General features: G+C 36.1%; 4 protein-coding genes across 5 annotated transcripts; 1 reads left to right on the top strand and 3 right to left on the bottom strand.

The window, feature by feature from the left end:
* Positions 1 to 13,973: 13,973 nt before the first annotated feature.
* LOC127951911 (gastrula zinc finger protein XlCGF57.1) lies at positions 13,974 to 31,593 on the bottom strand. The gene is made up of 3 exons (XM_052550055.1): positions 31,511 to 31,593; positions 21,709 to 21,858; positions 13,974 to 17,599 (listed from the first exon to the last, which is right to left on the bottom strand). Exons 2-3 carry the CDS (start codon positions 21,791 to 21,793, stop codon positions 16,410 to 16,412), a joined length of 1,275 nt encoding a protein of 424 aa, XP_052406015.1. The 5' UTR covers positions 21,794 to 21,858; positions 31,511 to 31,593; the 3' UTR covers positions 13,974 to 16,409.
* Positions 23,271 to 31,558, bottom strand: LOC127951906 (uncharacterized). Of its 2 annotated transcripts, XM_052550044.1 has the most exons (12): positions 30,233 to 31,558; positions 29,444 to 29,536; positions 28,637 to 28,763; positions 28,287 to 28,527; positions 27,425 to 27,701; positions 25,560 to 25,737; positions 25,350 to 25,426; positions 25,065 to 25,245; positions 24,685 to 24,933; positions 24,346 to 24,517; positions 24,123 to 24,271; positions 23,271 to 24,001 (listed from the first exon to the last, which is right to left on the bottom strand). In XM_052550044.1, exons 1-12 carry the CDS (start codon positions 30,512 to 30,514, stop codon positions 23,889 to 23,891), a joined length of 2,139 nt encoding a protein of 712 aa, XP_052406004.1. In that variant the 5' UTR covers positions 30,515 to 31,558; the 3' UTR covers positions 23,271 to 23,888. The 2 variants fall into 2 exon arrangements, with proteins under 2 accessions (XP_052406004.1, XP_052406005.1); XM_052550045.1 differs by lacking the exon at positions 29,444 to 29,536 and having other exon boundaries at positions 23,276 to 24,001.
* Positions 31,594 to 38,307: 6,714 nt separating the features above from the next.
* Positions 38,308 to 40,010, top strand: LOC127951912 (uncharacterized). Its single transcript, XM_052550056.1, has 2 exons — positions 38,308 to 38,895; positions 38,983 to 40,010. The coding sequence occupies exons 1-2, from the start codon at positions 38,579 to 38,581 to the stop codon at positions 39,902 to 39,904; spliced, it is 1,239 nt and encodes a 412-aa protein (XP_052406016.1). The 5' UTR covers positions 38,308 to 38,578; the 3' UTR covers positions 39,905 to 40,010.
* Positions 40,011 to 40,421: 411 nt separating this feature from the next.
* LOC127951918 (uncharacterized) lies at positions 40,422 to 42,241 on the bottom strand. The gene is made up of 3 exons (XM_052550067.1): positions 41,734 to 42,241; positions 41,498 to 41,654; positions 40,422 to 41,165 (listed from the first exon to the last, which is right to left on the bottom strand). Exons 1-3 carry the CDS (start codon positions 41,876 to 41,878, stop codon positions 40,658 to 40,660), a joined length of 810 nt encoding a protein of 269 aa, XP_052406027.1. The 5' UTR covers positions 41,879 to 42,241; the 3' UTR covers positions 40,422 to 40,657.
* Between the last annotated feature and the right edge of the window lie 29,848 nt (positions 42,242 to 72,089).

Raw genomic sequence — 72,089 nt, 5'->3', positions numbered from 1 at the left:
TCAGCTCCTAAATTTCCTTCCTCTTCCTCTTCCTCTTCCTCTCTACTCTACTCTCTACTAGGTTGGGTGGTGTTATGGAGGGTCAGAATGCGCAGAAATCAAGAAGAAAAATAATTCAGTAAGACCTTTAGGCTACTTGAAGTGTTAGTATGTGCTACATTCATTGTCAAAAGCACCTTTATAAAATGACTCAAAACCTTTGATGGCAGCATAACACTTTCTAGTGAACAGGGCTACATTAGCCTCTCTCCACTTGATCAGGAGCTGAGTGTGTTCATAATTGCCAGTAAACATTCATCATGAATATAATTTTAGAATGATATTAATGCTACATTGACAAACTGAGGCATACTTATTAACAGTAGCTTGCTATGTAGCCAACAAAATATTTACTAACTTAAATATTAAAACTAGACAGAGGAAAAAATATTGTCATTGCGTTTAATTGTCTAACTTGTTTAAACTTTCAACAATTATATTTTCATTAAAAAAATCAGTGTTAACAAGCTGATGTATAGCATTGACGTTAGCTCGATCTGTTTGTTAGATTGATGTGCTCCGCAATGATTAAAAAACATTTTACAGCCGATTTTAAAAATCATCTCATCAATTTACAATGTTTCAACTTATAATAAGTCAGCTGTTTACTTTGATCATTTTAAACAAGTGCAATTTAACCACAGTGAAAAAAGTTTTTCCCTGAGGTACTTACACTTGTAAAGAGCCGGGTCTCTGGTTTTCCAAATATGACTACTCCCTTTCCTGTGGCCTCATCACTTGTAAAGAGCCGGGTCTCTGGTTTTCCAAATATGACTACTCCCTTTCCTGTGGCCTCATGGGATAGTAAATTGTCCATTGTATGCATATGGCAGAATTCATGCAGAAGCAGTTGGTCATCCAGGTATGTCTTGCCTACTGTTTTTCGCTTAATATGATTTCGGACATATAACTCGCCTCGCATACTGTTAAGTGCATACTATATAGTAGATTTCGGATGCACTGAAAGTCTTGTCTTGCTAAAATAATGATTCATTCCGAATTCCAAATTTCAGTCAGGCACTATGTTGTTTGGTTGTAATGCTTGTTGAGAAACTCCAAAGACAGACTTCATTCAAATATTGACGATAATAACACAAATACAGTAACAAGAGCTTAAAGTGCTTAAAAAATGGTAAACAGACTGAGATGGACATGAATCTCTTCAATAATTATGTTTGGCACCATTTATTTAAAAGTACTATGTCAAATAAAGTATTTTCTTCTAAACAATAACAAGTGCTTAAAGTGCTTAAATAATTAAGTGCTCAAAGTGCTAAAGAACTGAACTGCTAAACTGAAGATTAGAAGTGAAATCCAGGCTATTATCACTTTTTTTTCTGGGATAACTCGCATGTTGATTTGAAACCATCAGGCTAGTTAACGCTTTTTTTTTTTTGTCTTCTGCCAGTTTTATACACAGGGTGACCAGTGGCTGCGAAATTCTGAATGACAAATCATGTTCTGGTATTAATGTGCACAAACGTATTTTTTAATCGCAGACATGGTCAGTCATGGACAACAGTGTGTCAGCTAATAGTTGCTGCCAGCTAGAGACTTGCACCCCCGCGGGACCCAGCGCCACCGATTGCGGCGCGGGACAATAATTGATGGGTGAATGCGGATGCGGGCGGCAAGATATTATTGTGTGCGGGTTGCGGGAAAATAAAATTACAAGTAGTCGTACAGTTTTTTTTGTTTTTTTTTTTTAAATTCAGTTTATTTTAATTTATTTATTTAGCTATATATTTAAAATTGGTCTATTTTGTTATTGAGGAATAAGGATACTTTTGTTAAATGTTTGAAGGAATTGCGCAGGCCCCATAAGCTACTTTTCCTTTGAACATGAAATAAATCCAGGTTTATTATTTTTATATAATTTATTAGGCTATATAGCCTAATTATTATAGGTATATATTTTTTTACATTTCTTACTTTTTTTACTGTATTTCTATGTTCTAATTGTTCTTTGTTCATGTTCATACTTTTAATGAAACGCAAATAAAACTAAACATTTGTTTATTTTCCGTTTCTTTTTTAATTTATATTCAACAGTGTATGCAATGTATTAAAAAAAGAAAAACTGCTATACGTTTACCCGCGGGATTTTGCGGCGGGAGCGGGAGAACGTCGTGGTAAGTTTGAGTGCACGGGCAGCGGGTCTATGACCGGAGTTTGGTGCTGCGTTCCTGCCAGGTTTTGAGCTCGTCACTATTTCAAACCACGACTAACGACTTTGTACCATTCCAGGCAAGTCACGCCAAACTTTCTGTGTGCAAGGAAATTTAGCTAGATTATTAATTTTATTGCAATGTTACAGTGTCCTAAAATGTAATTTTCAACATGTACCACTTGCATTAACACTGCATCCATAGGGGCTGTCACTGTTGTTTCGCGTGCTTTGACGTCAAAACCTAGAGTACATCGATCTAGTACGAGTTCACGGATTGGAAGTCACGGATTTGACTGCCATTCCAGTGCACTTTCCCGGGTTTAAGGTTGGAAAAACATGGGTTACGGGTTGCCTGGAACGCAACATAAATCATAGCGAGCAAGCACTTTCTTACCGCTGCCGGCATACAGAAGCTTCCTCAAACAAATAATGCAGAAACAAGCCCAGGGCTCTCTGTTTCTTGCATCAACTGCCAAAAAGCGCCATTTATTTTTGAGTCCTTTATCTATTGCTAGAAGTCTAGGACAGCATCCCCAGGCTTCATAAACTTGTGCTCCATTTTTTTTTCTCCGACAACGCTAACGTGATATTGACATATGGGCGTCAATCATACTGTGTTGCAAGGACATGCCCTTCTCTGCTTCTGATAGGCTTGCAATGTTAGTTAAAGCTGCGTTCCTCTCATATGATTGGTAGAAGAAATAAATTGGCTCGAAGATATTAAACTGCATGCGCAGGCTCTCAAATATTAATTTTTTTTCCTCACGGCCACACGCCGGAGATCCGGCACGGTGCCGGAATACTTTAAGCCCTGTATGTCATTAATAACTTACCCTCATGTCGTTCCAAACCATTTATCTTCGGTACACAGTTTAAGATATTTTAGATTTAGTCCGAGAGCTCTCAGTCCCTCCATTGAAGCTGTGTGTACGGTATACTGTCCAGAAAGGTAAGAAAAACATCTTCAAAGTAGTCCATGTGACATCAGAGGGTCAGTTAGATTATTTTGAAGCATCGAAAATACATTTTGGTCGAAAAATAGCAAAAACTACAACTTTATTCAGCATTGTCTTCTCTTCCGTGTCTGTTGTCAGAGAGAGTTCAAAACAAAGCAGTTTGTGATATCCGATTCGCGAACGAATCATTCGATGTAACGGGATCTTTTTTAACCAGTTCACCAAATCGAACTGAATCATTTTAAATGGTTCGCGTCTCCAATACGCATTAATCCACAAATGACTTGTTAACTTTTTTAATGTGGCTGACACTCCCTCCGAGTTCAAACAAACCAATATCCCAGAGTAATTCATTTACTCAAACAGTACACTGACTGAACTGCTGTGAAGAGAAAACTGAAGATGAACACCGAACTGAGCCAGATAACGAACAATAGACTGACTCGTTCTCGAGTCAAGAACCGGTTGCATCGGTTTTCGGATCACCAGTACTTTTTTCGGACAGTTCGATTCAATAAACCGGTTGAAGAAAACAGTTCACCGGTTCTTTTGCGCTCGACGTAATGGCATCATTTGCGATGATTGCCCTTGATTCAAGCCTTCGGTTTACCCGCGCTCTTAACATTAGCACAGAATCAGTTCAGAATCAATCACTAAAAGAATCAGTTCGGTTCAGACGCTCTGTGTGTCGGTCTGCTTCACGCTGAATCATACATGCGCAGTATCATCAGCTCCTCGGTTCTCGAAACAGATGCATCTGACAGAAATGGTTCTGGACATTCTTCAACTCTTGGTGACCGGTAAAAAACTATGAATGCTCATTGCATCAGCGGGCATTGTAGACTTTAAAGAATTTAAATATTAATAATGAGTGAGTGTGAGTACAGTGATATAAAGCAAGACAGTTGAAAAGACTTTAGAAAGACAAACCTCTCTCACTCTTCTTTTCAAAACCTTGGAGTAGTCAAAGTTGTTTTGCCTCACTCTCCAACAGCATTCTGGACACTCATACCAATATACCAGTATAGACAATACCTAACTGTGATGGCAGAATCAATGTGTAGCTGATACATAATATCATTTTAAATAGAGAAAATGTACTTAACACTCTTTTTTTTTTGGCTTCATCATGCTGGCTATCCTCTGTTGGACTGGATCTGTATAAAAAATATACAAGATATCACATTTTATTAAACACTATTTCTGTCAAGACCACAATTGCCAAATATAATTGACAGTTAGCATATAGTTTGGATTGGTGGTATGGTTCTGTTCTGGGCAAGAACTCCTTGCACATTGATGCAGCCTAGAATAGAATCAAAAGAGCAGCAATAACACCCCTTAGGATAAACAGAACAGGACCAACATAAATGTATTGCAGATATCATTAATTTATTTGATTATACAATATAATTAAGAGAATTTAAGTCTGATTCAGGGGTAATCAGAATACTATAATGACTGACGAGAGGTGGAGCTGGAGATGGAGGAGGGTAATTTGCTCCTGAGAAACGGGACAGCTGCTGGTAATACTGAAAGAGCATATATATGTATACAGTAATAGGCGTCGTATTCCTATAGGTAAACTTGGATCAGCTGATGCGAGCTTGACTAATGTGACCTGCCAGAACTGACGCTATGCTTAATATATAAATACAGTAAGTTATTAGTAAAATATAAAGTAAAATATCTGTCAAAAGTTTGGACATGCTTTTCCAATCTCTTGGATGGGTAGGCGGGTTCAAACTTTTGACTGGTAGTGTATTAAAAAACATAGTTCTGTGATAACATACTTATTAACATAGTTCTAATAACACATTACTGACTATTAAGGAAATATACTTCACTTTGTCTTTTTTTTGCCTTCTAGCCCTGGGGTCTTGTGGCTTTTGATGAGCCTGTGGTTATTAGTGGTAGTGGCTTCTGGAGTGCCGTTGGTCTCAGTGTCAGTGGCTTCGGGAAGGTCAGTGGTTGCTGTGCTACTTGTGGCCTTCTTCTGTCTTTGAAAATTAACTTGCAGACAAGACAAACATCACACACAAGAAAAAATAAACAGTTTGCCTTAATCGGTCTCCAACCCAAGAACATTATGGCAAACAATTAAATTTTTAACTGGTGAAAACAAAATAAAAAATAACAATTTACAAATATCCATAAATGGTACTCGTCTCACTGATCATGATAATGATCAGTGATGTCTCTTAATGTCTGATCAGAGCATTCTAGATTTTCTGCCTACTTTTAGCTTGTTGACTTGGCTTAACTGCTAAAGAAAACAATTGGGTGATCACATGCTGCTTTATCCTATTATGGCTGAAAGGTAACGCTCATGCATCAATAGAAAATAATACTTGTGGGTTCACATTCCTTTGGGTTCCTTAGGGTTACCAGTGTTTTCAGATTAATCCAGAGCTTTTTATTTGTAAAAAAATAAATAAATAAAACGTACTCTTTAGCACAGCTTCATACATAAGTTTAACCCTCTGAAGCAAATCAGGATCCAAAATATAATCCCCTCCTAGTCTGACATTGGCCACCAAACTTCCTTTGCACTTCTTCCCCAAAAGTAGTATGGGGAAAAAATCAAGGGCAGCAAGTTTGTCAAGCTGAAATAAAAACATTATTAAATAAAAAAAAAAACTATGCACTGAATATAATAATTTAATTTAAAAATTAATTTCATGACAATTGTTTAATGGTCATATTAAATGTACAACTCATATCAAGGAATTCATTATTATACTACATGTTTCACCAGCCATGTTTCCATCTGCCATGCGGCGTGGGAAATGTTGTGTATGGGAAACCGCTTGGGTGGTGTTTCTTGGGACCCTGAGTCTTTCTGATCATGGCTCAGCCTCCGGAAGGTGTGAGGCCGGTAATGGCACCCATAGTGCCGAGGTCCCATCTAGGGGTGGGTTGTTTGCAGCCCAAAGCTTGTGGGAAACGGGGCGAGTTAGGGACAGCTTCAGTGTGGGAGGATCTCCTCGAGGGATCTTAATTAACTCCCTCCAACCCAGTTGATAGAAATACACCTGATTGATATTTTATACTTTTCGAAACATTTCATAAGTTCGCTGGACAATTACATGGAAACATGGCTATTGACTGTTAAACTTTACTGTGTTAATTGACTTAACTTCATAAATTCCTATTAGAATCCTGAACTTTGACCTAACCTTACCAACACATGGCTGTTATTGAGAACAACTGTCCTGTTCTTGTTTTTCTTGACTGACTCCTTCCATTATTTTTTTTTATTTTGAAAGTTGCATCTCTTAAGCTGCAGCTTTTGTTTTATATGGCTGTTCTTGTTTGCAAAGTGGGCAAGTCTTGTATGCAACACTTATTAGGGTGTTGCACCCTGGGCACATATTCATTAAACTTCCTGGCATCTCTAAAATGAAGTAAATAATTACATTAAAACCTTAATACAACTTGTTTTTGGAACATGATATCCGGTAACAAGAGGCATAATTATAACGTTAGAATTCTTTAAAACTATGTTGTTACTATAAATATTAGTACTACTGGCTAACCTAGCCACTTGCCAATGCCAAGTGTCACGTGTCACCTATTAGCCGGACATCCGCATATTGGGCCTAATTTATTTGTCCCATACGCGATGTCCCTTGTCCCGTTTATTGTCTGCTACACTGATATAACCACTGACTGATAAAACAGCAACAGCAGCAAGCACATGTAAAGTCATGTTTTTCCTATTTCTGTTAAAAGGTGTCTGTATTTGTCTGGGGTTTCTCATTCCAGATTTATGCATTAACGTTAGGCCAAGTTATATTGTTATTACTGACACATCATGAGTTTAATGACAAAGAAATGCATCAATTATAACATTTAAGCAAACGTGATCATTACTTATTATGAACCTCGTAACTTACCTGGACAGAGCGCAATGAGAAATTAAATCACTAAAGAAATCACCCAATCGCAAAGCGGACTGGCTACGTCTCCATAGCAGCGGATGCTTAGGATCACGGGTAATGCTGGGATCCACTAATTAATTAAATTAAATTAGTTAAATTTATTTTAATTAAATTACTATCCAAAATAAATCTCCGTTCTCACAATCGAAGGAGAAACAATTTCAACTGATGGTCAATGTTGATAAGGCTAATGGGTTCTGTAGATTACCGTTAGATTTGACACACCAAACCGACAGAAAAATGGTAACATAATTTCAAAAAAAAACTAAACAGCAACTTTTAGAAGCAATAGCCGTAGCACAACTCTGCAGTCTCATTAATTAACGGGTAGAATATATTTACTATATTTTGACTGGAATGAATCACTGACGATTAGAAGCCTACAGAATATTAATAAATAAAACAAGGACAAAAGAAATCTGTTTGTATGTTTTTTTTCTTGTTGAGAAAGTGATTCATAAAAAAAAAAAAAAAAAAAAAAATTGATATATATATATATATATATATATATATATATATATATATATATATATATATATTAATTGTTTTATTTATTTATTTTGTTAATGTATTAAATGCAGTCCTGTTTCTTCTTTGTAAAAGAAGAAAAAAAAACATGTCACTCTTTAGCGATTCCAGTGGACATTTGTGTTTCAAAACTGTAGCAATACATACCGGGTGGTACATATATGTTGCGCTGCAAAAAAGTGCATAAACCGCCATAGACAAACTTAGAGAAGTGGCTCAGTTTAGAATGTTCTTCTGCGGGACGTGTACAGTTCTGTTTATTAACCGCTAAAGAGCCAAAACTTAAATAGTGCAATAATCACACACCAAAACCACAATGCTTAAAGCATGTAAATTATATGATTTTGTGACCATGCAGCACAACAACATCATGTCAATGAGTAACTTTTTTCTTTTTTTTTTAAATAATTTTTTAAAGATATTTGCAGTAAAATAACCCAAATATTTTAACCCAAATAAAACTTTAACTCTATGGTATTGCAACGTCTTTGGAAGTATACACAAACTGGGATAACTGTAAAGATATCAAAGATGCACCAGAGCTTCACGTAGGGTTAAGAGGTGGAATTACAGTAATAAAAATCCAAACTATGTCATTAGTCAACGAGGACGATGGGGTGGCACCAACCACGCCATTAGACAACATTTCGTGCCAATCAGCAGATTTGAGCAAGATGGATGGGAAAAGAAAAGCAACGTGCTATGGGATGAAAATGACCAACAAATACAGCTCAGATGAATACGGTAAGTAATGTTACTTGTAACATACCGATTTTTGTTTGGTGTATTTCTGTCAGGCTTGCAAACTGGGGTTGCCTGGGTGGAGTGAGATTTTGTTAACTCATTGTCCCGGTTTTAGAGACGAGGCTTGGGCCTAATCCCAGTCTAAAATGCCTGTTTGAGCTGTTTTAACTGAAAACAGCTTCCACTGACATATCTTAAAATATGTCAGGGCAATTGTTTCGCACACCAGTAATGTTTTTTTTTTCATAAGGCACGTTTATAAAAGGTAATTTAGCTAAAAATCCTAATTGAAATGAGGCCTAATGGCTTAATCTAAACCATGTCTGTGAAACCATGCCATTATTTTTATGTATTTAAACATACTGTTGAGTAAATTGCCAATATGCTTTGTTGTAACTTACTAGACTTAAACTTTCTCTATTAATGTTTCTTGCTATAATAGATAACTAACTAATATTACCTCTGTTATTTACTAATTGAATAATGTATTTTACTGGTCAAATTTTTTTATTTTTTATTTTTTGCACTGTGTGGCAATGGAATATACCTCGTCTGTCTAAAGTTTCTAATTCAGAAAGGCTTTTATTTGTAAGTTTCAGCTCCATAGTTCACTAGTCAAGGCACTGGTCAGGGATCGGCCATTTTAAGGTATGAATCTTTTCAACGCAAAACCATTTGCACTGAAACGGTTTCTCCCTAAAGTTTCACAGTTCAGCTTGGAAACGGCATGTTGATGCGCCCACTGTGTTTCTTTAACAGTCATTGTGAAGCGTGGAATAATAATCGTTTAATCATTAACGATAACTAAAAAATTAAGCTTTACATTGTTCACATTATTTCAACTACTTTTTAAAAATGAACAATCATGTTTAACAGCTGGATTTGTGGTGGAAACCTACATTACCAATAAATAATGCTAAACAGAAAATTTGAGTTGTGGCCTTTACACATTTCGAAAAGCTTCAAATAAGAGCTTTTAAAAAGCCTTTATCTGTCTTTGCCTATAACAGGGATTGAAAAGATAGGCCTACTACTAAATAGTGCATTCTCTATCAACACTAAATGCAAGTTTCATTAAAAAAGAACAGTTTTGAACAAGAACTGAGAAAATGGCATTGTCAGACTACATCCAGATCGGATTAAGAATGATGATCAAAAATAAAATCTTACAGATTTATGAATGAACAACTTGTTTAAAATTATTCCTGGTCTACTGACATTTGACATCTGCCTGAAACATAACAATGCTCATGATAATGAATTATCATTAACTTTAACCCTGACTATATAACAGTGAATATGATCAGATTATGAAGTTCTGGAATAAATTTAACTGGTGTGGAATTTGTCACTTTATATCAGTTAAATTAATTACAAAATATTTGTTTTGGACAAACAATGTCGCTTGCTGGTGGAAAAATTCCTACCAGTAGACTTATTTTCTGTTGTCTTATGTTTTGTGATTTAGTTGGGCAGCCTAATAATGTGAGACAAAGCCAAATGTTGAGTTGGCAAACCTGCTTATGCACGTTTTCAGGTGTTTCTTTAATGCTGAACTATGTTTGCTTCCCCCATAGTTGTACCTGCAAGCAAGAATGTTCAGACTGAAAATACAGCAAACTCATCAGAAGGCAGGTAATTCAATACAATTGCTGATGTGTAAAGTGGGAAAAAATGAATTGGTATTTGCCTGTCCTGATATATCAAACAGTATTTTGGTATAAAAAGTATACTCAAGTGAAAGTATACATACAGTGTTTACACATTTTAAAAATAAATAAAATTGTGGTTAATTATTATTATTTATTTTTTTACAACCAAAATAACAAGTAGATTTACCCTAATAACTGTGATATGTGTAGCTATTTTCCATTACAAATATAAGCATGAAAAATATGTACAATGCATGTTTTTATGCAAAATACAAAATAATAATGTGGCTTTAATAAAAATATAATTGGCTTGCTCATTGAAGTTTACCCATCCAACTATCTATCATATTTTAGACTACATAAAACCCATCTATTTTTTTTTAATGCTCATTCATTCAGGTACTCCTGGGATGGGTTCACAAATTAAATGACTGGTTATGAGGATTGAAAACAGTTGGCTTTTGACATAAACACTTTTTCACAAAATGGAAATGCTAACATTAAAACTGTTTAAAGGGGTCATATGATGTTGCCAAAAAGGACATTATTTGGTGTATTTGGTGTAATGCAATATGTTTATGCAGTATAAGGTTAAAAACACATTATTTTCCACATATTGTACATTATTGTTTCTCCTATATGTCCTGCCTTTCTGAAACGTGTCGATTTTTACTAAGCTCATTGGTCTGAAAAGCAAGGTGTGCTCTGAATGGCCTGCTATCCAGTGCGTTGTGATTGGCTGAATTCCTCAAACATGTGACGGAAATGTTACGCCCCTCACCATACTGTGATGTGTGTCCCAGCACGATAACATAAAAACAATAAAAACCCATTACAAACAAGGGCATGCATGCAGTGGGGACATTACTACTGATTATTATGACTTATACTGTCTTTTTGCACATTGTGTATCGCACTGCGTAAACACAAAATCATCTCTGTATTTGTGATCGGAGAAAAAACAAACAAGCAGTACTACTCTACACTGCTCAAAACTCAAGTTTGAATCATCAGTGGAACAATCTTTAAATATATAAACGTACTTACAGACTGTGAGTCAGAAGATTCAGACTGTCCTTGCAAAGTCGTAATTGCCACACGCATTGTAGGCTAATCTCGCAGGAAACAGCCTTTGTCCTCCGCAAAATTTCTTGCACACATGAATATGTCGGTTGAACTGTTCTTGAAATAGAACTTAACCACTGATTTCCAGTTATGTCCTCTTTTGGAAGACCAAACAAAGTAGTTTTAAGCCTTCTCTCTTTGCGTTAACATTTGGGTGGCGTTATGCAAATCTTCCCACATTGTGATGTAGAGAAGTGGGGGGGGGGTGTTAGAACGAGACGTTTTCAGAGGGTGTGGATGAGTCAATTCACAAGGTCTGGAATGGATGCTCCCACATATGAAAACAGCTGTGGTGTCTAATCCTTTCCCTGTGGTATGCTCATTTGACACAGTAGTCAGATGCTTGTTTCAAGGTACACGTCAGTTCAATGGTGCATATGGATGTGGCCATTGCTTTAATGAGGGAAAAACAGCGCCAAAGGAAAGAGGACATGCCAGAGTCTATCCACCCACTGAGGCACCAAAAAGAACCAATGGCCATGTCATTGAATGTGAGCAGATGGCCACTGAGAATGATGTTGACCATGTTTATGGCGTGAAAACAGTTTCACCATTAGCCCTCCTGAATTTCTCCACTGGTTTTGACATTGTGAACAGCTTTCCAACTGACTACATGCACTGTGTTATCTTGGGAGTGACAAAGCAATTCTTGGACTTGTGGTTCAATAGTAAGTACCATGAAAGCCCTTGATACATTGGTACATCACATAACCATGTGGCTCAAAGGCTGCTTACCATCAAACCTCCATCTGATATACCATATACGAGTACCATGGACTGTGAAAGTAGCACAAAGGTGGAAGGCTGTAGAATGTCGAAGCTGGCTATTGTTCTACTGTGGACCAAGATTCTTCCAAAGATTTTTTGAAACATTGGCTACTGCTATTTCTTGCTTTCTTAAAAACACAATCACAGAAAGTGACTTGGCAGCCGCAACATTCAAGATAAAAAAGTTTTCGTAGGAAATACCAATGACATATGGGTTATTCCAAGTGTCCTTCAATGTCCGTCAACTCAAGATGAACTGTCAAGATGTTTGAACCTCCTAGGTGTACATCTGGAATTTCATTTGAGGGCCACAACCAAAAGAGGTTGGAGAGGTTGTGTCATGGAACAAATTACATTCAATCTTAAATTGCACTGCAATACAACAGACTTCAGTCAACTCCTTAACAGCTGAAATAAATCATGACTAGCACTGTAGGATAAACAAACTTGTCAATGACTGGCTAGGTGTTTATCCACTTGTTTGTCTAAGCCACAGAAGCTGGAAGGTCTAATTTTGTTGGGATTTTCTCGACAAAAAGTCCTAAACCACAAGGACTGCTAGTCTGCTCTGTCTAAAAAAAAACACACAGAGAAATATGGAAAGGTGTACAAAACAACAGTTTTACAGTACAAATAAGAAATGGTTGCATTGGAAAGATTGAGTGAATTGTAAATATCATATATGATCAGAAAAAGGATCCACTGATCCAAGTTCAGCTTTTACAAACTGCACCTGCTGCTTTTGTGTCTGAAGGATCTCCTTCCCATATAAAATAAGTATTTGTATTTATATTCTTTATGGATCTGTATAAAGTGTATATAATTATAATGTATAAATGGTAACAACAATTTATTGTTACCTAGAAAAATAGCACAATTTGTTCAAACATTTTATTGTCAGCATATTATATGCCAGCTTTAAATAAACATATATCTGTATGTTTGTTAAATTGTGTTAAAATATTTTACAGAACATTTTGATTTAGATTTTTACAGCATGATCTCTCTCTCTCTCACACACACACCCCCCCCCCCCCCCCCACACACACACACACAGTGCTACTCTAAATAAGTAAAGTTACTCTAAAAAGTAATGCATTCATTAATTCATAGAATAAAAAATATCACAGGACTAAGTAGAATTAAATAAAATAAAAACACAATGCCCAGTAAGATTATAATTAAGATCCTAAAGGACACCTAAAGGAAATTCCATTAAAATAAATCTGATTGTTCCATCTATTCAGATCCTACAGGACAAAGAGTTGCAGTAGGTACAAGTTACAGTGAACAACTCAGCTTTTGTGACAGTTCAAGTCAAAAGAAAATGGGAAAACCTAAAAAAATAAAATAAAGTAAGATTTAATAACAACAACAAATAATTGTTCACCCCAAAATTTGAATTATTTTTTTATTTGATCATGGTACTGTTTTTCTGTGTTGTAGTAATGCAGTAATCTAATGAATTTAATTGAGTCCCTTGATATTTTGGTACTTTTTTGTAGGATCTTAGACGTCCACAGACTAGTGTGAGCACCGAGGATGGTGAGGTTACAGCAGCATCCTGGAAGTGGTCTTCTGTCTTGGATGAGGCAATAGAGGACAGACCGTCCATCATACCACCTAACCTTATTCCCTCATCTGGACCAAACCATCTTCGGTGAGGTCAACAGCTGAAGGAGAAGAGAGGAAGAGGAAAGAAACAGAGTTTTCACCTGTTTTTATTTTATTTATTATTTGAAAGAACAGATTTAGATGTTTGCAGGTTGATCTCTCTCTCTCTCACACACACACAGACACAAACAAACAAAATAGTACAAACAATCTAACACAAATTATACCATTTAAGTTTCCCGTTAGGGTTAGGGTTGTTATAGGGCCATAGAATAGAATTTGTACAGTATAAAAACTATTACGCCTCTGGGATGTCCCCACTTTTCACAAAAAACAAACGTGTGTTTGCGTTACAACTGATCAAATGAATTGTCCAGCAATCAGTCGAACAGGCCGCAACCATCAACCACGAAATGGATATTAATATCCAAAGTATAGTGAATATACTATTTATTAGCACAATAACAATATCAGCAGTTTAAGACATTAACTTGTAAGCACAACACACAGGACATGCCTTTAAATACCAACGTTACTTTACTAACAATTCTAAAATGAATCTGTAAACGAATGAACACAAACACACTCTCACAGGCTATGAAACTATATTTAATGTACCAGTTCAGTTATAGTATGGACACATTACTTGTGCTGGGGATTCTCTACTATGGAGTTTACAAAGGTTTCCCAAGTTTGTTGATTTGTGGATGGTTTGTTCACGTCTGGAGTGATGTCTTGGGAAGGCCAGTCAGGACGGTCGTAGGCTGAAGGATGGATGCGGAGTTTTGTGGGCTGGTTGAAGTGTGAGGCAGGCAAAGACAAAGAAGGAGACATGGTTTTATGGCAAAACGTAGCTTAAATATGAGATTCTCAACAGGAAAGTGGTTAAGTTGAAGAAAGAAAAGAGTGTAGCAAGACTAGATGGCTTATTTTTTCTTGTTGGTAGATGGGTTGTAAGCAAGCAGGCCAAAAAGCCCAAAAGTACCCAATAAGTCCAAAAAAGACCTTGATCAGTTAAACATTAGCCTTAAACATTACCCTTCATATTGCGCAAAATTTTCAACATTATCCACTCATCATGACAGCAAAATAGGGCGTTCTTATTTGGGCTGTTCAAATAACCAAATGCGATTATCATGCACATTTAGTCAATAAAGCTGGGATCTGTGATTAGTAAATCTCCATCACTTGCTTTCAGATGGAGTAGCATTTATTATATTAGAAAATACTTCATTAGTACATTAGAGCCGTACTTCACTGACAAGCTTAGCAAAATTTTCCTGATATACATTTTTGGTCATGCCACCCATCACTCCCTGCTGTGCTGTGCCATGTTTCAGAAGCATCCCAGAAGTGGCTCTCCATGCTGCTTCACCAAAGATATACACATATGCCTCCTTAAAAATAATGCCTAGTGCAATGGCTTTGATTAACATAAACCTACCAACATCCATGACTTATCATGAGAGGAAAAAATTACATTTTAGTCACAAAACATCATAAAATCTGTAATGTAAATGTAGTTATTGTCTTTCATTCAGGCTGTAACCACATTCATTAATCAACATCTTTATTTTCCCGCTCCGGCAAAGTTTAATTCAGTCATGATTTCTATAATGAGAATGATACATTTTACACTGAATTGACTGATATCAATATTTGAGACATGAATTATCATACCAAACACACATAAGATGCTCCTGACAATTACATCTGGCTCATATAAGTTACCTCAACTATATTTTCAAAACTATCATTCTCATTATAAATCAGTAATTACTATTTAGAATATTAAGAATACTAAGGAAGTTGAGGACTAACTAAAAAAATGAAGGAGGGAAAGGGAAGCAATTGACGTCCTGGGTTTCCAATGGCATTATTAACCTTGGATTAAGCATAATTGTTGAACATGGGTTATAGACATGATATGGAGTTATGTAGTGGAAGGATGTTTGGTCTTCTTAGCATCATTTTGGAATGATCTTATGAATTTTTCATATGTAAAGCCAGTCTCTGTGCCATTCTGAGAGTGGTGAGGAATTCAGTCCTGTTAGGAAACGGTCGAAAGTTCTTGAGAGGGAGTCCGAGTCTGGGTGGGGTAAACCAGAGGCTTTCCTTGTGAGAGTCATGATGTGCTGTTTTGTTTTTCCACCATTTGTCTTGGTTAACTGTCTAAAATGGACAATGTTAGAGGGGTCTTTCCTTGTCTGGGACAAAGATCCTTTGCTTTAGAGCTGTGAGGAGTTAAGAGCTTATTGTGGCATTAAATGACAGAATCTCTGAATTTACGGCCCTCCATGTTGACTCTGGGGCCTCTAATTTTCAGGTCAGTTTCAATTCTGATAAATTCTGTTATAAGTGTTTGATTAATTGCATTTAAACCTGAGTCAGTATTATTGCTAGAAGGGTATGAGTGATACTTGCAACTATTTATGATCACACATATCGCTTGCTTTTCTCCTTGTATGTGTGGTTCCATTTTCTTACAAGTGCTATAAGGGGGCATTCAAAAATGAATTGGGTACTGATTTTAACCAATCAGAGAATTCCATATTTTCAAGCCATTGTCTCTCTCTAGCAACTGACCGATTGCAAAGAGTTTGATTGACAGGCTGTCTGACCAATCATAAAGCTGTATTCGCCATCTTGCCTGACAAACAAACCTGACAAGCGTGTAGATTAACTTTGATGGACTTGAACTTGACAAATGTTGTGTATTGACATCTTTCCACGGTTGAAATTAAATAAGTTCTGATGTTCTTTCAGGTTTATTTTGTGCTTTAAGTAAATATGAAAAGGCAATTTTTTTTTATTTTTAATAATAACATTTGAAAGCAGAAATCAAAGACAGGTGTGCCTTTTGAGCCTCTCATCTGTTTGCGCTCCAACATTCTCCAGAGTGAAGACACACATGATTTTCGAAGTTGCTTCTTTCTTTAAACATCTTGCCACACTCAGAGCATTCTGCCAATTTCTTGCTAGAATGAGACTGCATATGTCTTTCCAGATCTATTTCTTTTGAGAATCGTTTTTCACACTGAAGACATGAGAAAGGCCTTTCTCTAGTGTGAACTCTTGTGTGGATATTAAGTGTTCTTTTATGTCTGAAACTCTTTTCACACAGAGGGCAGGAGAAAGGCTTCTCTCTGTTGTGAATCCTCATGTGGACTTTAAGACTTCCTTTCCTAGTGAAACTCTTCCCACACTCTTGGCAGGTGTAAGGCTTTTCTCCTGTGTGAACTCTCAAGTGGTCTATAAGGCTCCTTTTTTCCGTGAAACTGACTCCACACTGTTGGCAAGTGAATGGCTTCTCTCCAGTGTGAATTCGTATATGACTCTTGAGGTTTCCTTCATGTGTGAAAGTCTTTCCACACCGATGACACAAAAAAGGCTTCTGTCCAATGTGAGTCATTATGTGCCTTTTAAGGCGTTTCATGTCTTTGAAAGCCATTTTACACAGATGACATATAAAACAGCTCTCTCTTAAATGAATCATCATGTGCTTATTAAGGCTTCCTTTACGTGTGAAACATTTTCTGCACTGATCACATGTGAAAGGCTTCTCTCCAGTGTGAATTCTCATGTGAGTTTTAAGATTTCCTTTGCGTTTCAAGGTTATTCCACAGAGTTTGCAGGTGAAAGGGCTTTCTCCAGTGTGAAGTCTCATGTGAGTATAAAAGGTTTCTTTATGTGTGAAACTTTTCCTACACTGACCACATGCAAATGGCTTCTCTCCAGTGTGAGTTCTCAAGTGAATCTTGAGGCTGCTTTTCCGTGCGAAGCTCTTTCCACACTGTTGGCAGATGAAAGGCCTCTCTCCTGTGTGAATTCTCATGTGGTCCTCAAGGTTTATTTTTTTATTGAAACTATTTCCACACTGTTGGCAAACAAAATGAGTTTTTGTATCAGCCTTCTGAACACTTTTTTGTGAGGAAGTACTTTCAGTCTGTGAACAACTAAAAGATTTTCCCTCAGTTATGAAATCAAGATGTTTCTCGATTAGATATTTTTCTTCGTTTTCATTCAGATCTTCACTCTGCTCTTTCAGCACCATCAAGTCTAAGGCAAAAAAAGAAAATTACATGTTAACTCCTGGTTAATTTCACAAAGAAAGATGAACTTTTTAGCCATCTGTTGTATGTGTTGCACTTCTTGCTGTCAGCTGGTGGTGAAATTAATTTGATGTTAATCAAACAATGTACTTAAAAGGAAAATGGGAAGGGTGTCATATTTGCTATGTCATTGAGCATGTTTACATGCACACCACAAATATCGGCTTATTTAAATAACCAGTTTTCCACTGTTTACATGCATCAGTAACCTGACAATGCAAGTAAGCTGCATTTACATGACTTCATTAATAAATCAGGTTATTTCCCTGTAGTGACGTCAAAATATAATCATTTGTGAATCTGACTAGGAGTATACCATACATTTGTCAGTTGTGATGTTAAATTAAAGCTTGCAACATGTCAACTTGCAACATGGTGGGAAACTTACTGCTCACACATTATACTGTTTTGCAGTTATAAACATTGTGCATTGTAACTGAACGACTTCGACACCTTTTATGACCTTACTTTGATAAAAGAATATGGGTTAAGCATAATCGGCTTAAGAATGTGCATTTAAATGTGTTCATTAATTAGATCCCTCACCATGAGTCATTCAAGATTTATATTATATTATATTATATATTATTAATGTCCTTTTCACCATTATACCAAAAACTCTGATGTGTCAAATTGAATGAAATGTTAAGCCTTCTAAGAGCCTTGAGTATTTAGTAATGCTGGGCAATTATACTTAAAAAAAAAAAAGGCGATTAATCACATGATTGTTGGCAATTAATTGCATTATGCACACATTCAATAATGGATTCAAAAGTAATGTATTGTTCACTTTTTACATTTAAAAGTACTACTATGTAAACAAAAGTGCAATAGCACTTGGTTTGCAAACATGTTAAACAAGTATTCCTTTTACAGTCTAGCAGTTAAAATATTTATTGTAACAAATTAAATATAAAACAGTCTATTATATAACATTATATAATGATAATTATATATATATATATATATATATATATATATATATATATATATATATATATATATATATATATATATATAGAAAATATTATTCTCAGTGTCCAGAGCCTCCATCATAACATTATAACAGGCATCTTCAAAGTAGAGACTTATGCAACAGAGTGCGGCACGGGACAACACTTGATGGGCGGGTAGAGACTTGTGTCTGAGGAATGCAGGAGAATAATTAGGATGTACTCACACTAGCAATCTTAACCATGCCGAAGCTCATTTGAGCCCCCTAAGGCAGGGTTCATTAATGTGGCTGACACTCCCTCTGAGTTAAAATAAACCAATATCCCGGAGTAATTCATTTACTCCAATAGTACACTGATGAACACCGAGCCGAGCCAGATAACGAATGAACGATTGACTCGTTCTCGAGTCAAGAACCGGTTGCAGAGTGTCTGGATACAGTCGCGGATAAAAGTCTTGGTATCATTTATTCTGATATCAATAAACCACTCCTCAAACCCAGGAGAACTTGATGCCAACTGATAATGATGGCAATTCCAACACCAGTACCATAATCAGTTGATTACTGTTTTAGTATGAAAGTCTTGATTTAAGATGGCACTGCAGATGGCTGCCTATGTGTGGAGCTCTCCAGTTGTTTTATTGGTTTTCTTATTTTTTTCTGTCATTTTTGTAATCACACAAAAAATAAAATTCTGTCATTAATTACTCAATTTAAGATATTTTTGATGCATTCCGAGAGCTCTCTGACCCTCCTATAGACAGCAAAGATGCTAACATGATCAAGGCTCAGAAACGTAGCAAGGACATTGTAAAAAAAAAAGTGTGAAAAAAGTGTGCAGTGAGAAAAATGACTTTAAAGCTTTTTATTTGTCCAGCCAAATTAATTATAGGTAGGACACTGGAAATTTGGCATTTGGATGTAATAATAGTGAAAATTATCTACATTAAAATATTGTGAGCTCAAACTTGATTTTTACTCGTATTTTGAAGTTACTGTACTATGCATTGTCTGCCAAAAGTGAGAAGTCACACCAAGGCAAAAGTCATTAGCTCACACATTATCAATATTTGATTGGTGTCCACCATTTACAAAATCATTATAGTAAGACCCAAATAAAATCTAGTAATCTTAGTCTCTCATATAGACTATTGCATACAGTAATGAAACTGTAACAGACTAAAAGTTAAACATGTGAGTGGATACCATTTTGCGACCAATTTATTTGCTATGCTCAGTAATGTAAAAGAATGCTAGACATAGTATAATTGCTTTTATATTAACCTGAATGAAACTAGCCTAACCTAAAAGAATGACTTAAGGATTGATGTGATTGCCAGCAGGAATAATGCTCAGAATGATTGTGAATTAAACATCTTCAATGATGTTCATTGCAATGGATTTTATTAAGTTACAAAAAAGTGTAAGAAAATGATTTAAATGTGATCAGTTACTGATTATATGTGTGCTACGCTGTCACTGCATAATTATTTATGCATGGCAGACTAGTACAGTAATATTAATGAGCGGCAGAACACCATAAATTAATTTGAGCATTCTAAAACAAGTCAACGAGCGGTAACTGATGTTATACTGTTCTGCCTTAGTTTGGATTTTGTGAAGGAGAAAGGGAAAGAGAATTTTAGTTGCTCGACCAGAAAAGTAAACTGATTCAAATTTTAATAACAAACAGTAACTAGGCCAGCACCGAAACCTGATTTTGATGTTTCTGATTTTATTGCTTTTGGTGTAAACGGTGACTAATAACAGATAATGTATTGATAGTATCAAGGTCGTGTAAGTTGAGGCTCGTGCAATCATAGGACACCATAGGACAAATTTATGTTACAGTTCAGTAAAAGTATTTAAAAAAAACAGTGAGACAACAAGATTTCACAGTTAGTGACCCTACACGTTTTCTCAAAGACTTCAAACTACATAAATATATTACCCAATGTTTTACTGCTTATTTGTCAATGAACCATATGTATTATTTAAATCATACATTTTTATTTAATGCTTGTTTGCCATACAATGATTTATTTGTGGCGGCCTGCCACAATATCAAAACTGACCACGTCAAATAGATTTTTTCCAAAAGGCTTTGACATCATTAAACATGAGCACTGCATGATTTTTAAAATCGAAATCCGATGCAGGTGTTTTTAAATCACTGAACTTGAAAATTTTAATGTCATTTTTAATTTCATCTTTTTTTATAACATCTGATAAAGCAGCGTTGAGCGCAGGACTTAATTGATTACATACGTTACTGTGGAAACCTCAATCTCTCCTGCTCTACAAGCACCTCCTGCTGGCAGAGAATGAATTAGCCAATATATGTCACAACAAATAGAATGCAAGTGTGTGGGAAACACTGTAATGCATGAGATAACAAATGGAAGTAACATATCAGTTGCACATTAAGGTAGCATTAGTATTTTTTCTGGCCATGTGACCTCAATCCATTTTGATGTCAAATAAAATTACTTACGGGGTAAGACTATTAAAGGGGTCATATGATGCAATTTCTTTTTTCTTCTTTCTTTCTCTAAGATCTGCAAAGTTGCAAAGACTAAAGTCTCAAATCCAAAGAGATATTTTAAGTCTTGTCCACGCCCCCCTAAAATTGCTCGTTTTAAACACACCCCCACATCTCTACATCACTATATGGGAAGATTTGCAAAATGCGCCCAAATGTTCACCCAAAGAAAGGAGGAGTTATTTTTATGCTTGTTATTGCCGCCGGCACCATGTCGTGGAGAACCTGTGTGTTTCAATGTGAAAGTGAGACTACTTTGTTTGTCCTTCCAAAATAGCTCAATATCCGCTTTGTCATGCCTAGAGCTGATCCGTGCTGGTCGCTGAGGAAATACATCAACTTCGGGATGTGGATCACCGGATTGGCTTTCACTGTGGACGAAGTGGAGTTCTCATGTGGTTGCTACAACTCCCGTCCACCAGCCATTCCTCGTTATAGACATGTCATTACACCAAATAATGCCCTTTTTAGCAACCTCATATGACCCCTTTAAATCAGAACACTAATGACATATTCTTTAAAAAAATATGATCAATTGAGTACAGCTTTGAAAACCAACCTATTTGTTCCTCAGTATCTTCTTGTTTCAGACTGAAAACGTCTTCGATCTTGAAGTCTTCACTCTCCTCTTTAATAAACGCCATTATTATAATAGTGTGTGGCGCGGATCTCAGTTGCTTCACCAGGAGTTTTTCTGTGTTTGGACAATCTGTCATAATTAAAATGAGAAGAAGAAAAAATTAGCAGAAAGAAAAATATATCCAATTTAATATCACTGGGTGCATCTCAGTCACCTCCCTAGTTTAGTCGTCAGTGCTCTTGTTAGGAAGTCAGTTAGTCATATTTAATGGACCTGAATGGCCTGATTATCTAAATAAATAAATAACAGCACTACAAATTAATAAACATACATACTTCATATGCATTTGTTTAGATACTGAATGACCTGTACATTATATTTATTAGATTACACTTTAAAGGGTACTTATGTCTTCTTTAACAAGATGTAAATTAAGTCTCTGATGTCTCCAGAGTGTGTCTGTTAAGTTTTAGCTCAAAATACCATACATTTTTTTTATAGCTTAAGATTGTTGAGCCACGTTTAGGGTATGAGCCAGAAGTTTTTGTGTTTGTCCCCTTTTTGACAACACATATAATGTGACAGGAAGTTTCTGAATGGTTAGTAATTGTTTTTATGTAGTTCATATGGAGATAACTTTAAGTAAATCTTTAGCATGTTCTGTCATAAGCAATAACTTCTGTAGGTGTATGTATGAGAACTATTGTAAGATGTCTACAGAGCCAGAGAACATATTCTGCATGGAAGTAGGAAAAGTATAGCTTAGTAAACATACGGTTATAATTGGTCTTGCTGTCAACATGCTGACATGCATTCATCTTACATATTTTATTGCAATAAAGGTGGAAAGACGGATGCAACAGCTTGAGCAGACTCCCAGATGTACGGCTATGCATCCTGGACTGGAGCCGTCTCTTCAGAACGCATACAACAATTATTGAGCCGACTACGGAACCTTATGGCTATGTCGAATTGTACAGTGAAGGCTGATTTATACTTCTAAGTCAAAACTACCCCATAGGTTGTGCGTAGTATGTACAGACTGCGGCGTAGTCTGACGTAGTCTGCTAGTACCTCTCACTTCATTATGTATTTGAGTTTTGTATGCGTTTCGCACTTAAATATATTTTAATGTTACAAAATAAAACAAAGCAAAGAAAAAGTGTATTATCATTCATTATAAAATGTTGTATTATATCACTTTTTTGTCTGCAACAAACAGTTGTTCTGCCATGGTACAAGTCCTTGTGGAGATTGAAAGAATTCCATCTTCTGCTGTTACGCTGCTGTCGTCTCTTTTTGTAGTTTTAAATAAATTATCTGATGCTTTTCTGAACAAGCTGCTTCTTCTTCAGCTTTAGTTGTGGTTTGTGGGTTACACAAGCAACATGCCCGTGGGCACTACAGACTAGCGGTTTGCATGTGTACTGCACGTTGACGCGGACAATGACACAGAAGTGTAAATTAAAACTGATGGCACATTCTACGGCGTAGAGACTAGACACAGAAGTATAAACAGCCTTAAGTGTCACTGAATACTGTTTGAAAATTGCAACGCAAGAGCGATAATACCATATTTATGATCTACCTCCACATACTGACTTAACAAAAGTAAATGCATAACTATATTCATAATTGCAACCATGAAATTGACAACTTATATGGCGAAACAAACTTTCTATTTATTAATTTCATAACAATATGCTCTGCAAATACAAGTGATTATTTTCACAGTTTGTATAAAAAGTTAGTGGAGGAATCTTACTTTTGCTTATAATCAAATGGGCATTGCAGATTCTGCAAAAACAATAAATATACTGTAAACAAACTGGTGAATATTTGAAATTTTTTTATACAAAAGAGAAAACTTAATGAGTCTTAGATTGCACTTGTGAACAACTGAATATTTAACAGTCTGTATAGAAATATAAGAAAATACATGATTAATCATAGACTGTGCTTATATGCAATACAGGAATTTCAATCCTTTGTGAGCTGGTGCTGGGGTTTCCTTGGTTGTTGGGGTATGTATTGTGATTCCAGCCTCTGTGGTGATGAAGATTAACTGAGGCAGATGATCAAACCAGATATGTTGGCTTCAGACTCTCTGTTGATTAAATCTGGACACCATGGTGGAGATGACCTCCTCGTCTGGCCTCTCATACTCTGCAAAGGTCTGGTGGTATGGGTATCTTCAGTACCTCATTCATGTATGGAGCAGGGTCAACAATAACATGCTCAAATATTAGGTCCTGCAGGTCACCCAAGTACCCTGTGCAATAACACAACATAAAATTGTAAATAGTAAACTTTTGTAGTCAAACTTCCAAGACACTTGCAATAATGCTAATTTCCATTTTAATTTATAATAACAATAATAATAAAAAAGTTACTGAATGTTGGTGGTGTGTTCACTTGTTTGACCGTGCATTGTCCTTTCCTGGCCTTTGGAAAGTTCACTTTGAATAGTGGATGTCCTGTTGATGATGTTGTTTGTGCACCACCAGCATTTTCATTGTAATGAAATGCAGCCAGGTATAGTCTGCAAGCACACAGACACAATTCAGGAAAACAGCCTATATTGAAGTAAAGTCATTTTAATGGCAATTACTTCACCTGCACAACATTCCAAGGAAAGGGAACACCACATTTTTGGGGGCAAAGCGTAGAATAACACTATGAAATGACTCAAAATATGAAGTTTGTTGATGTGGACTCAGTTTGGTGACTTCATTCAAAATCTGCTTGTTTGTCATGACTTTCTCCAGCTTGTAGAAGGCCTGAGTTCCTATGAAAAGAATAAAAGAATAAAATAAAAAACAACAACCTGGATTACTTACAAATAATGATAATTAATGATAATTTAATTCTAGATTATTTATTCTTCTACTGACTTGTCTCTCAATTTTGTAAATAGTGTGTTGCAAGAACCTATTCTCTTTCACAGTATCATACCGGCAACAAGCCACTTGTTTCTGTCTCTGCTTCTCTTTTGAGGATGTAGACAAGCAGGAAAGTTTGGATCCTCATGTGTGTGTATGTCCCTGACATGGTTCAAAATTGAGCTCCATTTAGCCACTCTTTCTGGTCCAGTGGTTGAAGATGCTGCAGTCCAGTAAATGTGGTTTTTAATGCTTCTCAGCCATTCCCTTAATTTTTCACAGTCTTTCAACTTGCAAATGTTTTCAAGCTGCCTCGCAATTCCTGTAAATGAAATCATAGACGCATTTAACCACTGAGAGTAAATACAGTTATGTTTGCTGTCACAATTTCTTAAATTACACCTACTTATAAATAAATTTTATTGAATTTGTATGATTTATAAGGAATAAAACCTTTTTCGATGTGCCTCACATCATAGAACTGGTTGATGTTACGTTCTCGGAGGAATTTTTGTATTTGTGGGTGGCGGTCAGTTACAATACACTCCAGAGTAACACCATAAGCTTCCATCAGAGCAAGGCTCCTCTGTAATCCTTCTTTTTCCATATGGTAGCTTCCTTCCACTTCGCTACTCTGATATAGACAAGTAGGAAAAAAAAAAAAACATCATCTAAAAGTGCAAAACAAGTAATTCAAAATGTACTTTTTTTTCAATACTGATATGTCTTCTCTCCCACCTGAACCAGTTGTATGTCCACAACGGTGTTGGTCTGAAGGTCCATCAAGGTATAACTTCCAAACTTTGCAGAGTTCCCTTCAAAGTTATATTTTACAAAGCATTATTACAACGTGTGCATTGATTTCAATTCGGTTAGATACCACCAGTCTATGTTCGGCTTCATTTATCGGAAAGTACCCGAACATCCTTCTTATTTACAACTGTGTACCTAGTGCGTCAGCCATCATGTCACCTCCAACGATGACCCTTTCCCTTTTGCTCAGGCGATGTAGCATCTCATTCTGCCAGTGCATCCATTTGTACACTATAGCTGGCTCAACATATAATCGGGAATGGCGCCGAAAGGTGTCATGCTTAAAAAGCTGCAGATTCATAGTAGTGCATATCTAGTGACAGAAAGAGCAGACAAGACCATGATGCATATTACTAATGTAAAATAATACACTTTAACATGGCAATGTGTTTAAAAATACAATAATTGCTAATGAGAACTTGTTAAAGGGTTAGTTAATCTTTGGAACACAGTTTAAGATATTTTAGATTAAGTCCGAAAGCTCTCAAAAACTACCACTTTATTCAGCATTGTCTTCTCTTCCGGGTCTGTTGTGAGCGTGTTCATGACACTGCAATGTAGTGATGTCCGGTTCGCGAACGAAGTTCTTGAACCAGTTCACCGAATCAATCTGAATCGTTTGAAACGGTTTGCATCTCTAATACGCATTAATCCACAAATAACTTAAGCTGTTAACTTTTTTTTTTATGAGGCTGACACTCCCTCTGAGTTCAAACAAACCACTATCCTGGAGTAATTCATTTACTCAAACAGTTCACTGACTGAACTCCTGTGAAGAGAGAACTGAAGATGAACACCGAGCAGAGCCAGATAACAAACTAAAGATTGACTTGTTCTCAAGTCAAGAACCGGTTGCATTGGTTTTCAGATCACCAGTACAATGAACCGAGAACCGTTTCTGTTGGACATAGGGGTCCTCCGATCACGATCGGCCGATCGTTAATGCGCATCTCATCAGTAAAGCCGGTTCTCTAATCAGTGGTTAATTCCATCAGGTGTGTGATTTCACATAGAGCAGCTGTTACTACACAGAGCCGTTGTTAATAGAGAAGATGCGCAAATCCACTTCATTTTCAGCGTTTTTTGGCGCATCTTCTCAGTTAACAACGGCTCTGTGTAGTAACAGCTGCTCTATGTGAAATCACGCACCTGATGGAATTAACCGCTGATTAGATAACCGGCTTTACTGATGAGATGCACATAACGATCGGCCGATCGTGATCGGAGCACCTCTAGTCGGACACGTCCAATTTGATAACCAAGGAGCTGATGATACTGCGAATGCTTGATTCAGACTGACTGACACACAGCGCATCTGAACTGGACTGGTTCTATTGGTGATTGATTCTGAACTGATTCTGTGCTAGTGTTATGAGCGCGGGTAAACCGAAGGCTTGAATCAAGGGCAATCATCGCCAATGACGCCATTACGATTGCGGAAAAGAACCGAACTTCCCATCACTGATGCAACTGGTTATTGACTCGAGAACGAGTCAATCTTTCATTCGTTATCTGGCTCGGCCCGATGTTCATCCTCACTTCTCTCTTCACAGCAGTTCAGTCAGTGTACTGTTTGTGAACTGGTACAAGAATATCCGGGTACATCGAGTGATTTGTTCGCGAACCGGATATCACAAACTGCTTTGTTTTGAACTCTAACAACAGATACGGAAGACAATGCTGAATAAAGTCATAGTTTTTGTTATTTTTGGACCAAAATGTATTTTCGATGCTTCGACAAATTCTAACTGACCCTCTGATATCACATGGACTACTTTGATGATGTTTTTATTACCTTTCTGGACATGGACAGTAGACCGTTCACACAGTTTCAATGGAGGGACTGAGAGCTCTCGGACTAAATCTAAAAGATTTTAAACGGTGTTCTGAAGATAAAATGAGGTCTTATGGGTTTGGAACGACCTGAGGGTGAGTCATTAATGACATTATTTTCATTTTTGAGTGAATTAACCCTTTAATGTACTTGGCATTTCACTTACTTTTTCCAATTTGTAGAATGAAGCCCCGCAAAGATAGACTGCAGCAGAAATATGGAGGTTCCCAGCTGGAGTGCTGCCTAGTACTGGCTGGCTGTTCCATTTCCGTGAATATTGACAGTTGTGGCAGAGTTGTTCAACTCGTACAAAAGTTCCAATCCTTTGAGAACGCACAGAACAGCTCCGGTTGCAAACTGGGCACACCTCAAACAGTTCCATAATGCAATTTTCGTACACGATGTATTTTCTGATTTTATGAATGGGACAAGATGCTTGAGCACTAAGAAACAAAAACACATATTGGGTAAGCAACATTAAAAACAAAAGTCACAAAATACAATAATAATAATAATAATAAAAACTTAACCGGGGTGTTAACTCATATCCGAGCCTTAAGGACTTGATTAGCTGACTCAAGTGTGTTTAATAAAGGTGCGTTCACACCAGATGCAGTGCGAGTGACTTACATGTTAAGTCAATGCAAAGATGCGAATAGACTTCCTGCAGTGTGAAGGACTGAAAGACCAATCAGGAGCTTGCTCTATCAGTAAAGTGATTACGACCTAGCAAGTGGAGGCAAAATCCGAAACAACAATGGAGGAAATATATTTTATAATATATATATATATTATATATATATATATTTTTTAATATATTTTATGTTTAACTACAAAAGAGACATCAGAACCAGCGGCTCAGCCAAATGTCAGAAGGACTAGCCGAGTCGAGACTGCTCTTTAAATAATAGTCGCGTCTGGTTTGAACAACCCGTAATGATTGCAGGTAAACTCTGCAGTGCTGTGGCCAACGAGGAACAGAGTTCGACACCCGTTTTCTAAACCATATGCACAGCTTTGGAACTTACAACATTTCTGCTGTCTCTGTTAAAGTTGCGTCCATCTCTGCACGATCAAATGTAGAACATTGCTCTTCAGGTGCTACTGTAGATGATGTGTCCATTAGGGTTTCTTCGTCATCCTCTTCCTCCAGTTCTACACGAGGTCTCTCTGATGGCCTCTTTGTATGTGTAGAGGACATAAATGTTACACCAGTTTCTGGTGAAAACGAACTGTCAATGTCCAAAACATTATCTGTCATTTGGACACCTGTAATGTACAAAGCAGTTGTGTCTCAGTGTTATGTGACACTGACTGTGTAACAAGACTAGTTATAGGTCCCCTGTATAAGCAGTATCATGTAATACATTTAACATACCAGTACTACTGTAGGGAGCATGAAGCGTCTCCATTGATAACTGGGTACCAACAGATTTGGTCAGAGGTTTTGCGTCTGTCTGGCAAGCAATATCCCTTTTTTGGCTGCTTTGTTCTGATGTGCTGGCCTTTGCAAATAAACACTCCACTATTAGTACAAGCCCGATATCTTTACAGAAAACATACTCGATTTAAAAGGCAGTCATCTGATTGTACTGCGCATAATAAATGAGCATTTATGAATTACAAAGACAGAGATCAGCATGATAAAAATAACAACATAGCTGGTCTCATGGTGCCACTGCGTGCTAACACAAACTTTATAGTTCCTCTTGCACCGCTTTAGTACCAGAACTTAATGTACAGTACTTAAGTACTGGGATGATTTTGCACTATTTCCCAGTACCATTTAAAGGGTTGCATTCGCACCGACAGTGTGTACTAGGACGTGATGTAAGCCGGTCGACAGTGATGTCATTTGTGCATGACGTTCAACAATATTAACAAAGAACAACGTTAACAACAGGAGGATTTCTAGGATTTTCGGGGGTTTCACAATAATGGACATGGAATGTCGACATATACATAAAGCAACTAAAAGAACAGAAATTAGCACTAGAAATTCCGAAGACAACTGGAAGTGTTATATTTGCTACAAGTGCCTGCTCTTCAGCATCCGTACATTTATCGCTGTTCATCATACTTGCAAAATAAATTGACACAATGTTTACAGTATGTTACATGGCATTTTAGATCATGGTGGGTGAGGGCATTTTCGAACGCGTCTGACCAATCAATGTCTACTTACATCACAGGTAGTACTAGTTGTGCTGGTTAGACCCTGCTCCGGTGTAGGAGCTAATTTGGTTCTTGACAAAGGCAGTCCGGTACTAAAAATCACCTAAAAGTGGGTGATTCCACAATTAGTTCTGGCACTATGAAAAGGTCCGCCAGTGCAAAAGTCCCACATATGATTATGAGCTTGACAAATTCAAGCGGTCGGCTTAGCTTTATTATGCAATTTTTAAAGGGGTCATATCATATTCCTAAAAATAACATTATTTGTGGTAATGAATTAAGTTTGTGGTTTAGGATTCAAAGTGCCCATTTTCCACATAATGTAAATTATTGTATCGCCTCTATGCCCCGCCTTTCTGAAACGCATTGGTCTGAAAAGTGAGGTGTGCTCTGATTGGACAGCTATCCAGTGTGTTTTGATTGGCTGAATACCTCAAGCGTGTGACATTTGGGCAGCATAATGCTAATCTTCCCACACAGTGACGTAGAAAAATAGGCGTGTTTAAACCAAGCGTTTAAGAAGGCTTGGACGAGTCTAAACTTTCATAAAGAATATCTCTTTGGATCCGAGACTTTAGTCTTTTCAACTTTAGGGATCTTGTCTATTCACAAACAAAGGAAATTTTGAAATTGCATAATATGACCCCTTTAACTACCACATTCCTATCATTCTGGTAGCATGTGAAGGTAGCATCAGTTAAAAGAGACAGACAATGGTAGCTTTAGCAACATTAGCCTTATAGAGTGCCAAGAATATCTTTCAGAAAAGCAATTTTGAAAACAAACGTGTGATACTTACTTTTTCTGGAGGTGTAGCTGGATCACGAACAGTTGGCACTGCTCCATCCTTCAGGAGCAACTTTTGTGCAAATCCTGCTTTGTACTGACCCTCGTTCACAAAGCAGTCCGTAAAATGATTTGCGCAGACGTAAACGAATTTCGGTAGAATTGAGGGAGCATTTTCTTTGAAAACAAAATTAATCCACCTCGTCTTCAGCGGCTCCGATTTCGGGAGTAAATGGAGAGAGCTATGTGGATTCATACATCCAGCTACAGAACACCGAAAGCGCTTGGGAGGCATTCTCGTCAGTGCAGCAATGGCGGACTGTGTTCAGCTCACTGTGAACTCACTCAGGGTGGTTCTAAGTATAAACAGTGTCAGTAACATTTTGTGGGCAGGGCCTGTGGCTAATGTGACATCACTTTAGCAGCAATGCTGAAAACAGGTGGCTGGGAGACACTGCTTTTTACTTACAGAGATAAAAAATTGAGTGGTGGATTCTTATCATTATAGGGTGGTTGTGTACACACACTGCCAACACACATTTATGTTCAAACTCCATGCAAACTGAATTTGCATAATAGGTCCCCTTTAATGACTTTACTTGCAGTAGGTTTTTAGTTGTTTTTGTATTTACACAGTTTTGAACAGATGGTGTCAGTGATTCAAAACAGTGAATCACAATAATTATATACTAATAATACATTTCATAAATGAAAGGGCATCCCAAACATATATTAAATTAACAGTTTATATAAAAATGTTTCAAAATCTAAATAAAATTCAAGGGTTAGTTCAGAAAATGGGCAAAATAGCGTTGTGAGTCACATTTACACACAGATTTTACACACAAAAAAATGTTTATACATTTTATTTGACATTGCATCTATATTAACTCTATACTCTTAACGTATATGTTATATTGATTACTGTAGATTGGTTCAGGGCTAAATTTAATCTTAATGACCAGAAATGGTGACATGTAGATAGAGTAACGGAGAGAAAATAAAAATAACAAATAAGCCTATTTTAACAAACAGAGTAAGTGTAATCTGTATTCAGCTAAGTCTACCTTATCTAACTTAATTTTTAATTTAACTTACAGGATTCTCATGATTCACGAGCAACTTTAACATTACTTTTACTCATTTGATGACGCACTCACCTCTCACAAATAAAGCATATTACCGTCAAATAAATCATAACAGACTCACATTCAATAATAATTACCCCAAATACACCGCTGGCTAGCGTTGACTTAGAAATATGGAAAGTAAAAAAAAAAAACACACAAACCTTTCTTCAACCGAAACACAGCTGTACGTGCGTGGTGCAGTCGTATGACGTCACATTACCGTGCCAAAATAAAAGTCCCGTCCAAAGGCTAAGATGACAAGTTTAAATAATGAATTGTGTAGAACGTTTAGTATTCAAGATTCTTTCTAAAAGGCGAAACAGTCATGTTTAAATCCAGAAACCGTTTATAGCGAGTTTATAGCAATTTTCCATCATCCATTCTAAATAAATATTAATTAGGCTCAGCGATTATTCAAAAACAAAAAAAAACGAACAAATGCAACAATAAATAGGTAATGTGTTACTTATTTACTGTTGTGCTGATTATACTGTGTCTTCAACAGCTTTATCTTTCGGTCACGGTGCAGCAGTGCATAGCACTGCCTGTGGAAAACTGTTTTTGTCCACTTATAACTTTAATTCAGATGCTATTGATACAGTACCTATATTACAGCATTCTTATGAGAGTGTATTTGATAATACACCATTAAATATTAAATATCAATATCTGTTCTAGAGTCGACAACCAAGCAAGCATTGTATTTTGGTTACAGTTAGGTAATGTTTCATTATAATGTAGAAACCACACCTAAGTAAGCTTTTCAAGACTTGCTCTGTTAGTTCATATTGTATGAAAATGTGAAAGAAAATCTGTTTGTTTTTTAATGAATTGGGTATTTACAGTAGTGCGGTCAAACGATTCATCATGATTAATTGCATCCAAAATAAAAGTATTTGTTTACATAATATATGAGTGTGTCCTGTGTATATTTATTATGTATATAAATATCACTCCCCTGATTTTTGCATAATGGTTTATGCACAAGTATATGTTTAAGTAGACAAAGCAATGTAAAACAATGATTTTCCTATTCATATCCACAGAGTCTTTGGAATCACCATGCCTGGACACATCTGAAGGACCAAAAGATGACTGACATGTCACTGAAAACAATAGTGTGGAAAAGTTCATTTTAATGTTATTCATGCAATATATATATATATATATATATATATATATATATATATATATATATATATATATATATATATATAAAGAAATACTTTAATAATAACTTCCTTGTTCGCAACACTGTTTAATAGGTTTAATAAAATGTGCCAAATTCTTTCACATCTGAAGTAACCATATGGGCATAGAATCCTGTACAATTTGAAATGGCTTACCTGTTCTTAAATACAAACATAGTTGTGCTCAGTTTGAGTAAACATTACTTGATGAAACAAATCTTTCTGTTATGCTGCGTTCCAGGCAGGTTTTTGAGCTCGCAAGTCACGATTTCAAACCACAACTCATGACTTTGTAGCGTTCCAGGCAAGTCACGCCAAACTTCCTGAGTGCTAGGACTTGTAGCTAGATTGTTAATTTTATTGCAACGTTACATCATCCTTAAATTGTTTTTTCAACGTGTACCACTTGCATAAACTTCATCCATAGGCAGGGGCGTAGCCGTCTTTTCAGAAGTGAGGGGGACAGAAATTACACACACACATACACACACACATATATAACATAACAATATAAGATTTCTGTAATCTTCTACAAGTCAAGTGGCTCAGTGGTAGAGCATTGCATTTGCAATTGCAATGCAAAAGGTTGTGGGTTCAAATCCCAGGAAACATGTTAAGCAAAAAAAAAAAAAATGTTAGCCTGATTTCAAAAGATTTTATTTTTTTGGATAAAAAGCGTCTGCCAAATGCATAAATGTAAATGTTAATATTACTGTGATCAAAGGTGTATTTTCAGCATCATTACTCGAGTCTTCAGTGTCACATCCTTCAGAAATCATTCTAATATACTGATTTGCTGATTATCAACATTTTTTTCAGTATTCTTTGAATATAAGGATCTGATATAAGGATGTGAAATAAAAAGCTTTTGCAACATTATACACTATATCATTTAAAATCTTAGAGTCAATATATTTTATTTTTTTATTTTTTGGAAAGCCAAAATCTTGAATTTGTAAATAAATGAAAAAAAAAAGAAGTCAACTGTTCAAAAGATGCAAAAACTCCATCGATGTAAAGGTCTGCAATAGAAACCAACCAAACGTCTCTCCAAGAGGTGTAAGCACGGTCTAAAATAGAGGGAGAAAACAAAGGGTTAGAATGTATTGGGGATAACAGGGGGGTATTATGAAGAGCAAAATGTCGCAAAAATTGGGTCCAGATTTTCCAGATTTTTCAAGTGTTTTTTAAAATTATATTATTTGAATATTTCATTGGGGACAATGTATATGGGAGGCATAAAAGAGCCGCCAGGGAAGATGATTTACATGAAGCATTCTCAATATGCAGCCTGGATGGGGAGTTGACAGAGTTGCTTGGCTGGAACCAGTAAAGAGTGGTGCGTATATTTGCTGCCCAATAATATATTAGAAAATTAGGAAGAACTAGACCACCTAATTGTTTAGTCTTCTGCAGAATGCCTTTCCGAATCTTTTTTTTCTTTTTTTTTTTTAGAAATAGAGCTGTCTAGTGTCACATAAAACGACTTTGGAATAAAGATAGGATAGGACCAAAGCCAGCCATTTCTTCTCACTGTTTGGAAGAGTAATTTGCAGTCTAGCAGGGAACAGAAGTGCAGGCTTGAGTCCGCGTTTGTACAATGATGACATCACTTCCTTATACTCGTAGCAAAGTTTCAAAACCTCGGAGCAGTAATCCTCAAAGATACAGATTTTTTGTCCTTCATACATCAACTTGCCCTTCACTTCAAGTCCTTCACTTGAAAACGATGAAATCGCAAGATGACGGGTCGCGGTCTCTGCCCAGGCGTTGGTTTAGGTGCGAGGCTGCGATGAGCTCTGTCTAGCTCGGGCAGCAAGGTTAACACCTGAGATCCGAGGAAATCGACCAGAAGCTGGGAGAAAAAAGTACGGATGCGGCCCTTTGATTGACTCGGGTAAGCCCAGGATTCGAATGTTTTGGGGCCGGCTTTGGCTCTCGAGATCTGAGACTTTAGCCTTAAGCCACTCGTTACCCTTCTGGAGCCCCGAACATGTAGCTTCGAGTCGTTCACTCTTGACTGTTCTCCGTAGTGCCGGACTCAAGATTCCCGATGCAAAAATCATGATCTGCCACTGTGGACTGAATGTTATCCAACTTCATTGCCAAACTTTCAAAAGATGCTTTGAAATTCGCGGTGATAGATGCTCTGAGGTCATCGTTTAAAGCACTGATCTCGGCTAGCGTAACACTAACACCCGGCGAAGAGGCACCTTTTCTGTCTTTATCGACTTGTTTTCCCCTTCCTTTGGACATTTCAAGATGAGGACACGTCTACTCCTCATGTGCCATAACCGGAAACCCTATGCGAACACACTCGACTGAAAAAAGTGCAGGGGACAAATTTCTGTGATATTAAAAGTGAGGTGGGGGGGGGGCGCGTCCCCCGCGTAATCTATGCCCCTGTCCATAGGCAATATTATCCATAGGGGCTGCCATCATTGTTTCGCGGGTTGTGTGATGTCAGAGCTCGGAACTGGGAGTATATCGATCAAGTCAAGGCAAGTCACCTTTATTTATATAGTGCTTTAACCTCTTAGCCTGCACCCCGACGCCCTCGTCATCAAAGCCACTCAACTCCCACGTGTCAGTGTTTATGAATAGATTAAGGTTGGAAAAACACGGGTTATGGGTTGCCTGGAACACGGCATTAGTTCAACCAGGGAACCAGTTCTGGTTAAAAGGCACATAACTTAAAAATGGTAGTTTGCAGTATGCTGCTCCCTACACGCAGAGTAAGCAGTCTGCGTAGGGCACCAACTCCCAGGGGGGCACCATACCAGCTGCTCCAAAAAAAGGGTAAAAAAACGATGCGCCATTCCCACATCTTAACTGTATTAATAAAGTCGTATCCAGTCTGTCCAGAGCTACAAGTGTAATTTCAAAAAAAAAAAAATTTTTTTTATTTTAAATGTACTTTTTTCATTAATTCAAATTCTGTTTTTACCCATATAGTAGTATTTTTTTTTTCCCATTATCATATTTTAGGAAGAGGGGCGCAACAATACAATCCTGCTTAGGGCACCCATCTGGCCAGCAGTGGCCCTGGTAGTTTGTAATGTTTGTTTTCAGCAGTGGTGGTCAGTAACGGAGTAGCTTTACTTTGTTACTGAACTTAAGTACATTTTTCAAGTGTCTGTACTTTACTGGAGTAGATTTATTTTGAGTAACTTTTAGTTCAGTACATTCCAAAGAATAGGATCATACTTTTTACTTCACTACATTTCATAAAACATATCAATACTCCTTACAATACATAACATGCTTCGACATTCAGACGCGGTTTCTGATTCATGACTCTTTTCAATCAACTTTTTAAATCGGATCTCAAATCACACCAAATGATTTGTTTACGAATTAGATTGATCTGATTGCAGCTGTTATAGTCGACAACTCACTGATTCAAATGAACCGTTTAGAGTGATTCTCCAGTGAACTGAATTCCCAAGTAAGAACCGGGAGATAGTTGATGCATCCGAAAACTGAAAAATGCTGCCTTTGGAGGATGCATTCCAAGGTTGGAAGTCATCAAGGCACATCCGAATTCAATGTTAGCTTCAGATCCTATCTCCTGAGATGCCTTAATCTGGACGATTTTTGAAGGCAGCATAGATGTATCCTTCGCTGCCTTTGATATCCCACAATCCTGTGTGTTCCATTCTGTGACAGTTAAACCAAAAAATAAAGATGGCATCTGAAATTTGCGGTCGGTGGTCAGTTTGTGTGCAAATGTATGTTTCTGAACAAAGTTTTCCACTTTTTATGTAATTTCTAGCGAGAAATTAATATTGCAGTAATGAAATATCCACTTAGTTATCACTAAAGCTCTCTATGTGTTGCTGTAGATCATTAAACCATTACTCTGCCTCAGAAGCCTGTCCGAAATCCGTTTCATGAAGTACCTTCGTGCAAGAATCAAATGCATGAATGAATGCATATCCTATACCGCACAATGGACCATTCGACCTCTGAATCCAGCTGTGTCTGCCATAATATCGAAGCCACAAAAGATCTGTGTGGCAGCAGCAGGGCCGTTGCTGGGGTTAGCGGGGCCCCGGTGCATGTTGTACCAGTAGGCCCTGTTTGAAAGTATTTATATTTTGCATGTTCATTATATTTATTTATTTGTGCTATTTATACAATGTTTACGTTTTTTCAAGTTTGTAGTTTATTTGCTATAGTTTAGAAATTGGTAATAAAATATTGCAAGAAATCAGAGTTAAACTGTCAGAACAAATTCATCTTAATAATGTCAGATAACTTTGATAGAAAGATATCTAATGGATTACAATCAACCAACACTTCAGACAACTGTTAGTGTGACAATATTTACACAACTATCAATTCTTTGTTGACCAATTACCAAGCAATGCATAGTTTTGTTCAGTCTGTGTTGTAAAAAGGTTGCATTAGCAATTAAAGAAAAAAACATGTGAGCAAAACATGGTCAGGTCAAAGTGTCTGAATGATTTTTGGTCCCCAATTTTTTTTTTTTTAATCAATTTCACTGGTAGTCTACAGTATGAAGAATTTTTAGGTATAATACATCACAGTTCGCAATATTTTGCTATACTCAATTTCATAAATTATAATGTCCTGCACCTAATTATATGTGGTGTCTTAATTTTTGGTTTGTCTGTGGATAAATTCTTGTTAAAACTACAAAGTAATTCAGTCAAGAGCAGTGAGTGATTTTCTTTATTTCATTTTCTTGGATTAACATTAAAGACACTGACAGCAGAGCTGGTAAATTAGGTGCAGTTATTTTAAGGCACAATGCATCTATTATAATGACTGTTTAATTTCACTTAAGACAAAACCAACTGTTTTTTCGAACAAACTTTCCCTAGATGGGTATTTTGACATATTTTGTATGTATTTGTTGGTACAAAAGCAAGAATAGGCAGATTTGTTGGTTAACCGTTCTGAGATAGAACGGTGCCCTGTGCCCTGAACACCAGAACACTGTAGTGCTAATTTGGCTCTTTCACATCTGTTTCTGTTTGTTTAATTCGCAATTTGCATTTGTTCATTCAGGTGCAGGAGGACACAGTCTTTCTGAAGGAGAGCTCGGTTTGGTGTTCCTGTCTGTGAGACACAGTGCGAGAGTAGCCTACTCAGTCGAGCTTTCCCACTTCTTGTGTTTGAATGTTTTGAACTCTTTTGAATGTTTAAATTGGCAGGGTTTAAAAACAGGTAAAAATGATAAGCTTTTGTGACAATTCGCAGCCGTCACCTGTCCTGAGTGTCTTTTTAGTTGATGATGCCATGGGTGTACGTTTAAGGGGCGGTGATATTATAATGAGATCCCTTTGCAATGTCTCCAAAGGAGCGATATCTGACATGCTCGTTTTCTCAGACACTTAAAGAAAAAGGCTAACCAAAACAAAGTTACTGGGTCACCTTTAAGTGTTAAAACTAAGGACTACAGTGATGTCAGCCCAAAATGGTTGCCCTCTACCTCTGAATCAGCCAATAGTGAGCCTGTTCATATGAAGTCAGAGCAGCACAATGCTAATCATTTAATGTAATAACTACAATAAAATAATTTAAGACACTTCTGCAAAATTATCACAGTTACTGATGCTTTGAAATTGTTGATGTGAACATGAGTTCCACACTTCCTCACACCTTTTCAGATTTTTCAGTAGTCTAGCAATTAAATATATTTCTTGGATAAACCTTGTTGGTTTGGAAATGCTGGGTCATAAAATAAATAAAAAAACTCAACACATCACTTTTGGCCACTGTTGTGTTTGGCGGTGTTAGGGGCCGTACACACCGGGACGAATATCGGCGCGCGTTATTCGCCAGCGTTTTCCAACACGTTTTTTGTGTTCACACCCAAGCGATTTTCGCTGACGATGAGCCGAGTGAACATGCAAATTCATTCCCTGACATTAGATGGCGCTTAATGTAAAACAGAAATACCCCTGTACACAAGGTGGCGCTGCGCAACTTTACGCTTCTTAAACTCGCTTTTCACTCAGAAGAAGAGTGCAAGTATTTACGCGCTTGTCAGAATCATACAAAGAAAACATGAATATTTCAAGCACCAGTAACTCTAGCTCCAGTTCCAGCGATGAAGAAATTATTGTTCTGTTGAATGAGGAAAGACGCCGGAAAAGACGCCGATTTTGGGTACATCCCATAGTTACGAGAAGAGAAGAACATGGGGAGTTTTATCGACTGGTACAAGAGCTGAAAATGTATCATGAGCGTTTTCGGGGGTATTTTAGAATGTCCGTCAGTGAGTTCGAAAATTTACTTCAACAACTGGCTCCCTTGCTGACGAAAGAACAGACACACTACCGTAAACCAATCGACCCAGAACAGCGTTTGGCCGTGTGTTTACGGTGAGTTCGTTTACATAATTCTTCACTTCAAAGAATGTTGTAAAAACATATGTGGAGCGTTGTTAAAAATTAGTATTTCTATTTCAGTTTTCTAAGCACTGGGGACTCGTACCGCTCTATTGCGTTCAGCTTTCGACTTGGTGTGTCAACTGTGGCTTCGATAGTGAGTGAAACCTGTGATGCATTGTGGCACTGCCTCAGAGATGAACATTTGCCAGTGCCTACTGAAGAGATGTGGAGGAGTACAGCCAGGAGATTCCATGAAAGATGGAATTTCCCTAACTGCTTGGGAGCCATGGATGGGAAACACATATTCATCCAGGCCCCTGCAAACTCTGGTTCTCTATACTTTAATTATAAAGGTACATTCTCCGTTGTATTGCTGGCCTTAGTTGATGCAGATTACCGCTTCCTGGTGGTTGATGTGGGGAGCTATGGCAGCAACAGTGATGGAGGAATCTTTGCCAATTCTGTACTGGGAAAGGCACTCAGAAATGGAACTCTGAATGTTCCCCCACCAAGTGAACTTCCAGGTGCTCCTGAGCTGGGAAAAGTTAACCATGTCATTGTGGCGGATGAAGCTTTTCCGCTGAAACCATATCTCCTCCGGCCATACCCTGGACGCCGCCTCCCCACAGACAAGAGAATTTTCAATTATCGTTTGTCTCGGGCACGGCGCATCTCTGAAAATGTATTTGGCATCCTCAGTCAACGCTTCCGGGTTTTCCAAAGAACTTTACAGGTTCAACCAAGTGTTGTTGACAAAGTTGTCAAAGCTGCTTGTGCGTTGTGCAATTATTTGCGCCCGAACGGAAATGACCAGAATCGTGCCACAGAGGATGACCATGATTGTGAGCAACCACTACAAGGCTTTGAACATTGTAGGGGGCAGCGGGCATCTGTGGAGGCCCAAAATGTCCGAGAACTGTACAAAGAGTACTTCAACTCACCAGCAGGAGAAGTTGCTTGGCAGTATGACCATGTGAACCATGCTCTGGGGAACAGATAATATCAACCTATAAATTTGAGCCATTTTAATTACATTTTCCATTGAGAAAACTGCTAGTGTATGTGTATATATACAATTTCTGTGAACTTGAATACACTATCAAATCTATTGCATCTGATTCTTCATTAATTAATATGGCAGCACTCACCACAGCAAATTAAATATTTTTGATATAACATGTTCTATCAAAGTTAAAGCATAGTTTTTTTTTGCAAAAAGTAAAGTATTTGGTCACTTCAACATATACTTATTTACAACTAAATGTAAGTTGTATTTTTGAAAATGTGTATTTTTAATAAACATTTTTACTAGCATTTTCTTTAAAATGTTCTCATTCCCTGCACAATGCTGTGCCCAAAATGGTTATGTTCCTGTAGATTGATAACTGTTGCCTATAAATGCAGTGACTCCATAATTAGCCACATAGCTATTTCAATAAGAGGTCAAGAATACTTATGTACAAATATATGCCAAATCCCAAAATATGTTACATTACTTTCAAGTCACTTATGCACAATTTCTTTTGGAAAAATGAAACATTTTTTAATGAACTACAAGTTGCAATAACAATCACAAACATAAAGTAAAAAAGGGCGTCAGAAAAGGTTGTGCAAATAAGTCACAATGACTGTAGTGCAAGTGAACAATAGTGCAAATAAACATTTATGAAACGGCCATTTTCAACTAAATTTCTTGAATGTAAAAAAACAAACAAAAAAAATACAGAATTAAAATGTATACAGTAAACATCTATTAGGGTAGCCAAGAAGTTGTAGAGCAGCCATAGTTTGTTGGGGTCTGTGGGGGGACCTGATGGTAGGACACCGGTGACTGCTGTGGAAAAAAAGCAGAAGAGGCCTGGCCAAACTCAGCATCATGCAACAGCTGATGTATTTTTAATTTGACTGAAGACTGTACGGCTGGGGACAATCTCCTTAGTGCTGGTATCAAGCCAAGAGCAAACAAGTAATTTTCATCATTTTGTTGCTCTCTTCGTTGCTCTCTGCGCTCCTCTTTCTCTCTTCTGCGTTCCTCTTTCTCACTTTCCCTGGCTTCTTTGGATAAAAGGTACCGGTCCAACAAGTCTGGTGTCTCTGGCCGTTTTCTTTTGTTGAAAGTAGACCTGGTCACAGTTGGGCTGGAGAAGGATGATCCTGGAGACGTGCTTGCTGATGCTTCTTCTCTGTCGCTGACTTCTTTTTGAACCACCACTTGCTCAACCCCTTCATTCATATTTTCAGGAGAAATATTGCTGTGAACACTGTAAAGACAAATTCAGTTTACATCAGAAACAATAACTCACACTGTGGGCCATGCCACACTTCATACCCATCTTGACAAAATACTCCAGAGCTTAATGTTTAATTACTAATTTAGTTTAGATTCATACAAATTTTAATGTACCATATGTCAGGCAACAAAATTTCAGCAGAGGTTACCTATACACAGAACATAAACTAATATATTGAACTAGAGGTGTGATCGCATGGTGAACAGGGAACATGCAATGATATCATGTTAATCAATGTTTAATGTCAATGCATTATAGCAGAGCTCACACAGCTATGTATTGTAATGTTCTAATAATATTACCTTCGAAATTCAGTTGATGTTGCGAGGAACTCCATGACCTTCATAAATTTCCACGTCTTCTTGTTTTTAGCAGCCTGTCCACTTCGGCAATCATCTTCGCGCTTTTTTCGTGTATATGTATCTCGCAGGCTTTTCCATTTGTGTTTTACCTCCTCCACTACAGCACACAAACGATGGCGATTGTCAAACGTTTGTAGGAACGTACATGAAAGACAATTAAATTAAATGAAACTCACCATCAAGGCCCATTTGCTGTGCAATACCACTCCATAACAGTTCTCTTTTATCAAGATTTTTGTAATCGCTGTCACGTTTGTCATATAGTTCTTTGTGTTCCGACACCAACGAGACCAGCAACTCTACATTCATCTTGCCTTGCATCTTCTTCGTCTTATTTCTTCCCGGCAGTGTAGACGCTACTTGGCGTATATCTTCTTCGCCGTTACGTATGTGTGCTCACAGCAAGACAGTTTTGTGTTTGAGCGCCCCCAAGTTGTGTTTTACTGTAACTTCAGAAGCTCCAGACACGTGTGCAAAAGTGCCATTCTCATTGGTCGTATAGTTTTTGACGCGGTGCGTCAAACCAAAAAAACGAACCCGAAGCGTTTTTTAAAAAATGACTCTTTTACGCGTGGCGTTTTTCGCGTCGGTGTGCACACTCACATTGGCGCCCTTTGTTTAGTCACGAGGCGTTAAACGTCGGCGAATATCGCGCGCGGAATTCGTCCCGGTGTGAACAGGCCTTCATGCCGCTTTTCCACCGAAATTACCCGGAACATTTGTACCAGGAACTTTTTTCCCGGGGAACTTTTTCCCCCAGACCTGTTGCTTTCTGCGTTTCCACCGCGGTGTAAAGTACCGGGAAGATTAGGCAAATAGACTGGTGACGTAGGTCTGCTCGTGTTTCTCAATACAAAGTACGCTGATTTTGGACGTGCATCCTCGGTAGTTCAGACTTTGTGCATTCGACTCGGGAGTGTGACGATGTCTGTGAAGATGCAAATCTGGTAATTCCGCAAACAGCAGCGTGGAGATCGAGTGGAGCTCACCGTCTCCGAGATCGGCGAAACACATTTTTAAATAGGCGCTGTCTTTATAAATAAACCACAGATTTGAGTTTTAAACAACTACATTCTCGCCTGAAATACTTTTAAAATTACATTTCATGACACAATAACAGTAATATTTTGAAAATTATCTGAATAAATGGTAACAGTAATATTTTGAAAATTATCTGAATAAATGGTGGTTGAACTCAACCAATGCTGCGTGAATTCAACCAATCACCATGTTTAGCACCCAAGTCCCGCCCACAAAAGTTCCGGAACTTTGAAAAAGGCCCAGAAGAAGGGACAAGTAGCTGGAATGGAAGACTCTCAAAGTCATCACTGCAGCTTGCCACTGATTGATGATTTTTTCTTATACTGCTGTCATGTTTCTGCAGGACTTAAAGAGAAAATGTTAGCTGACAATTTCAAAGTTTGTCTCTCCACTGTTAGCTGCATCATCATAACGTGGGCCAATTATCTTTACTTTATCCTTGAGAAGTTTAGGCAGTTTTGTCAAGAGGTGAGGGTCATCATTGACTGCACAGAGATTGAAGGTGCTACCATCACCACTTTCAAGGGGTTGATTGGCGTTAACCCATGTGGAGCAGTTACAGGTTCCATCTCCGATCAAGAGCTGACAAAACAGTCCGGCTGTACCTTTGACCATGTCTGGAACAGTTTACCAGCTGTGGCCCGTGTGCCTGGTGAGCAATTTTCAGTGGCCGCTTGATGTTAAGGGTCACAAATCAGCAAGTACATCAAAGCCAGTTAATTTTATTTATATATATATATATATATATATATATATATATATATATATATATATATATATATATATATATATTTTTATTATTATTTTTTATTAGTATTATATCTTTATCTGTTGTGTTTTGTATAATATTTTTCACTTTGTACAGTTTAACATGTAAATAGTTGCATATGTATATAACGTATGGCATATATATAATATTATATATATATATATATATATATATATATATATATATATATATATATGGGTCATTCTACAGAAACGTCCACATTTGGTATGGCAAGATCTCTTAAAATTGATTTCTTTTTCTAACATTTAAACTTAGACCACATTATTAGATTACCCTTTGACTTTATGAGTACACATAAATTACAGCTTAATGATTTTTTATTTTTTGTGTGCATGTATTTGAAGACCTCATACACCATTTTTTTGTCACTGGTGTTACCTTACTTCTTTAGCGATATTAAAGGTGATTATGAAATATTTTTTAATTTTTTTTTTCAGCACATGCAGTCAGAGGTACAGAAAATTAATGATGATCTAACTAATACGGTGATTAGGTTTTATTTATTTTAATCAGGTTTGTTAAAAGTGTGACTGAATGATGTTAGTTCAATTGCACAACCATGTATTTGCTATAACAATGAAAATATTTGAAAAAAAAGGTTTTAAACAAGCAATAATACAATCATTTAAAGCTTAACTCTTAAGTGCAGCAGAATTCAATGAATTTAAAATGATCATTATGCCACATATGACAGATTTTATTTAATGTGAAAGAAAAAAAAACAGTAACACCAGTGACACAACAAATCACCAGTGACATACATAACATATATGACTCATTTCATAAGAACTGAAATCAGAGTTAGAAAAATATCATAGACAACATTTTAACTTAACATTTTAACTTCATTTCTTCACCATTTCATATCTTCGTTTCTAACCGATGATCTTGTCTTTCAGTTTCTCTATTTCCCTTTGTTTCCTTTGTGCATCTCTCCTACGTTGTCTCCTCCCTTGTTGTAGTTGTCTGTAAAGCAAAATATTTTCTTGAAAAAAAGTTCTCACTCATTTAACCCTAGCTTGAGTGTGTGTGTGAGAGATAGAGAGAGTGTGTGTGTGTGAGAGTGAGCGAGAGAGAATGCTCTTGTTTTTGTGTCATATCAGGACACAACTCTGTATAATGACATGGGTATGACACAGGTATTACAAGGAGAGGGTGACTTATGAGGACATAACCCTTGTCCCTATTTTTCAAAATGCATATAAATCATACAGAATGAGATTTTTTGTCAATGCTCCTGCTCTGACTCTTTGCCTGCATCTTTGCTGACGGGCCCTCCATGCCTTTCGCTCATATCTCTTCTCCCTTTCACCCAAATTACTTACTCTCTTTCTTTTTTGTGTGTCAATGTCACGGACATAGCTCTGTTTCTTTTTCTGCAAATACTCTGCTCTGCGTTCAGGATCAGCATCCCTACGCTTTCTGTATAGTCGCTGTTTCTCAGCTGCGCTCAGTTTAGCCATACCCTCAATTTAGAAATACATGACCAAAGGAGGATTAACAATGACAAAGAAAAGTTAGAATCACAATTTTAGTGCTATTTTATGCAAAATAACTAAATGAATAGCTTTGAACAAAGTTTATCTATAAAAGGGAGTCACTGGTGTTACTGATCTTCACTGGTGTTACCCATAAGGAAGGTGACACCAGTGACAGTAACACCAGTGACAATTTTCATGAAAACTGCATTTTACAAAATGGCTGCTGCAAGGTATCAAACCACATGTTGTCAATCATGGTGTACTCACTAAATTAAGTAGTTTAATCCATTTGTATTCTAGTTTTTTACAATGCCCAAACGATAAAAGAGGTCATACCAGTGACTTCAACTAAAAGCTTCATATGAAATCATGAGATAAATGAGAAGATTTCTGATAATTGAAAAGAGACAGTGGACTTACCATGGGCTTCTCTTCATAGATCTCCAGAAAATTGGAAGAAGAAAGTCGAGTGATGTCATCAGCGTGATTGTTATTTCAAAATAACATTTTTGTTAAACGGTAACACCAGTGACACAACTCCAGGGGACCACTACTTTCATTATATATTTTATAATATTTATTTAGCATTTTGTTTTTTAATGTAATTTACATCATATATTTTATAGTTATGGACACATGGTTATATTTTAAATGGAAGAAAACACTGTTTTTGACCTCAAAATAAAGCATTTTCCCTCTGTACATGACTGTGGGGACGAGCACTTCTGTAGTGCTTGGAATTCTAATTAATTAATAAAAATCAAATATTGCCACATTGATGGCTCAAGAAAGTGTAATTGTTCAAATAACATATGGTTTCATTTTTAAATATAAAAAAAATTGTAAACCTAAAGTGTTTTTCAAGTGTAATATTTCTGTAAAGGAGGCTGGGGACAGAAAAATGGACATTTCCGTAGAATGACCCATATATATATATATATATATATATATATTTAAGGGAAAAGTTCCTTTGTCTCTGTGGAGGCAACCCCCCCCCACCCCCACCCCCCCCCCCCCCCGATGATCTAGGGCCTGTCCGATTCCATCAGGGATATTTCTAGCAAGTTTGTACTTCAGATTACATACATTTCCTTACTTTGTTCTAGATAAATGGGTCTGTCAGAGCATGACGATAAGAACAAGACTAAACATAATATATATATGATCAAAGATCTAATTTTAAGATCGAATTACACATTTAAAGATTTGCTTAACACATGATAACACTGCAGATGTTGGGAAACATCTAAATGTACCAAAAGGGAATACGTAATACATTTATAAAACATAAAAACAGAAAGTTAATGAATATATTCCATAGAATGCATTGTTCAAAAGAAGCCAGTGATTTGGCTTCTCTCCTGTCCTGTGTGGTCGTAAACTTTTACAACCTGCAAAAGTGGGGGTTGCAGAAACATGGCTCTCTTTGAGAAGGTTAAAGTGAGGAGAGACATTTCCTAAAGTATGAGCTTGCAACTTATACTCTTCACATAACAAGGATTAAACATTTTATGCAATCCATAAACATAATTAAAATACATATTAATAATAAAATGAAAGTAAGGAACTTATACAAAAGGTTTCCCTTGTCTCCAGTGTGTTGGAGGAATTTGGGTTGGGGGTTTTCGTGTCTTCTTTGAAGCTCGCATGGGCATCGTAAATAATTTAAGTCCAGCCAGGCTGGCGCCAGGCCAGGCACTTGGTGCAAAAAGAGTTTCATTTGGAAAATCTGAATTAAACACATGAATCGATGATCTGCATATCCGTTACAGCACCTATATATGTATATATATATATATATATATATATATATATATATATATATATATATCCCAGAGAGCACACATACGTTGTGCCGATGTCGACCTACAAAATTCCATCGGGACGATATCGCTCAGGGAGCGTTTGCTAATAGGCAAGATGTCTCGGCGACGTCGGCCTCTGATCGGAAATGCTCTCCGGCCGATGCTGAGACGATACATCCCGGCCGCTCTGCGTGGACGCGGTTCACCGGCGTTTTGCTCATCGTTACGGATCACCCGCGGCTACCGCCGCTGGTTTATAATAAAACAATACGCACCACTCTCAAGAACAGATGCAACTTAATTAATATTTTCATTTATTTCATATTACATGTACAAATACATTAACATTTACCAGATGCTTTGATCAAAAGTGGATAATTCGGGATTATTTGTAGTCTTTTGAAAATTAACCATGATTTCACCACAGCTTTTGCAGTAAAACCATAGAAAAAACTAAATCAACCATAGTTTTACTACAATCACCATGATTTTACTACAGCTTTTGCAGTAAAACCATAGTAAAAACAAAAATAACGATTACTACAGTACTTGCATGGTTAAATGTTGTATGAGTATACACTCAAAAAAATGATATGTTGGATTTAATTAAGTTTATTATGTCAACAGGTTCCACGTAACTATGTGCTGTTGAGTTTAAGTAACATTATCTATTTCAGTAAACTTAAGTTTTTTATATAAAGGTAATGTAATTTTGTTTAGTTGAATCAGATTAACAATCTTGTTTTTATTTTAAACTATTAACTCAATTAAGTTCAACTGAATTATATATATTTTTTACATTCAACCAAAATAAAAATGATTTTTTTCTGGTTTGAATTACTTTATTCAGTCAGTGCATTTTGTACAACATCTGTAAAATGTGAACAATATCTCATTGTTTTCTCCTATTATTGCAACTGAAATATACTTCTACACCTTTTTAACAAGAATTATGTGCAAAATTCAGTAAACACTGTCTCAATGTTTTCCTACTATTTTAAGTAAATCAAATACACTGTAAATGCACTTAATGCATTCAAGAACATACCTTTCACAAATTATTTGGTCAAAATCTGTATCTTTAAAACTGCTTTCCGTTTTCTTATTAAAAGCACATACAAAAAAACAACAACAAAAAAAGCATTGCTATAAATGAAATGAAGTGGGTGAAAAGTCTCTCTTGCAGTCTGTGCCTCCATTAAATTGGGATAAAAAATAAAGCACTTATTTAAATGACATCAATACTGAAAAGTGTAACATGGTCAGTCTTGGAACCAATGTACTGTAACAAGCCAACAGTGTAACATCGAGGAAACATAAGTACCACCTCTTGAACCTTACCTCAAGTTAGTACTTACAAAAGAAGTTTATTTTTTAGGACATGGACCTTGTTTGACAGCTTGTTGGCATCTAGCTCCATAAAAAGCTTTTAAAATGTTTCAAATGTGTATCTCAAATCTTGCGGGTAGGCCAAGTTTAATGCATAAATTAGACCAAGCATCATAGAACACGCATTGGCAACATTGTTCAGGTTTTCAAGTATTTTGATGCCTTCAACGATGATGCCAACATCTTGGTAAGGGTCTGTGGCATGTGCCCCTTCAGGTTTGATGACATAGATTCCTAGGGTGGTGTTGCGCATTGAGGTTTGGGCTTCATGTTCAACGTCCTAGAAAAAAAATTTAATACAAAAATATGTAATTACCTAAAATTCAGGTGAAAGGAGGAATTAGTATTAGAGATGTTTAACAGGCTTAAATTACCATGTACTCCTTCACAAGGTTTGAGAGGTCTTCATTCACATAAACAACAAGGGCTTTTAGGATGCATTCACGTCTTTTTTTGATGGGGACATCCTGAAAAGTGTGACCAAGAAGCCATTATTAGCAGTTTGCTTATTCACAATTGCAATATCTGTTCTAATAGTTGTTCTAATTTTAGATGCATAAATCCCAACACTGACGCTGCTGGAAAATATGGAAAAGCTTTTTTTTTTTTTTTATTCAGATTTCAGATTCAATACTCTCTAAAACACCTTCTTCAGAAGGATCAGTTTCTTCGTTCAAAAGACTGTCTTCAGATACCCCACTTTCCTCTTGTGTTTTCACTATTCCTTCTTTAAAATCTGACATCGAACTCTGACAGTGTTTTCGGCTTTTATGTGATTTGAATGTGCCATACACGTTGGTTTTAAATGAGCAATCCTTAAACATACAACTTACTGTCTCATGACTGCGCAAGTGATTATTAATATGAAGAAAGTAATAATTTACTGAAGGAATGTCAGTGGCAGCACAAACATGGCAATTTATCATTGTAGTTTCACTAATATTTTGCCTATGAGGTTGCTTCTCACTGCCATGGGATCTGCATAAGTGGGACCGCAGTGCATTCCATGTTTTAAAAGTGCATGGACAGTGAGTATATACACATGGATATGCTTGTCTGCTGCCATGGTGTCTATGTACTAACCTGAAGTGTTTTAAAAGCTTTGATCTGGATGTGTGAAACGAGCCACAATCTTTGCACAGCCACTTGAGGGACTCTGGAGGCATAACACCAAAACTCTGTGAAAGGAAAAAGATATCAGTCACCAATTTATTTTTTTTTAATGATTTTACATTTTTAGAAAATAAAAGATGTAAAACTGCCAACTACTGTAAATGTTTTGGATGACCTAATCAACAAGCTTACACAGCTAAATGCCATCTTATTTAAGATGCATTAGATTCGTTTATTTCTGTTTTTTTATCTTCATTTGACATCAAATAGAAATGCCACAGACCATTATTTAAAGCAATTATTGTAGATTAGTACTAAGCCAAAGGACAAAATTACTTCATTTGCACACTACTATCTATTTACACAAATGGGGAGAATGCTACTAATTAGCAATTGAAAAAAAAAGTCATTTGTCTTTTTATGGGATAATTTATATTATTTCAAAGTGCAAGAAAGTGGAAAATATTACATAGGAACAAAAACGGAATGCAAAGTGACTAATAATTATGTGAATGTCAATTACACGTGAAATACATCTAGATTTTATGTAATTCGCAATTCTAATCTTTGAAAATCTCAGTATAAAGTTAGTAAAATAAGTATCTTACCTGTGTCTCCGCATGAACACAAAACGAACTGCACAAAATGGCGTCAATCAGAAGAGAAGATTGAACCATGTGCGTTCTATCTGCGCATGTGCAGATATAGCTCCACCTGCTGATCAACATGCGGTACTGCAGAAGCAACACAACTTTATTTCATTCATTTAACGTAAGTGAATTGTGTAAATTAGAAAATTACTTTTTTTTATTTTGTCAAAAGAAATGTTTTAATTTTAAAGCACAAACTTAAGTGTATTAAATAATTCGAATTTATTTACATTCTCTGAACCAACAACAGCCGTGTTTCATTTTTTTGAGTGTAGCACCTTTTAACAATACTTATTTCAAAGTAGGTTTACAGGAAATGCATGTTTCAAGGTTACAGTTTAAAAAGCCAGAGATGACTGAGACTCACTGGGAAGACCATCTAGTTCATAATAAAAAGTCATGTGTTCAGTGCTGTCAGCATCGCTTGCTAACTTTATGCCAAGAACTTTTTAAAAAGAGTTACATAAACACAAAATAAAACCAGGCAAACAATAATTAAGCAATTAAAATGTTTTAAATTGCATGATAAAAATTCTAAAATATTTTCTGATAAAATCTTACTAAACAAGTCTCTAGTTTTGTATTCAGTTAACATTAACATTATCTTTCAACATTTTTAAAGGGTAAGTAAAAAAAATTAAATCCATTTTGTATTGTTATATTGTTGGTAACATTTGTAAAAGAACAATGTTTATTCTTTCTCCAAGATACCGTTTATTTGCTGGCAAAACAGATGCAAAACAGCATGTTTTCATTTAGATGCTGCATTGTGTCATTTCGTCAAAACTCGTCATTTCATTTTGCATCATCCTGCAGAGTGCTGCTTACAAATAAAAGGGGACATGTAGGTCCACATAACTCAGAGAGTAAATATTGTTCATTTACAGATTTACAGAGACATTGCAATAAATCAGACTGAAAATCATCAAATTTACCCTTATAGGCAAAATAAGGATAATATTTGTTTTGTGTGTCAAATGTTTTGTGTGTTCATGCACAGTTGTCGCCGTCTATAGTCTTTGTGAGCGTTGGTGTCATCTGAAATCTTCACCATTAAGTTTGGATTCGGTCTGGAGCTAGTGTAATCTCTAGAAACCTTGGGATTGACATCCTGAGATAGAAACAGGAAATAAAAAGAAAAGAAAGTTTAGCATAGCTGCTGCTGTTCATATTATTTCAGACAAAATATTATTTATTGAATCACATATAACTGGAGTGCATGGTTATTAGGGGCCCTATCTTGCACCCAGCGCAATTGACTTTGTACACTGACGCATGTGTCATTCCTATTTTGCACCTGCGCAAAGCGCGCTTTTCCCTCCACAGAAGCACGTCGCTAAACTAGTGAATGAACTTGCGCTCCCTGGGCGGATCAGCGCAAAAAAGGAGGGGTGTTCCAGCGCAAACAATCCCTGGTGCTATTTTGCTGTTCCATTAAACAATTGCGCCACTGACCAGAAAAAACCTAGTCTAAAGTCAGTGGCGCGTTGCGCGTTGTTCATTATGCTATTTTAAGGGCGCATGCTTGACCATAATGTATTGCGTGCACAACGCGCATACACTTTGCTCATGTAATCTACACAGATGCAACAGTTATTTTTGCAAATCATAAATTGTTACACTAAAAAAATATTAACACATGAGATGACGGAAATCATTGTGGTGTGCCACGAAGATGTGAAAAAATAGGCATAAATCTAGCTTACAAATTATTCAGGCTAATCGTAGTAATTAAGGATCAGACCTGTTTGAGGTCATATATGTATATAAGGACATCTGACAAATTGGTTTGTCCGTCAAGAACCAGGAAAAAAAAATTGATGAAACAATTGTGGCTATTTCCTCCCACGCCTGTTTAACCGACGCTATTTTGGGTGGGTTTCTCCCATCCCCATACAACACAACTTCTCTGTCTTTCACTGCTCTTACAAGAACATCAGTCTCCTCGGCTGTGAACCGCTCCTGGCGTGCGCCTGGTAAATACGCCATAATAATAGCAATCCATAATGGAACTTGCGCACCTGCTTTTAAAGGGAATGTTGGATGACGCTCTGATTGGTTTATTTCACGTTATGCCCAAACCACACCTATGAATAATGAAGCCACTTCAGACCAACCCATTTTAGATTTGCGCCGGGCGCAAGAGCCATTTATCCCGCCGGGAAAATAGCAACAGCGCCGAGACCCGCCCACAAACTTACTTGCGCTTTGCGCTTTGACACTTGCGTTTCAGATCGTTAAAATAGGGCCCTAGATGTGTTGTGTGAATACTTAACTATGTATTTTAATCTAATTTAAACAAAAAAAAAAGTGTGTCCGAGCCCCAAATATTATTTGGAAGGCTATTTCAAAGTAAAATACCAATAGGTTTTGCTTCCTTTAGTGGACTTTGATAAATTCTTGGTATTAGAATTTAGTGACCTCACTACAGGCCATGCACCATAGATGCTGCTGCCTCAATTTGAGCTTATTTTGCTATATATATATCTGATTTAATCACAAGTAGGTTTAATAGCGCACATCCACTTCCAATTCACCGATCAATAAACAAAAATCGACACACTGCCACTAATGCTCTCAAAAATCAGTTTATTGATGAAGTGTTTCATGTGATCCCTGTAATTGTAATATTTGTGGAACAGGCATCTCTTTAGAATGGAATACACATTTCAGTAGGTGAAACATTATATTTGTAATTTATACTACCGTTAAAAGTTTGGGGTCAGTACAATTTTTTTTACGTCTTTGAGAAAAGTCTCTTCTGCTCACCAAGGCTGCCTTTATTTGATCAAAAGCACAATTTTATTACAATTTAACAGCAGTTTTCTACGTGAATATATTGTGAAATGTAATTTATTTCTGTGATCTAAGCTAATTTTTATTACTCCAGTCTTCAGTGTCACATGATCCTTCAGAAATCATTCTGATTTGCTGATCAATAAACATTTTCAATTATTATCACTGTCTTATCAATTATCAAAAGTTAAAACAGACATTTCTGATTCAAACACTGTACTGTTTTAAAACTTCATTCATTCAATGACAGCACACCCTCTGGGTCTAGAGACGTGCCCAGTGTTACCCCCAGTGTTAGACTGCCCTTTTAGGTGGCTACTGGTGATACATTGAGGTCTAATGAAGCGAAATGATCGGTATGTAGGAGGAAATGAACACTACTTACAACAGTATTACCTTTAATCCATAGCCTGGGCAACCAGCTGTCAGCACGTTCACAACTGTCGCATGACAACAGATGCACGGGCGAGATACTGGAGCTGATGACACTGTTTGCCAGCGCAGCATTGTGATGTCTATCAGCCATCGGCGATGGACGATGGCATCGTCAATCAGGCCAACCCTTACCAGGATGACATAATTAAACAATTGTACACAACTTTGAATAAAGTTTTAATATTTTATTAGCTAAACAAATGCACAGCTTCCACCAAGAAAAAAAATAGTTCAAGCAAGAGTACAGCGCCAACTGCTGTTACCCGGATGAGCCTGTGTTATTACATTTTACAGGTTTTTATCCAGGGATAACATGCATCGGAATGTTGCAACTGACCAATCAGAATCAAGTACCCACAGAGCCATGTAATAAAAGTAATTAGCTAATGATAAACTAATCATTTACAAAACATGACTATGTGTTCATAGATGATTAATAAGGGATGTTAATATTTTTATCTATGTTCTGTAGATTAAGTTATAAATAACTTACAAAGCTTTCTGCACCCACAATCTAAAGTGTAAACTACTCATCAGTTGTAAATGTAAACTTTCCGGTTACAGGTTGGTTGATTTTGTGTGTGTGTGCTGGTGTGTGTATATATATATATATATATGTGTGTGTGTGTGTGTGTGTGTGTGTGTGTGTGTATGCATGTATGTATGTATGTATGTATGTATATATACACACACATATACACGCACACACAACTGGAAACCACAAAGTTTGTAAAACATTTACAACTGATGAGTAGTTTACACTTTAGATTGGGGGGTGCAGAAAGCTTTGTAAATGATTTATAATGTTTATTGAGATAATAGTACAATGTTGACATTTCAATGATTTATAGGTGATTCATAATATATTAACTAGTAACTATTAACAATTAAGGATCTGTTTGATTTTTTTCGTGATGTTATTTTTTTAAAGATTGCTTATGAAAGATGTTTAAATCATAGCATATTACTTAATCATTAGAGAATGTATATTCATGTCACTTGTAAATTATTTATAACTTCTACAGAACATAGATAAAAATATTAACATCATTTATTTCTATGAACGCATAGTCATGTTTTGTAAATAATTAGTTAATCATAATCTAATTACTTGTAAATGACCTTTAAATTAATTTACAAAAAGTACACAAATTATTAGTATATCACTTATTAAGCGCTTATGAATGTTTTGTAAATTATTAGTTCATCATTAACTAATCACTTAAAAAGTGACTTACAACTGAACTTTATTATAAAGTGTTACCAAAAAGTCACCCACACCTTGGAAGACCTGAGGGAAAGTAAATTAACAGCAAATTTTCATTAACCCCAGGGTACTCACTGTCTGACAGCAGGTTCACTCAGACTCTGATCATCATCACTGAAGAGTCCAGGAACAAAACAAGCAATATGACACCGAGACAACAATACTGAGTCTGCAGTTCCAGGTTCATTAGAAGGAAACAAGCTAGAGTAGAGGTGAAATGCAGATAAAAGAAAGAATAATATATAACAATTATAATAACATATGTAATATACATATTCTACTACTAATAATATAATCTTAAAATAACACAATCTATATTTTTAGATTTAGGTTGAGTGTGACTTACGTTTTGATGTCAGGGACTTAAAATTGGTGAAATGTATTTTGAAAAAGGCATATTAATGTATTTCATGGGCTTTTTCAGTTCACCTGTATTTACAAGTCAGTATCTCCCTTCAGAAATGTTGAAATCTTGGAGCTTCACTTCTGTTCTGTAGTTTCTTTCTGTCCTCCTGAAATCACAGAACAATTTGTATTAATATCTGTTTATCATGAAATATCAAAACTCATGTGAACTTGATTTCAGCCGATTACACTCTCACTTTAAGTGACGTCATCAATTCAGCAAAACATTCACAGAGCCATCAAAATATCTCATACACACACGAAGATTTGATTTAAAGCCCAGAGTTTCATCAACAAGAGCTCAATCTATAGAGTTAGCTAACAGACTTTTTCGAAGACACTAAACCGTTTCTATAAAATAAATTTAATTAAAATGTGTCAGGAACATTTGTATGTAATATTTGTGTGATTTTAGCGACTAAACTTACCTAAAACAGTGTAAACTGCAGCGAGAGACGGAGATTACTGCTTGCCAGTAACTGTTTTTGTGTTGACGCCCCGTTTCCATGGCAACTCTGCTCCCCGCTCACGCAGGACTCAACGCACACACAGCATTTACACAAACAAACATCTAGAGTTAAAGGCCGTGCTGCAAGGTTAATTTTTTAACGAATATGTGCAATTTGCTTGTTGGTAATAAACATTTAAACTGTTATCCATTGTATTTTATGTTGTTGGGTATCACAAAACGGAATATAATACGAAAAAGTAGGTACTATCTTACAGCGGTCTCCTTTCCCCCACAATGCATTGCATCACGTCACGTTGGGGAGAGAATTTACCAAAGCCGCTTGAGAGCATTGGGAGTGACTAGAAAGACGTGAGTACTCAGATAGCGCAGAATGCAGATTATAGATAAATAGATTAATACATATATATAGATAGATAGATAGACTAGATACAGTATATAGATAGACAGACAGACAGATAGATAGAAAGATAGCGACCCAAACGCACTCACTTCCCTACAGCACAAGCTTTCTAACGCAGTTTCCATGGGACGGCACCCACACAAGCTCCTGTCAAACACAGCGACAGACACACGGCTACGTTTGCAACAACATTTTCATCGGAGGACGAGATAGACGCTTAGAAATGTCCATATAGCTAGCATGATGCCTTTTATTTCTAGATGACAAAGACAAAATTTACCAGTTCTACGACACTATGACAAAGGTTACCGGTACTTCTCTGAACTAACGTCATGATCACTGCCACTAGATATAAAGAAAACATTTATTTTTCACTCTGTGCTATTCAATGACAGTAATAAATAAATAAAATTATATATATATATATATATATATATATATATATATGTGTGTGTGTGTGTGTGTGTGTGTGTGTGTGTGTGTGTGTGCGTGTCGTTTTTGCGCACTGCTGCTCGTAAACTAGCTCCAGTGCTCATTGCTGCGATGCTAAATGATAGCAACTCACCAGGACACTTCACCAACTCATTCTCCTCAAACTATGCATAGGCTTTGACGGACATCAGTTCTTGGCAATTCCTCATTTGCCCTCTCACGGCTGGCTCGATCGAAATTACACAGTTGAGGGCCATCATACATGTTGGCTCTCGCCACCTCTTCCTCATCCCAGTCAGTCGCTATAGTTCTGATGCTGCGTTCCAGGCAGGTTTTTGAGCTCGTAATCACTATTTCATATCACTACTAACGACTTTGTAACTAGATTAGATTATTTATTTTATTGCAACGTTGCATTGACCTAAAATCGTTTTTTCAACGTGTAGTACTTGCATAAACACTGCATCCGAAGGCAGTATTATTCGTATAGGCGGTCATCGTTGTTTGGCGTGCTGTGTGACCTCGGAACTCGGAGTACATCGATCTAGTACGAGACACAAGTTCACAGGTGGGAAGTCACGGGTTTGATTGTCGTTCCAGTGCACTTTCACTGGTTTAAGGTTGGAATACTTGGTAACACTTTATTTTGATGGTCCCCCTATAGATAGTCTATTGATTGTCTGCTGACTATAACTTACTTCACAAGTACTTATCTACTTACTCTCATCAGGGTAGTATCTGTAGATTGTCTATTGAATGTTTGTAGCAATCATTACACTGTATGTAACATGTAAACTGTTATTAAACATTCTGTCAGTTAAGTGTTACCAATGTGTTATCAATTTAGTTTGTAGATGTTCAACAGCGTATTTGTAGACATGCAACTAATCCTCAACAGGTTCTCAATAGTACTTTAAATAGTCGGCATGTAGATATTAACCAATGTATCAACAGACTTTCAGTTAACATGCAGTTGTCTATAAGTAGCAACACAACATAATTTCAAATGAACCTCAAGTATAAATCTGGTTAGTTATACTTGATCTTTTGCTTTGGAAAGGATTTTCAAAAGTACTCTACTAACTGGTTGTTGCATATAAATTACCTTTCAGTAAACTGTCATTTTACTTTGAGGTAAATTCATATATTAATCTGTTGCCACATTTGGCCCATCAAAATGAAGTGAAAATCTAAGAAATGCTGTTGAATGACTCTTACAGGCCAGCATCACAGGTTAAAGTCAGTTGATTTTCAGCAGACAGTCAATAGATAGTAAGTACCGACACTGATGAGTATTTGGTTTAAGATTAAGAAAATAACAGTACCACAGTAAAATTACATATCTGCCAAATGGGAAATAAATACCAGAGTCATTAGTTTGTTCATTAAACTGCTTTTAATGAAATGCTGTAAATTAAAAAAACATGACATATTTGTATTAACAAGTTAACATAAAACCTTTTTAGGGTTATAAACATGAATTTAAGCAACAACAAAAAAAGAAATAAAAACATTTAGTTTTTCATTTAGTCATTTCAGTGATAGAACTGACTGATATCATGCAAAAGCCTTCCGAGAATTCCCTGTCTGTGTCTCCTGCCTAACCAATAAGTCCATTCTATATATATTAGATGTTTTTTGAGAGCCTTCTCTGACCGGTTTGCATGCAACTTCCACACTTCCCTTTTGAAGTTTGCCCATGCCCTTTCAATGTTTTGTGTGTGTACCCCTGTCAATGGATTGACAAAATTAATGCTATGGTTCACTGTGTGGTGTTGGTATCCTCTCTCTGAAAGTGTTGAGTATGCACGCCACTCATCACTATGAATGATGCTGCCTCTTTTCACATGCTTCTCTATTATTGGTAAAAGAAAACCGCAACACTGGTTTTCGTGAAGGCAAAATCTCAACCATTCCGAATACCCAGCTTTTCCTTCTCCATGCACCTCCATAACGCCCTCTGGCATACTGAAAAAAGAATTAAAGAAGTTAATGTCAGACACTCCTGTTTTCTAAAAGTCAAAAGCACTAGCTTTAAAATAACTATTTTCAGGTCAGCTGATAGGCCTACTACTAATCCAAAATGCAATTTACAGTATTTTACATTTAACGCTTTAGATTACAGCCCAGAAAGTACTACGTAAGATACTGTAAATTACATTTTGGGTTAGTAGTAGGCCTATCAGCTGACCTGAAAATGTATAGTTTAATTACTATCTGTAATAATAGTGTACCTATAAAGTACATACATCTAAGTATAAGGAAACAATATGTAAAGTTTGGGAATAAAGGGGTAACAACATGGAGAATTAAAAAAATATTATACTGTAATTATTATAGAACTAAGGGGTACTTTTTCTACTATTACATTTGGGAGCAATTTAGCGAGAGCATAAAATGCATACTTTTTATAAATAATATAAATGATAAAGGCTATTTAAAAATTACAGGGTACATGTCTGTGCATTTATACTTTTTTTGTTGTTGTTTTTGTTGTTGATAAAAAGCGCAGATGTAAAAGTGCAAAAGTGCAGATGTTTTAGATTTGGCTTACATGTTTCAAGGGAAGTAAAACTAAAACTATTGCATTTTTTTTTTTTAAATACTGGGGAAATACTCTTGTTCCATGTAGTTACAGGGTAAGTGGTGCTTGTTAACCTCTTGTTCCATGTACAGTAATTACAGACTAAGTACAATAAAAATACATACACAGTCTAATATCACAGATTCAGAAACCTTTGTTTGAAAAACAACATTTCAAAACATCAAAACATTTGCAACACTTCTTAATTCATATAGAACATTTTTTTTAAATAACATTTTTATTTCAAATACAGAGAGAAGCATGTTTTATTTTTCTTGCTTGGCCTTGATTGGGTTTATTTTTCTTGCTTGGCCTCTTCCTCCTCTTGTTCCTCTTCCCCCTTTCCACTAATGAATTTTAAGAAGGAATTCCATGTATTTTGCTATTCTGTATTAAATATTAAAAGAAAATGCAGTACACCCAGAAATGTTTTACATAATTTACTTTTCGCTTCCTACAAACTGTCACCAGTGTGTGCATGAGAGTCTAGTTCAAGTTTGACGGAAATGTAAGCACGTTGTGAAACACATTGTGAAGCTTGAGAAACTCACACTAAAACTGGCGTCTCTTTCCTCCTGTCTTGTTTGTTTCTCATTGTTATTATCTGTTATTGTTTGTATTTTGTTGTGAGCAATATAAAAATAAAAAAACAACTGATGGCATCCGACTTCCGACGTGCTCACATCACGTCAAACGTGATCTCAACTCTCATGCATGCGCATATTTATTGCAGTATGTGCTGTTTGATGCTCCAACTTTTTGGAACACACGAGCTTGCATTATATGTATTCCCAGAGATAATAATTTTTTCTAAAAACCTTTATTTGTGTTCATCTGAAGAAGGAAAGTTGTATACATCTCGGATGGCATGAGGGTAAAATATGAGTAAATTGTGGGGATGTATTTCTGGGTGTACTGCATTTTAAATGAATAAGAAGTGTTGTGAATCTGTTTTGAATTAAGTTGTTTTTCAAATAAAGGTTTCCCAGTCAGTGATATTAGATTGTGTATGTATTTGTATTGTTCTTGCCCTGTAACTTCATGGAAAAAGAGGGTAACAAGCACCACTTTAATTTAAAGTCCACAATGTCACACTCACCCTGAAACTACATGGAACAAGAGTATTTCCCCAGTATGTAAAACTAAATTGTAATACTTTTGCTAGAAAAAAAAAATAACAATTGCACAGATATGTACCCTGTAATTTTTTTAATGTATTGGTACACTTTTATTACAAAAAGATACGCAGTGTATGTTCTTGATAAATTTCTCCCAAACATGGGGTTGTTGTATCATAATAGTAGAGTAAGTACCCCTTAGTTCTAAAATACTTAACAGTATAATTAATTCTCGTGGTTATGACCACTTTATTACATTTTGTTCCCTTATACTTACATGTAAGTACTTATAGGTACGCTATAATTACCAAAAGTTAAACTAAATTTGTTTGAATTACACAGTACTTTACAGACTTACGTGTAACCGAACAATGTAACAATATTGTGTCTTGTTATTACACTTATTGTTTTTTTTACACTGTAAAAAAAAATCATAATTTTACAGAAAATAACTGATTTTTTTGATGATAATTTTCTTTCATTTTAAATTCAGCTCTTATTTTAGGTATTGTGACATTAATGACAAATTCCAGTAATTCACATTTTTTAAATAATAATTTAAATAAACCGAAAAGACACTTATTTTACAAGTATTTCCTGAATTATTATGATCAAATACCTTCATTGCAAAAAAAAAAAAAAAATCATAAAAACAGGGTCAAATGACTGGCAGCTGCCAAACAAAAACCATAAAATTAAAGTAACATATGCTAATTTAAATAAAGTGCAAAAAACTTTAACAGAAATTTGATGTCACCATGATTGAGATCAGTGTTTGCCTCAGCTAGGCTCATGACCCTTGAGTTTTAAACATCTATTTTCACTGCTGTTTAAACTGTGTTTTTGAATCACATTTGTTATGGTAATAAATGCAGGTGAAAATCTCATCAGATGTTAGTCACTTATTTTAGATGTTATAATTATCATGTGGTGATCTGATTCACTGATATAAGTTTAAGTCAAATCTCTGAATATATTAGCTGAGGTTACATAATATATAGAGAGACTTTTAGTTTTATACAAAGTGTATGATCCATGTCATAACTTTTCACATGACCCTCAGTATTATAACAATTTGATATTCTGAAATTATATGACCCTTGTAATATTGTGGCATCAGTATTATAACAATCTGATATTCTTAAATTATATATATATATATATATATATATATATATATATATATATATATATATATATATATATAATTTCAGAATATCAAAATTATATATATATATATAATTTCAGAATATCAAATTGTTATAATACTGATGCCACAATATTACAAGGGTAATGTGAAAAGTTATGACATGATATATATATATATATATATATATATATATATATATATATATATATATATATATTATAGAGAAAATGCTTTGAGGTTTTTATTTTTAGGAGTATAGAGACATCAAGAATCAGGGTATGTAGAGTTTATCAGAATTTTTTTTCTCATTGTCACCATTGTTGCGATTTATATGCTGATTCTTGATGTCTGAGTGAGTCTATATGGTCCTGTCAAAACATTTTCTGTATGATGACTTCATAAACTTCATCTATCTGAGTATCACAGTACTGCAGGATTATCTGCACCAGTATTGGCATGCAAAATTAACAACTATTATTTAATGACTTAATCGGATCTTAGACTTCAGTTTGTATCAGTAAATCAGGCCTTTACATGTTGACTATCATCACTGAAAGTGACCAACATCATCTGATCTGAGTTTATCTTGGATTCATTGCCAAAACAAATTAAATATGTATATATGTACATGTACAAACTTTATTATTTTCAATAAAACATCAATTCTGTTAATTCTCAATAAGAATGTTAGTATGAAATAAATAAAGTCTGGATTGTTATAAGTGAAGATGCTGATATCCTGAGATCTGGTGTTTAATGTTCTGTTGGGATGTAAAGTGTTTCTGTATCATATGTTTTGTGTGTCACCATTGTGTTGAAGAGTAGAGCCTGAGCTTCAGTCCAGGATGAGCAGAGAAACACTGAGTTTAGTCTATGTGTTACTTTATTTAACAGACAGTAACTGTGTAGTTTCTGATACAGTGATGTATAGTCACAGTAAATCATGCATGTAGTTCACTGCAAGAGATTCACTTTTTATAGTGAATGTTTTTTTGTAAAAATTCAGGAAATATATGTGAAAAAACTGTTTCTGTTAAAAAGTTTCATGAATATTTTTGTAATGGTCTTTTGCACTTTAAATTAGGAAATTTGACATTAATTTTACAGTTTTTGTATGGCAGCATTGCTAACAGTCATTTGACAGTGATTGCTGACAGTCTTTTTTATTGAAATAATTTAGGAAAATAACAGTGTTTTTCTGTAAAACATTTAAGGAAAGTTTTTATAAAATGCTTAAATTAGGATATTTTACTTTATTTTTACGTTTTTTGTTTGGGAGCCGTAGCTGACTGTCATTGACCATTTTAATAAGATTTTATTTTTTACAGTGTAAACTTCCACATGTGAAGAGAATAAATGTTTTTTTTTTTTAGGCCAAGGCTTACTTTTCGTCTGTGGCGAAACTTGCTTTCGTCAATGTGTACACATATATTAAGACCACCAACTTTTTGTCCTCTTTTTTTCCTGAGCTTCCGCATACTTCTCACACATACACTTCGCAATTTTATGGACATTTTGAACAGGGTCGCACTACTATTTGAGATGTTATCTAGCATCATATCCACCTGTCGCATATGGAGACCCTGTGAAAATCTAGACATAATGCAATGCAATATTATTGTAAAAGGACAGAATCAAAAATGTAATGTGCAGACCGTTATGGATGAAAAGGCACTAGAGATCACAGACAATAAACTTACCTGTGTATATACTTCATCCAACTAAAAAGGCTTGCATGGGAATGGGAAAAATGGACTTGCTCCTAATGCTTTTTCTGTGTCGTCCACATGACTTCTTGCACCGCCTGCAAATAAGAAGTATTCATCATATAAAAAACATTCTTAAACACGGTAGCATTTTTTTTTTTTTTTTTAATAGTTTTAAGCCAGTTATTTTTTTATTTTTTGCTGTATTGTTTCAGTGGTAAATATCAGTTTTCATTTCCTAACATTAATTTTGTCATTAATTTAAATAATCATATTCATAAATTAATAATCCAGTGAAATTTGTGTATGCACAAGGAATCTGACAACAGCCGGTATGATCTGATCTCACCATCATTGAGTCCATCTGTGATTACATGAAGAAACAGAAAAAACTGAGACAGACTAAATCCAGAAGAACTGTGGGAACGTCTCCGAGACGTTTTAAGAAACCTTACAAAAAATATATAATAAATATATGTATGTGTGTGATACCAAGATAATCTCATTTCATTTATTTTGACTTAAGTTTGAGAAGCCCTGTGGTGCTCGATAACTACCTTGTCATTGTCACCATTATGTTCTGTTACTGTCATCATCATGGACTTTTAGTTTAAATGACCAATGAATGTGAATTCTGTATAAATTAACCAGAAACATTAACCCACCTTTTCTGGAATTGTCATATTGTTAAATTCTGGAACAATGTCTGTCAATTTGAATGTAGAAAAATAAAAGTTTTTTAATCTTCCCCTTAGGGGTGAATGGAGGTAATGCACACTCACTTCAATTTTCTAAAAAGTAGATTATACATGTCAAATATAAAATAACCAGTGAATGTCCATTTATTTAATGAATTTGAGTATCATTACTGAAGGTTAAAGGTCACCCATTTTTCCTGAATCCCACCGGCCCACTTTATCTAACACACCAGTGGGCCAGCAATATTTTAAAACTAACCAATTTTAATAAAAAAAAGTATTTGCATTTTATTGGATGATTTCTGGTAGTTACGGACTATAAGAGGGTGACACTTTGTAAAAGTAGCAAAGAAAAAATATTAGCTAAAGTGTAATGCAGTATATAATTTGTACAGTATATAATTTTGTGCATTAATGCTTATCTGAACGGAAACTTATTTTTTTTCCCGTTATTATCTTCAATATACACACATTTCTCAGCTGGCTTACGTGCCTGATATTTCCATAAATAAGTACATAATCAGATACTTACCAGATGTTACCATCTTTACAAGAAGAGGTCACTATTTTCATGCGTTTCTTGCATCGCCTGCATTTCATTCTGCCATGGAGTAATCTTTTTCTTTGCATCCACTTTATTAATTTCAGACGTGACTTGTTCGTTTCACTCACATAAACTTTCTCAATGAGTGCTCTTAATAAAGTGCTCATCTATACAGTTGATTAAATGTCCATTTATTCGTTTTACTTATTTTACCTTCTAAGTTTGATTTCTTCCCTCCAACCCGAACTTCATAACCTGAATTGTATCAAATTCAGATGTTTTAAAAATATATATCGAGCTCTGATGGCGCAATTTCAAACAGACAAATCCGGAAATGGGCGGGACTTTACTGCCCAGTTGTTTTGGGAATAAACATTATTTTAAATAAAATAATAAACTTGATGGTGTTTGTTTTTATAATATTAAATTATTGAATTGCAATAAGGTTTATTTGTGTTATTATTTAGTATTTTTTCCTGTCCCGATGGCGATGTCACAAGGTAACTGGTACATTTCTGAGCGCTGTCGTCACACAGTCATTTCCGATTACTCAAACAATTTTGATTTAATCATGTTTTAAAGATTACTAGGGCAGATTTTCTATTATATTCTATTAGATTTGTATGTCTGATAAATGAAAATAAAATTGTGAGTGTTTATAAAAGATTATACATTTTAGTGTTATATAAAACAGACTCAAATAGATTATTCGACACTCTTTGCAGCCAAACGCCCTCTTGAGGAACACTACATAAAATGTTTTACCGCCCAATGGATCTTCCTTAACGGCAGAAAAGCCATTTGAATTGAACTGCCGCACGGTGTGATCGAACGCTGTAACGCTCCAGACGTCTTAATAACTGTGGAAAAAAGGTTTTTTATTTAGTTTTTGACTTACAATGTCATTAAGTGTAAAGTCATCGGCTTTATTTGTGTCTATAAAACAGAATATATTTGTGTTATATGTTGTAATCACTTGTTAACTAGTTTTTATGCCTAAAAGCATAATTCTTGTTTTTTTGTTGTTGGTTTTTTATATATCCGAAATATAACAATGATAAAGTGTTAAAAATAAACTTTGTCATTTAGTCATTAGTCAGGAAGACTGGGGCCTGTTGCACAAACTGCTTAGTTATTAAAAGTTAGTCATCTATTTTTTAAGACTTGTTATAACTATTTTAAGTCAATGCATAAAAATTTGGGTCAAATCTAAGACCAAAGTAAGAGCCCTTGTCTGACTGCTAGTTAGACTAGTTCTTACCATAAAGACTGTTTATGCAATCGGCCTGGTCTTACCCTGAACATTGATACATTGATTGGATGCATGCTACTGTATGTGACATGGTTTATTAATGTATTTATTCTTTGATTATTAGATGTCACATTACAACACCTGTAAAAAAATGCAACGTACTAGAAAGTCTAGAGGATGAATGTGAAGGTAAGTCATTTGTCAAACAGTAATCATTTAGCAAATAGCAGTTCTTACACTTGATACACTGGTTTCTTTAGTTTTATTTGTGGCCTTCAATGTATAGGAAATCTGTTTTCTCTTAATATATTTATATACTCCTCCATTATGCTGTTAACTCTGTAAACTACATAAATGTGTTATCACTGTGTTTTTGTTGTTGTTTTAGCTCCAGTGAATACAATGAAGCCAATAAAACAAGAAATACTGATGTGGCAGAACAAGGTGGAAGTATTACAAAATACAGTGAATGAGTTGGAAGCCCTGAACAGTGAGCTTCGGCAACAAGTAGTGGAGCTTTCAGCACAGCAAAGTAACGGCTCAACATTCATTTTATAATCTTTACACTAATATATACATTGGATTGTATAGATTATATATTTTAGATGTGTGGTTTCCATATTTGTATTCTTAAAATTTATTTTGAGCACTGTTTCAGATAGTGCACCTGAATTTCCTTTTATGTTTCATACAATGGAAAAGGAACTTGAAAATGCATATTGCATTTGTATTGATTTTGATGCAATATTTGTTATATTTCCTCCTTCAGATGATCTGATTCCTAAAACATCGGTGGCACATGAAGACACTGGTGGTGTTGACCTATCTAGTGATGGGAACACACCAACAGATGTAGAATCATCAGTCACAGGAGAATCTTGTAATGACTCCTCTTCAAGTTCAAGTTCAGAAGGGACTCGTCAAAAAAGAAAAGAAAAGAAAAGCAAAAACAAGAAAAACAAAAGCAAGAAACATAAGAAGAACATGAGGAAGGACAAGAATGAATATGACAGGATAAAACGAGGTAAACACAGCTCACACAAAGTTTTTATAGAGATAGTTGTTTTACTTACTGGAATCTGATTTCCATGCAATTAAAATTAAGGGGGGGGGGGTGCTTCCAAGCTTCAAAAAGGATGCAGGAGTGATATGATACATTCCAGGACTTGAGTCATTTACATTAGTCGTGATATATTTGTGTGCGAAAAGACAGTAATTTAAATTTAGTAAACCGTCAAATAATTTTGTTCCAAATATGTTCAGAGTGATTAAACTCACTAGGTTACACAGTAGAGGCCTTCACGGGTCCAAAAATTCTAGCCCGAACCCGACAGAGACCCGTAATGTACTACACAGAACCGACCCGGACCCGTCTATTTTTTCAAAAGCTGGACCCGGACCCGTGTAGATCCGAGAAATGCCTACCCGGACCCGACCCGGACCCGTATATTACTTGAAATCTGGACCCGAACCCGCCGGGAAGACACAGACCCGACTGGACCCGACGTTGGCATATTCCACCTTAAATTGCTATTACAAGTCAATAAAACTGTTGCGAAGAATACAGCTTTTTGTCTTTCCTAATTTAAAGAGCCGTGATCTCTCTTCCTTGTACCTGACTGCCTGTGATGCATTACAGTCCTCCGTCAAGAAAGTTATTCATGTTATTCCTCTCGTTATTCCAAGTCCAAGCGGAATCCACTCATTATTTCAGCTTCAAAAGTCCACTTGATGTCACGGTGACGGATGACAAATGCTACTGTGCACATGTACATTCTGACTCGAGTTAATTTGCATAATAACTTACACTGTTTGCCTTTTGAACTATAATAACGATCGCTCGTGCAATGCCATGGCCGCTGACATTATTTATTTACTATCATCTGATCTCTGTCTGTGCTCTCTGCTCAGCATCGAGTCTGAATCTGAACCACTTAAACTTTAAGATTAAACGGTTCATTTATAATATTATAAAAATGGGAGAAAATGTAAAACGCGGTTTGGCGGTCGAAGTGTCCCTCACTGCTTGCCATAGAAACATTGATTGCACATGCGTGCTAGCTTTATCAACCAAAAATGCCTTAACGCAATTTGAGCGTAATAGAAAACATTCATGTGACAGTTCACCTCAGATTGTGTTGCTGATTTGAAATTAAACATGAGTGTGCTAAGTCTGCAAGCATTACCGTGTGTGCACTTGTATTAACTCTTGAGTCTGCGAGTGAGAGAGAGAGAGAAAGATCTGGCTCACTCTTTTCTTTTCCTAATTTTACATGCTGCAAGTTCCAAAAAACACAAGCAGTCTTTGATCACGGCCGGATGTTCTCTGAGTCCGATGACTCTGATCGGCGATCGCACGGGTATTACACACAATGTTAAACAGACCCGGGACCCGAGGTAATAGATTCGGACCCGACCCGGACCCGGCTGATGATTTAAAATATAGACCCGAACCCGTACGGGTCCCGGGTCAGGTCCGGGGTCGACGGGTATCACTTTTAGCATAGCTTAGCATAGATCATTGAATCGGATATAGGACCATTAGCATCTCTCTCAAAAAAAATGTAACAATGGACAAAATGTAAATACAGAAGAGTCAAGTTTTAAATAGGAAAAATATCGAAACTCTTTGGTCACTTTTTTTGAGAGAGATGCTAATGGTCCTGTCCGATTCAATGATCTATGCTAAGCTATGCTAAAAGTGGTACCGCCAGACCCAGAGTTCGGCTGAATGGATTAGAAAACGGTAAAACTGTTTAACTCTGGGGGAGTTGTAAAATGAGCCTATTTCCAAAAAAAGTGGACTATCCCTTTACAGACACCCAATATAAAGTGGGACCGATATAAATAATTCCTCAAAATGTTCAGTGCAGAGTAAAAAACCTTGTGAGTCTTTAATCTAGTTGCTAATCCAGATTGGATGAAGGACTAGCAACTAGACTAGCAACTTTGTGTTCAAAAGTGTTATTTTGGGAAGCTAGAACTTTTTTGTATCCTTCATGTTTTTTGTCACACTGTAAAATATTGTTTACACAGAGACCGTTTTCAAAAACTTGCACTTTGAAAACCGTTTCCAAAAGTTTGTGTTTTCAGGCACCTAAAACACTGTTGTCGCGCGAACTTAGACTTCTTATACTTGTTCCTCATATTTTATCCTTGAGTGGAGGCTAACGTACCAGAACTCTTTACCATTCCATATTAGAATATTGTGTGTGCTCTTTTACTGTCATATGATGGTCACACACGTATTAAATATGAAATTTCTTTCACAGTAGGTTAAATGGGTTAAACTCTTTTCGACAATTTTTTTTTAGGGGGGATCTCTCTTATTGAGGTATTCACTTTTGATTGTTTTTCAGCCAACAATGTTCGAGATGTTATACGTCGATACAAAAGGCTTTTGAAGCTTACGCGACGTGGAGCAACCATGACCAAAGCCTTCAGAAATGAAGGTGTCTCTCGGAATGCAGTGGCTCAGCTCGCCCCTATCGCGGAGCTGTACTTTGCAGACAGGGTCCAGTTCAACAGCATAAGCTTCACCCCAGGGAAGCTAGCCGAGTTCGCGGAGAAGTGCAGAGAACACATTGTGGGGGATGTAAAAAAAAAAGTGCTTGCAATGAAAATAAAAGGTTCACTTTTGCCTTTTTGCCTAAATAAGTAATGTTAGAGAAAATTTGGTTTGCTATGTTCACTGAGAGGATGTTTATATTTCCTTGTTAAATGTTATTTGCAGTGATCCTACCTACAGTGACCTGTAGGTAAAAAACTTTTGTTGAAAAAGCTCTTTTTTTGTCATTCTAGGCTAAGCAGTTTACTGAAAACAGAATCTTTTTTGAATCCATGTTTGGTCATCTCTCGTTACTTTTTTTTTATTTTTTATACAGCATTTCATTAAAAGCAGTTTAATGAACAAACTAATGACTCTGGTATTTATTTCCCATTTGGCAGATATGTAATTTTACTGTGGTACTGTTATTTTCTTAATCTTAAACCAAATACTCATCAGTGTCGGTACTTACTATCTATTGACTGTCTGCTGAAAATCAACTGACTTTAACCTGTGATGCTGGCCTGTAAGAGTCATTCAACAGCATTTCTTAGATTTTCACTTCATTTTGATGGGCCAAATGTGGCAACAGATTAATATATGAATTTACCTCAAAGTAAAATGACAGTTTACTGAAAGGTAATTTATATGCAACAAACAGTTAGTAGAGTACTTTTGAAAATCCTTTCCAAAGCAAAAGATCAAGTATAACTAACCAGATTTATACTTGAGGTTCATTTGAAATTATGTTGTGTTGCTACTTATAGACAACTGCATGTTAACTGAAAGTCTGTTGATACATTGGTTAATATCTACATGCTGACTATTTAAAGTACTATTGAGAACCTGTTGAGGATTAGTTGCATGTCTACAAATATGCTGTTGAACATCTACAAACTAAATTGATAACACATTGGTAACACTTTACTGACAGAATGTTTAATAACAGTTTACATGTTACATACAGTGTAATGATTGCTACAAACATTAAATAGATAATCTACAGATACTACCCTGATGAGAGTAAGTAGATAAGTACTTGTGAAGTAAGTTATAGTCAGCAGACAATCAATAGACTATCTATAGGGGGACCATCAAAATAAAGTGTTACCGAATACTAGACTGAGGCTACCTTTCCTCGACTTCTCCCCAACATGACGTCATCACCGAGTTGCGTAAAAAAAAAACGTTAATACCAAAAACTTAAAAAATAGGTCTTTAATACCATTTTTGAGACATTTTAAAAATGATATACATATCTTGAGTGACTTATGTACCCATTAATCGAAAGTGGTGTTTAACCTGCAACATGGCCTTTAAAGCATTACATTTATACAGTCTCATTCAATAATTAATTTTAAAATAATTTTGTAGTTCAGAAACCACAGCAACAATAGGTCACCATATTATTTCACCGGATTATTTCTGGAAACCTGTAAAAGAGTGAAAAACACGGTGAAAAAGCAGTCAGGACTTCTCTTTAATAATCCGCTTTTACATTTTCCCTCCGAGAAACTTCTGAAAACGCATTAAGGCGCTAACATTAATTTTAGAAAATCGCTACCGTGACCGTTGGCTCAACAAGTTAACGGTAACATTATTTGAAAATGAGCCAGTCTCTTCAGCTGCCCATAGACTGTATAAAACACACCGTGTGCCTTACTAGTACCTTTTCAGTGTCACAGAATTAACAAAGTAGTATTTTTTGTCTAATTGAGCTGAAGTGAAATCGTAAAGTTACCTGAAAGCCACAGATGTCGCTGGGATGAGCCTCTTCTCTCTCTCTGGGTGGCTAAAAGAGATGAATAGCTGGGCACGCGCACACAGATAAGTGCGGCATCGGCCCGCGGTCGAGAACCAACTCAGGGCCGACAATTGATGAGCTGGAGAACAGAGCACTGACCAAATGATATCGGCCTCCGCCAGGCCGATGTTTTATAGATGTTTTAGGTATAGAGGCCAACGTTTCGATATTGGGCAGACGTCGGCCAGACGTACATGTGCTGTCTGGGATATGTATATATATATATATATATATATATATATATATATATATATATATATATATATATATATGTTTGTGTATATATATATATATATATATATATATATATGTTTGTGTATATATATATATATTAGGGGTGTAACGATTCACTCGTTTTCTCGATGCATCGATTACAAACCCTGTCGATTCATATGCATCGATCTTGAAACATGATTTTTGAATCGTGAATTGCCCGATCTTGAACAGCAATCGATTCAAAATGCTAAGAATCGAATGAATCGCGATTTCTATAGCAATTCAATATTCTATATTCAATGCTTTCAAAATGTATACACATTAAATTACTACACGCACGAATTAATAGAGACCTTGAAGAGTGTTCGTGAATTGTGCCTCTTATCTGTCCTTCACGCGCTCCACTGTTTACCTGATGAGACTGTCACAGGATTGCGCTCACGCTCCGTTCGTCTCTGACACAGCTGACACATTGCATGGACTGAGCAGAAATATAAGTGTCTAAATCTGACGCACAGATCCATTGAATGATAAATGTTTTTAAACAATGTGGATGAACCGAATATAGGAAGGAAACTTTTAAAATTAACCACAGCATTAACAATGACCTTGAAATAAGAGCGCGAGATTTATCTGATAATCAGATGCATGAAAGTAGCATTTGTTTCATTAGCAAACAGACATCTGGCGCGTTTTCTATCAGAATCATTCGCTGATGGAGAGGAAAAGTTAAATAGAGATGAAGACGTTTTCACACTGAAAGAGAAGCGATCTCGCTCTCTGCCAGGCTATATCTGCAGCTAAACTGAATAAAAGCAGAATGAACTGATGAAACAAAAAAAAACAAAACAAAAAACCACAAACAATTTATGAATGATGCAGTGCTAATTGACATTTATTACAGTACAGAAACTATAAAGTATATTTTCTACCTTATTCTGTGCAGAAAATGCACATTCAGAGACAGCAAGCAGTTTCGGCCCACATCTGGCCCACATGAATTTCATGCGGGCCAGATGTGGGCCGGATCTGGACCAACACTATGTTGCTGTCTGGGTTGCTAATTAAATGTAGCCTAGTATATAAAACAATCATAAAGTTGCCATTAGGAAAAAAATATCGATTACAAATGATTGATTATTGTCCAGCAGTGTATTTGATTTATTTCAGCTAATTAAAAGTACTTAAAAAAGAAGATAATTCCTTGTAAAAAAAAATAATTAAAAATAATAATAATAATAATTATTATTATTATTATATAGGCTACATACATAAAATGATTGTATTTGACATTTCTGTCACTTCTGAAACTATGGCTACGCCCCTGGTGTGACAAAATGTTAGCTTATACATAATACTCTTTTAGCTCTTTTTTAAAAACTTGGCTTACATACATTTTTACGTATGCCATGTCGCATCATTAAACAAGCATTTAAC

This window comes from Carassius gibelio, chromosome B3 (genome assembly GCF_023724105.1).
Source record: "Carassius gibelio isolate Cgi1373 ecotype wild population from Czech Republic chromosome B3, carGib1.2-hapl.c, whole genome shotgun sequence".
Classification (NCBI taxonomy): Eukaryota; Metazoa; Chordata; class Actinopteri; order Cypriniformes; family Cyprinidae; genus Carassius; species Carassius gibelio.
This window is presented reverse-complemented; position numbering and strand designations above follow the sequence as displayed.

Bases quoted from the DNA above. Each gene is read 5' to 3' on its own strand.
- LOC127951906 (XM_052550044.1), bottom strand. From the start codon at position 30,514: ATGCCTCCCAAGCGCTTTCGGTGTTCTGTAGCTGGATGTATGAATCCA. The intron at 25,738-27,424 runs GTAAGTGAAATG...TTCTGTCACTAG, and splicing joins CATTCTACAAATTGGAAAAA to ATATGCACTACTATGAATCT. The intron at 24,518-24,684 runs GTATGATACTGT...TTCTTTTCATAG, and splicing joins AAACAAGTGGCTTGTTGCCG to GAACTCAGGCCTTCTACAAG.
- LOC127951912 (XM_052550056.1), top strand. From the start codon at position 38,579: ATGAATATTTCAAGCACCAGTAACTCTAGCTCCAGTTCCAGCGATGAA. The intron at 38,896-38,982 runs GTGAGTTCGTTT...TTTCTATTTCAG, and splicing joins CGTTTGGCCGTGTGTTTACG to TTTTCTAAGCACTGGGGACT.
- LOC127951918 (XM_052550067.1), bottom strand. From the start codon at position 41,878: ATGCAAGGCAAGATGAATGTAGAGTTGCTGGTCTCGTTGGTGTCGGAA. The intron at 41,655-41,733 runs GTGAGTTTCATT...TGTGTGCTGTAG, and splicing joins ACAGCAAATGGGCCTTGATG to TGGAGGAGGTAAAACACAAA. The intron at 41,166-41,497 runs GTAATATTATTA...TTGTCTTTACAG, and splicing joins ACATCAACTGAATTTCGAAG to TGTTCACAGCAATATTTCTC.
- LOC127951911 (XM_052550055.1), bottom strand. From the start codon at position 21,793: ATGGCGTTTATTAAAGAGGAGAGTGAAGACTTCAAGATCGAAGACGTT. The intron at 17,600-21,708 runs GTTGGTTTTCAA...TTTTTGCCTTAG, and splicing joins AGATACTGAGGAACAAATAG to ACTTGATGGTGCTGAAAGAG.